General features: G+C 33.9%; 1 long non-coding RNA gene across 2 annotated transcripts; it reads left to right on the top strand.

The window, feature by feature from the left end:
* The first annotated feature begins 34712 nt into the window (after positions 1-34712).
* On the top strand, positions 34713-56868 carry LOC123575230 (uncharacterized). 2 transcript variants are annotated; one of them, XR_010577027.1, is made up of 5 exons: positions 34720-35182; positions 38032-38135; positions 54819-54872; positions 56005-56168; positions 56494-56868. It is a non-coding gene; the product is annotated as an uncharacterized lncRNA (long non-coding RNA). The 2 variants fall into 2 exon arrangements; XR_012416881.1 differs by lacking the exon at positions 54819-54872 and having other exon boundaries at positions 34713-35182.
* Positions 56869-72089: the final 15221 nt, after the last annotated feature.

Genomic DNA, 72089 nt, shown 5'->3' on the forward strand with positions numbered 1-72089 from the left:
GAGGCAAGATGGACACTAGAAAGGTTGTATCTATATCTAGAATACATATAAAAACCAAAACCCAACAATAAGAAAACTAGTAAATTGTTTAACCCATGGGTAGACATTGGAATAGGCACTTCGTCAAACAATAAATATAAATGCAAAATAAGCACATGAAAGTTCCTGTCTTTAGGGAAGGAAACATAAAAGACCACAATGAAGACCACTATATATCAACTACAATAAATAAAATTAAAGTGACTGGTAATACCAAGTGTTGCAATGAATGTGGAGCAATAAGAAAATTCATGTATTATTAGTGATAGTTCAGACTGATAAAGCCACTGAGAGAAAGTTAGTGCTTTCTGATATACCTAAACATAAGCTTTCTTATACAATACATCATCCCACTATTAGGGATTTACCAACGGGGAAACAAAACATGTTTACACAGATACTTGTTCTCAAATGTTCATAGCAGCTTTATTCGTATTGTGCAAAATTGACAACAGCCAATATATCCATCAACTAGTTTTATAAACCCACTGTGTTTTATTTATGGAGAGTATGCAACACAGCACTAAAATAACATTCTAAAAATGTGTTATTACTACAGATAATATAGAAATTAAAATGATAATTGGGAATTTTATGAATGAAACACATTTCTTAACAAAAACAAGCACAAAAATGGATAAATTCCATTAAAGATACTCTTTACTGCATGAGGACTACATTATTCTAATCCCAAATGCTGACAAACACATTAAACATCAACAACAAAGAAATACAAATTTGCCTCACTAATATAGAAATGAACATCTCTAAAAATTCTTAAAAATTCAAAGCAATGCAGAAGCTCTTTAGTTTAATGAGATCCCATTTGTCAATTTTGGCTTTTGCTGCCATTGCTTTTGGTGTTTTAGACATGAAGTCTTTGCCCATGCCTCTGTCCTGAATGGTACTACCTAGGTTTTCCTCTAGGATTTTTATGGTATTAGGTCTAACATTTAAGTCTCTAATCCATCTTGAATTAATTTTCGTATAAGGAGTAAGGAAAGGATCCGGTTTCAGCTTTCTACTTATGGCTAGCCAATTTTCCCAGCACCATTTATTAAATAGGGAATCCTTTCCCCATTTCTTGTTTCTCTCAGGTTTGTCAAAGATCAGATGGCTGTAGATGTGTGGTATTATTTCTGAGGACTCTGTTCTGTTCCATTGGTCTATATCTCTGTTTTGGTACCAGTACCATGCTGTTTTGGTTACTGTAGCCTTGTAGTATAGTTTGAAGTCAGGTAGCATGATGCCTCCAGCTTTGTTCTTTTGACTTAGGATTGTCTTGGAGATGCGGGCTCTTTTTTGGTTCCATACAAACTTTAAAGCAGTTTTTTCCAATTCTGTGAAGAAACTCATTGGTAGCTTGATGGGGATGGCATTGAATCTATAAATAACCTTGGGCACTATAGCCATTTTCATGATATTGATTCTTCCTATCCATAAGCATGGTATGTTTTTCCATTTGTTTGTGTCCTCTTTGATTTCACTGAGCAGTGGTTTGTAGTTCTCCTTGAAGAGGTCCTTTACATCCCTTGTAAGTTGGATTCCTAGGTATTTTATTCTCTTTGAGGCAATTGTGAATGGAAGTTCATTCCTGATTTGGCTCTCTGTTTGTCTGTTACTGGTGTATAAGAATACTTGTGATTTTTGCACATTAATTTTGTATCCTGAGACTTTGCTGAGGTTTCTTATCAGCTTAAGGAGATTTTGGGCTGAGACAATGGGGTTTTCTAAATATACAATCATGTCATCTGCAAACAGGGACAATTTGGCTTCTTCTTTTCCTAACTGAATACCCTTGATTTCTTTCTCTTGCCTGATTGCCCTAGCCAGAACTTCCAACACTATGTTGAATAGGAGTGGTGAGAGAGGGCATCCCTGTCTTGTGCCAGTTTTCAAAGGGAATTTTTTCCAGATTTGCCCATTCAGTATGATATTGGCTGTGGGTTTGTCATAAATAGCTCTTATCATTTTGAGGTACGTTCCATCAATACTGCATTTATTGAGAGTTTTTAGCATGAAGGGCTGTTGAATTTTGTCAAAAGCCTTTTCTGCATCTATTGAGATAATCATGTGGTTCTTGTCTTTGGTTCTGTTTATATGCTGGATTACGTTTATTGATTTGCAAATGTTGAACCAACCTTGCATCCCAGGGATGAAGCCCACTTGATCATAGTGGATAAGCTTTTTGATGTGCTGCTGAATCCAGTTTGCCAGTATTTTATTGAGGATTTTTGTATCGATGTTCATCAGGGATATTGGTCTAAAATTCTCTTTTTTTGTTGTGTCTCTGCCAGGCTTTGGTATCAGGATGATGTTGGCATCATAAAATGAGTTAGGGAGGATTCCTTCTTTTTCTATTGGTTGGAATAGTTTCAGAAGGAATGGTACCAGTTCCTCCTTGTACCTCTGGTAGAATTCAGCTGTGAATCTGATCTTTGACAAACCTGAGAGAAACAAGAAATGGGGAAAGGATTCCCTATTTAATAAATGGTGCTGGGAAAATTGGCTAGCCATAAGTAGAAAGCTGAAACTGGATCCTTTCCTTACTCCTTATACGAAAATTAATTCAAGATGGATTAGAGACTTAAATGTTAGACCTAATACCATAAAAATCCTAGAGGAAAACCTAGGTAGTACCATTCAGGACATAGGCATGGGCAAAGACTTCATGTCTAAAACACCAAAAGCAATGGCAGCAAAAGCCAAAATTGACAAATGGGATCTCATTAAACTAAAGAGCTTCTGCACAGCAAAAGAAACTACCGTCAGAGTGAACAGGCAACCTACAGAATGGGAGAAAATTTTTGCAATCTACTCATATGGCAAAGGGCTAATATCCAGAACCTACAAAGAACTCAAACAAATTTACAAGAAAAAAACAAACAACCCCATCAAAAAGTGGGCAAAGGATATGAACAGACATTTCGCAAAAGAAGACATTCATACAGCCAACAGATACATGAAAAAATGCTCATCATCGCTGGCCATCAGAGAAATGCAAATCAAAACCACAATGACATACCATCTCACACCAGTTAGAATGGCAATCATTAAAAAGTCAGGAAACAACAGGTGCTGGAGAGGATGTGGAGAAACAGGAACATTTTTACACTGTTGGTGGGATTGTAAACTAGTTCAACCATTTATGGAAAACAGTATGGCGATTCCTCAAAACAGTATGGAAAACACTATGGTACATAGATGTACCATATGACCCAGCCATCCCATTACTGGGTATATACCCAAAGGATTATAAATCATGCTGCTATAAAGACACATGCACACGTATGTTTATTGCGGCACTATTCACAATAGCAAAGACTTGGAATCAACCCAAATGTCCATCAGTCACAGATTGGATTAAGAAAATGTGGCACATATACACCATGGAATACTATGCAGCCATCAAAAAGGATGAGTTTGTGTCCTTTGTAGGGACATGGATGCAGCTGGAAACCATCATTCTTAGCAAACTATCACAAGAACAGAAAACCAAACACCGCATGTTCTCACTCATAGGTGGGAACTGAACAATGAGATCACTTGGACTCAGGAAGGGGAACATCACACACCGGGGCCTATCATGGGGAGGGGGGAGGGGGGAGGGATTGCATTGGGAGTTATACCTGATGTAAATGACGAGTTGATGGGTGCAGCACACCAACATGGCACAAGTATACATATGTAACAAACCTGCACGTTATACACATGTACCCTACAACTTAAAGTATAATAATAATAAATTAATTAAAAAAAAATTCAAAGCAATATATGAATATAATATTTTTTATGATCACATGATGTGTATTACTTGGAAAACAAGGCTATTTTAACATTCAGAAATCAAAAAGTCAACCAGCAAATCAACAGATTAATGAAGAAAAAGTATGTTCATGTCAATCAATGGATAAAAAGCGTATCACAACATTTAACATGCGTTCTCTGAAACTACTGTTGGAGAAGATAATTTTTTCAACAATATAAAGGTTATTTATAAAAGAAAACCCTACTGTTAACCTCATAAACTAATTAAATGTTAAATGCTTTTCAGTATTATTGAGGATGTCTGCTCTAACAACTTTTATTATCATGATGGTGGACGTCTGACCCAATGCAGTAGGTCAAGAAGTAGATTTTAAAGGGTTACAAGTCAGAAATGGAGGATGTACACTCTATTTTTCAGTAGATAACACATGCAAGTATGTGTACAATCCTCAGGACACTATTATAAATAAAACCTGGTTGAACACATGAGTAAATACATAAATTTCAGAGTATAAACTTAGTATGCAAAAATTGTCCTTTTTATTTCTTATCACAGAAAAACTGGAAAATAGAATTTAATAATAATACTGTTTAAAGTATTCTTACAACAAATGTTACAACACTAAAATGTTAAGTAATTGAATTACTTTATTGAAATATATGCTGTACAGGTACTCTAAGAAATGAGCAATACAAATTGAATTTACCGAAAATGTAAACATTTTTTCTTCAAAAGACACTATTTGCTGGGTGCAGTGGCTCAAGTCTGTAATCTTAAGGAGGGAGACCTGTTTAAGGCCAGGAGTTGGAAATCAGCCTGGGCAATATAGGGAGACCCAGTCTCTCACAAAAAAAAAAAAAAAAAAAAAAGTAGGTGGATGTAGTGGTATGTACCTGTCATCCCAGCTAGAGGTTTAGGAGGCTGAGTTGAACCAAGAGCTTGAAGGTAGAGGTTACAGTGAGCTATGTTCAGATGATTGGGTCATTATACTCCAAACTGGGTGACAAAATGAACCTGTTTCTTAAAAAAATTAGAAAAATAAAAAGACACTGCACATGTCCCCTTTGAAACTAAAATAAGTTGGAAAATAAAATAAAATAAAAAATGAAAAAAGAAAGCAAGCCGCAGTTTGAAAGAAAAATTTGCAAGCTATGTATTTGATAAAGAATGTTACAAAAATCTGATAATTAAACAATAATATATCTCCTTCTTATGATAAAAATTAGTAATTTGAACATATATTTCATTAAAACAGTATACTAATAAAAACATGAAAAGATGCTGAAAATCACTTCTTACTAGAGAAACAAAAATTAAAACTATAATTACATAACACTCCATGCTTACTGAAATGGCATTTTTTTAAAAAGAAAAGAAAAATCTAAATATGAGCATTTAAGATCTTGTTTCAAGCTTGTTCAGAGTATGACAAATATGAAAAACTTGAAATGCCAATTTCTGATGACCATGTGAAGCAACTGAAAATCTCACATATTTCTCAAGAGAATGCAATGTGCTACATTACCCTGGAAAACATAATAGCAGTTTTATGAATTTAAAAAAGCACATGTCATTAAACCCAACAATCTCTCTTCAATGTATTAGGTAAGAGAAAAAATCTGTTTCTATACAGAGAGTTTTAGGGGCTTTATTTGTAATATCCAAAAAGTAGAAATAAGTCAATATCATTGACAAAGGAATGAGCAAGGAAATTTTAGTATATCGATGCAATGGAATGTTATTAAGCAATAAAGAGAAACAAATAACATGGTTGAAACTAACAGGTATCATACTTTTTGAAAGAACAAAAGAAAAAGTGTGTTTTCATTTTTTGGCCCTTTCAAATAGACAAAACTTTAGAGAGAAAAAATAAATGATTAGTGGTTTCCAAGGCTTAGAGAGGTGTATGGGGATTAACTTCACAGGGGCATGGAAAAACATTTTGAATGATGGAAATACTATATATTTTAGCTGTGGTGATTTTTAGCTATATATTTTGTGTTTATAAATGTTAAACATTTATATATATATAGAAACATAAAATATGTAGCTAAAATATATAAAATATATGTAAACATAAAATTTATTCTATGTAAATTGTGCTTCAATTTTTAAAAGCTGAAATGGGCCGGGCGCGGTGGCTCAAGCCTGTAATCCCAGCACTTTGGGAGGCCGAGACGGGCGGATCACTAGGTCAGGAGATCGAGACCATCCTGGCTAACACGGTGAAACCCCGTCTCTACTAAAAAATACAAAAAACTAGCCGGGCGAGGTGGCGGGCGCCTGTAGTCCCAGCTACTCAGGAGGCTGAGACAGGAGAATGGCCCGAACCCGGGAGGCGGAGCTTGCAGTGAGCTGAGATCCGGCCACTGCACTCCAGCCTGGGCGACAGAGCGAGACTCCGTCTCAAAAAAAAAAAAAAAAAATAAAAAAATAAAAGCTGAAATGTACCCATCTTACATTAAAAAAGTTAAATATTAATTTACAAAAATAATTTCAAGAGAAGAATAATATTCATTGGACTGGCAGACATTAAAAAGAATGGCAATAAATACAAAATGAAGCAAGGATTCAGAGCAATTGAAACTCATACTTTTCCTCAGCATGTAAAATAGTATAATGAGTTCAAAAAGTAATTTGGCAATTTCTTATAATGGATTCAGCAAAGAGATTACTAAATATTTACTCAATACCAATTAAAACATAGATCTACAAAAATGCTTGCTCATGATAGCTCCAAATTGAAAACAACCCAAATGTATATCAAGAGGTAAATGAAATAAGAAAGTTGGTATATTCATACATTAAATACTAGTCAGCAATAGAAAATAATTATCTGTGTATTAGTCTAATTTCATACTGCTATAAACAACTACACAAAGCTGGGTAATTTATAAAGAAAAGAAGTTTAATTGGCTCACACTTCTGTATGGTTGAGGAGGCCTCAAGAAACTTACAATTATGGCAGAAGACGAAGGGCAGCAAGGCACATCTTACATGGTGGCAGGAAAGAGAGAGAGAGAGAGAGAGAGCAAAGGGGGAAGTGCCACTTTTAAACCATCAGATCTAATGAGAACTCCCTCATTATCATGAGAATACATGGAGGAAACCATACCATGATCCAGTCACCTCCCACTAGGTCTCTTCCTCCACTTGTGGGGATTACAATTTGAGAGGAGATTTCTGTGTGAGACACAGACTCAAACCATATTATTTGGTCCCTGGCCCCTCCCAAATATCATATCCTTTTCACACTTCAAAACCAATCATGCTTTCCCAAAAGTCTATCAAAGTCTCAACTCATTCCAGCATTCACTCAAAAGTAGAAGTCCAAAGTCTCATCTGAGACAAGGCACGTCTCTTTCACTTGAGTCTTTAAAATAAAAAACAAGTTAGTTACTTCCAAGATAAAATGGAGGTCCAGGTATTGGGTATTACCTTCCAAGTGAAACAAATTGGCCAAAACAAAGGGTCCACAGGCTCTATGCAAGTTCAAAACCCAGCTGGGCACTCATTAACTCTCAAAGCTCCAAAATAATCTCCTTTGACTCCATGTGTCACATCCAGGGCATGTTGATGTAAGAAGTGGAATTCCAAGGCCTTGGGCAACTCCACCCCAGTGACTTTGCTGAGCATAGCCACTTTGGCTGCTTTCATGGGCTGGCATTGAGTGTCTGTGGCTTTTCCAGGTGCGTGGTGAAAGCTATCAGTGGATATAGCTTTTGGAGGTCTGGTGGATGGTGGCCCTCTTCTCACAGCTTCACTAGGTAGTGCCCCAGTGAGGACTCTGTGTCGGGGCTCCAATCCCACATTTTCCATCTACACTGCCATAGCAAATGTTCTCCAAGAGGGCTTCACCATTGTAGCTGACTTCTGCTAGGACATCCAGGTGTTTCTATATATCCTCCGAAATCTATGCAGAGACTCCCAAAGCTCAACAGTTTTTGTCTGTTCACCTGTAGGACTGATGCCATGGGGAAGATACCAAGGCTCGGGACTTGTACCCTCTGAAGCCACAGTCTGAGCTCTGTAACTTGGTTCCCTTTTAGCTACAGTGGAGTTGGAGCAGCTGAGACATAGGGTATCATGTCCTGAGGCTTCAGAGTACCAGAGCCCTGGACCTCTCCCACGAAACCAGTTTTCCTCATAGTACTCCAGGCCTATGCTTGGAGGGGCTGCTGTGAAGATCTCTGAAATGCCCTGAAGAAGTTTTCCCCAGTGATTTGGCTATTAATATGCAGCTCCTTGCTACTTATACAAATTTCTGTAGCTGGCAATGGCTTGGATTCTTCCCGAGAAAATGGATTTTTTCTTTCTACCACATAGTCAGGCTGCAAAGTTTCTGAAGATATATGCTCTGCTTCCCTTATAAGCAGACATTCCAATTTCAAACCGTCTTTTTGTGAACAAATATAACTGTATGTTCTTAGAAAAAGCCATGTCAGCTCTTGAATGCTTTGATGCTTAGAAATTTCTTCTGTCAGACACCCTACATCATCCCTCAAGTTCAAAGTTCCATAGATCTCTAGGGCAGGGGAAAATGTCACCATTCTCTTTGCTAAAGCATTGCAAGAGTCACCTTTACTCAAATTCCAAACAAGTTCCTCACCTCCGAGTCCACCTCAGCCTGGATTTCATTGCCCATATCACTACTAGCCTTTTGGTCAAACCCATTCAATAAGTTTAGGAAATTCCAAACTTTCCAACATCCTCCTGTCTTCTTCTGAGCCCTCCAAACTGTTCCAACCTTTGCCCATTACCCAGTTCCAGTCACTTCCACATTTTTCAGGTTATCTTAAAGCACTACCCTACTTTCCTGGTACTAATTTTCTGTATTAGCCCATTTTCACACTGCTATAAAGAACTACCCAAGACTGGGTAATTTATAAAGAAAAGAGATTTAATTAACTCACAGTTCCACATGGCTGGGGAGGCCTCAGGAAACTTACAATCATTGCAGATGGTGAAGGGAAAGCAATGCACGTCTCACCTGGTGGCAGAAAAGTAGGAGAGAAGAGGGGGAAGTGCCATTTTTAAGCTATCAGATCTCATGAGAACTCACTCATTATCAGGAGAACAGCATAGGGGAAACTGCCCTCATGATCCAATCACCACCCACGAGGTTTTGCCCTCAAAACATGGGGATTACAATTCGAGATGAGATTTGAGTAGGAACACAAATTCAACTTATATAAAACTGCTTATAAATGTATCAATAAAAATGAATCTCAAAAATATTTTGAAATAATAAGCTAGATACAATTGTACCCAATTGCATAATTTTATTTATATGAAAGTATAAAATAGGCAAAATTAATTTATATTGACTGAAACTGGTCAGTGGCTATGTGAGATCAGAAATAAATGTAATGACTGGAAAAGTTCACTAAGGTTTTTGCAGGGAGATGGATATATCTGTATTGTTTAGGTCAAGATTTCCTGGGTGACTATATTTGTCAAAGTTCCACAACTGTCCAGTTAAAATGGGTTTATTTTAATGTGTATAATTCTTACCTTGATAAATTGTTTCAAAAATTTACAAAATATATTTTATATATATATATATATCAGTTGAAATAGATGAAATATACCTGAATATAATTTATATAAATGAATTTCAAACTAAAAAATAAGGAATAAACTTTACTTTTGAGAAGCTAATGAAACTGTGTTTGTGTTTTTAACACATACTTTTTAACCTTTATGTTGAGTTGCTCACGTATTTATGGATATAATTTTATAATATTTGGAATTTATGTAATTTAAAAATGAGGGAATGAGTAAACACATGGATGAAAAATATATTGCCCTGCTTTGATCACAGTTAAAGCTGACAGATTGTAACACAGATCTCTTTACATGACTTTATATACTTTTATTAGATGGTTGAAATTTTTCATAATAAATGTTTTAACACATGAGTTATTTCACAGTAATGAGATGGTGTGATCTGTACTTCCAGACATTTTTGTGCTGCTGTCTAAAGTAAAGATTCTACATCATTGGTTTAGAAACTTAAGACTATTCTTTATTGATGTTTTTATAATCTGCTCAAATAGGGAAGAGGAGAAGGAAAAGTAATTAATATTTATTGATGGCCAAGTCAGAAAAAAATTACTTCTCTAAGCCACATAATTATTTTAATTCTTTTATAAACTCTTAAAAAAGGCTTCTTCAATTTTTAGATTAAAAAATAGAGACTCAGAAATACCATCAAATAGCAAGTATGATTTCAACATAAAATAATACCATGAAAATATGATTTCCAGCCTTGCTAAAAAAATTAATTATCTTATATGAAAACATCAAATTAATAGGGGATTTACTTTTTATTATTTTTGGAGCTCAATAAATTGTATTAAAGTTTATAGGATATTTCTGAAAAAGAATAAAAAATTATTTTCTCTAGGACATCTCACGCACATAAGAAGAGTTATCTCGACCAAGTGATAGAAAGATTTTACCATATGACCATACACAAAATCTGTATTCTGTCTATTCTCAAATTCTTTGATCCTTCCCTGAAAATGTAAGATCACACAAAGGAAAAATTTGTATGTCTTCTATATTTTTTTCTTGATTTAATAGTTATTTATTCCTTTTTTATCTGTTTTTTTATTTTTTATTTATTATTATTATACTTTTTTATCTCTTAATCAGAATTTCCATCAAATCCTTCCTTACTCAAGTACGATTTTGTTTGTTTCTTCTCTCTCTAGAAAACTGTTTTTGAATTAGGTATGTTGTTAAAACATGTATTGATGATTATTTCTTACTCTAACATAAAACAGCATTCGTAACATTTAAAATCTCAGTAGTTAATCTTGCTCAGTGGATGTTCTTGTACTTGCTATTGATTAATTCTTAATACTGGTTTTCCTCTTGTGTAAATCTTTTCTCAATCATTAAGAATAATTTACTTGATCGTTTTGGAATGGATTTAATTCTGTTTTTCAAATTTACCATATCCCTCAATCTTACCCATTAAATTGAAAATTGGTTTTCTCTTCCTTAGTGAAATATGTTATTGTTTATCATTAAATTTTGGTGAGGGCAGGGAGCTAATGCCTCTTTATATCTCTGAGCTATGAATTCAAAACTTATGTAAAATTCTGATAAAAGTCTCTAGATCATTTAACAAATAGATACTTAGTTCTGAATTTTTCCTATGGGCTATTTTAAGAAGTAGGAATATAACAAATGTTATATGTCTGTGCTGTGTCATTATGTATATAATTTATTTTTTATTCAACAAACTATTTGTAAAACCTACTAAAATCAGGGTACTGTCCTTGCCCTGTTGATAAATAAGAAAAGATATGGTTCATATCCAGATGGGGAAAAATGTTAAGAGATCTGCTTGGTAAGGTAGATGTAATATGAGTACAATGATATTATGGTACAGTATATGTGTTATAATGAAGTAGTTCAAAATGTGATATCAGCACTTAGAGAGTAGCAATGTGTGTGTGTGTCTGTGTGTGTCTGTGTGTGCGGGGAGGGGGGTGGGTTTGGTAAAGGAAGTTTGAGTCGAAGAAGTTGGCTATTAGCAAAATTTCTTCCATCAATAATTCTAGGCTGAGTTACTGGCATGGGTTGCAACACCTAGAAGAATCGGTGTGTTTCGCAGAGGTAAGTACCCACACCCACACTTCTTTCTCTACTGCTTCCTTTTTGGCAACTTAGAAGTATTAAAGTAGCAAAAACAAACAAACAAACAAAAAAACACCTCACTTTCCTTCCAGAATGTTATATTATCTTCTCTTTTACAGCAACATATCTGCTTCAGTTTTCTCAGTTCTCTGTCATCGTTTATCTCCAAACAAATCTGTATTCACATTTCCCTGTTTCTCAGACCAAGGATAGCATTCCCACTCTTCTCTAGATTCCTTGTGATCTTGCTCCCTTTACTTCCTCTGGGGCCTTGCCTTCATAGTGGCAACAAATCTTTTCAGTATGCCAACCTCTTTTCACCCTGTCTTATTTCCTATACCTTTTATATATTAAATGTATTTCTATCTACAAAAGTGAATTATACTCCTAACATAAATCCCTCTCTGATGAGTGTACTCTTTGTTACTTGCACAGCTAAGTTTCCTGAAAGAATAGTCCAAATGCACTACTTCCATTTCATTATCTCTCATTAACAGTTTTGCGTTCATTTTAAAAAGACATACTGAGTTCATATGCTACTCTAGTCACGGTACGATGCCAAAGACACAGACACAAGACACAGTCAGATTTCCCCTAGAGAGAGAGAGAAAGTAGATCGATAGCTTTAAAAAGGTCTATTTATGTTACAAGGGTTTAGAGAAGAGACATTTAAACCAGAATACGGGATTTAAATTGAATAGTCAGTGAAGGTAACATTTGAATTGAGTTTAGAAAGATGATAAGTGGATAGTAAACAAGGGTGTTTGCCGAATATAATAAATAACCATAGTATTGAATTATTACATAATAATAAAGTAAATATCCATTGATTCATCCTGATATAAATGAATGAATGAATAAATAAATGAGATCATACTTCCTTACAAAAGAATTTTAAATGATAAATATGTGGAATCAAGGACACAGAAAATCACCATTAGAACACCATAGAGACAATCACCTTAGGCAAAGTCGACTGATGAATGCTAAAATTAGATATGGAACTTTTAAAGAGAAATGAGATACTCAAGGCCACTCCTCTGAAATCCTTATAACTTATTGTGGTGGTGTAACACATGTCCACACACTTTTTGATAATCTCTTTTTTTAGAAGGTAAAGCTTAATTTTCTCCCCTCAGGTTATGTCTGAACTTAGTTATTTCCATGAATAAAGTATGAAAAGAAACTGTCTTATTTTGCTCTAACTGCATAACAAAATGCCATAGACTGAATGACACAAATGACAGAAATTTTTTCTCACACTTCTAGAGACTGGCAGTTTGAGATTATAGTGCCAGCATGTCTGGCTCTGAGCAGGACCTCTTCCTGGCTTGTAGATGACCACTCTCTTAATGTATATTATGTAGTAAAGAAAGGAAGTTTGGGTGTCTCTTCTTCTTATGAGTGTACTCATACCATCACAGGGTCTCTACCTCATGACCTCATCTAAACTAATTACCTTCTACAAACATCATCCCTTAATATTATCTTATTGGGTGTTAGGTGTTCAACATATGGATTTTGAGGGGACACAAATATTCAATGTATGACATTGTGCCTCTGACCTCCCAAAATTCATATCATTCTCACATGCAAAGTGGATTTATTTTGTTCCAAAAGCTCCCAGTCTTAACTTGTCCCAGAATGAACTGTAAGGTCTGAAGTCAAAAGTCTCATCTAAATATAATCTACATTATCAGATACAAATGAGAGTACAGGTATGGTTCATCCTAGGACTTTCTCTCCAGCTGTGAACCTGTGAAAACAGGTAAGCTACACATTTCCAAACTACACTGGTGGACAGGCAAAGAACAGGCAAAGGATAAACATTCTTATTCCAAAGGACAGAAATCAAAAAGAAGAGAATAGTAATAGTAAGAGGTCTCAAGGAAGTCCACCACCTAGCAAGGCAAATACTTAAGGCTCAGAATAATTCTCTTTGGTCTGATGCTCTGCCTTCAGAACTCACTCGGATGAGGGCTGATTACCCCATAGCTCCACTAACCACTTCATCTCTGAAGCTGTTCTGGGAACCATATGGTCTCTGAGTTGCCTTAGGGGGCATTCATTCTTCCCTTGTCTTGAAGAGTAACACTGTTCGAAGTCAAATAGCACTCCTGTAGGCTCTAAGAAGTCTGACAGTCTTCCTTAATTTTGTTCTCTTCAACTCAAACTGGCAGTGTTTGTAAAGTGCTGGCCATTAGGTCTGTGGTTCATATTCCTATTAATTTCATCAAAAACGGTCTTTATTCACACCCTTGATAATTTTCACAACAAAGACAGGCTGAGAATTTTCCAAATTTTTAATTTGTGGTTCCTTTTTGCTTAACAATTTCATTTTCAATTAATTTATTTCTTCTTGCATTTTACTATAAGCCTACAGGAGAAACTAAGCCATTCCTTGAAAAATTAGAAATCTTAGAAATCTCCTCAACTGACTATTCAATTTCATCACCTGCAAGTTCTACCTTCCCTGAAACACTACAATATAAACACAATTCAGACAAGTTATATATCATTTTATAACAAAGATCACTGTCTTCATCTGTTTCTGATACTATCACTAAATATCTAAGTCTGAGTACTTTATTTTAAAAGAGGAATTTATTTGTTCACAGTTCTGGGGGTTGGAAAATCTAAGACCAAGAAGCTGTCAGATTTGGTGGCTGGCAAGGGTCTACTCTTTGCTTTCAAGATGGTACCTCTTGCTGCCTCCTCATGTGGTACATGGGACTGAAGAGAATCAACCCTTTTCCTCAAGCGGTTTTATTAGGATGCTAATCTCAGGAATCCACCCTCATGAATTAATCAATTATGTAAGGACTTACCTCTTAATATTATCACATTGGAGATTAAATCTCAACATATGAATTTTGAGGCATATTCACACCATAAGCAATCTCCTTTTCTCCATTGTCCAATAACGTATTTCTTATTTCCATCAGAGACTTCTACATCAGAATCACCTTCACCGTCTATATTTATATCAATATTCTGTTCATGATTATTTATCATCTAAGAAGTTGGAAGCTTCATGTCTAGCTCTCCTACCTTTTTTTCTGAGTCTTCACCAGAATCACCAAGTACGTAAGCTTTTTTTGCATGCACCTAAAGACTCTTCTAGCTTCTACCAATTACCCTGTTCCAAAGCCATTTCTCTAATTTTACATATGCATTACAGCAGCATGCTGCTTCTCATTACAGATTACTTAGTCTGCTCAGGCTGCCATAACACAATACCATAGAATGGGCAGCTTAAATAAGAAAAAGAGCTTTTGTGCAGTTCTGTAGGCTAGAAGTCTGAGATCAATGTGTTGGCATGTTGGACTTCTAGGGAGGGCTCTCTTCCTGATTTGCAGATGCCTCCTTCTTGTGTATACTCAAGTGGTGGAGAGAGGAAGCTCTGATTTTTCTTCCTTTTTAAAATTTGTTCTTCCTTTTGGTATTAGGGTGCTAATCACATCATGGATGCTCCACTCTCCTGACTTCATTTAAGCTTAACTAATTCCAAAAAGCCCCACCTCCTAATACCATCATGTTGGAGGTTAGAGCTTTAACAAATGGAGTTTGAAGAGATAACTCTCAGTTCATAACAAAGACAAATTGCAATTTTACAACAGAGAAGTGTTTCACACACCACTACTGTTAAAATTACCAGTAACAAATTTTTTGATATTATTTAATATGATGTGATGAGAAGGGCATTTGACATCTCTGATATTGTTCCCTAAAATTATACTCTCTGTGTAATCATAAGAAGAGAGATAAACTTGAGAGACATTTTACAAAGTGCTTGACCAGTATTCTTCAAAAGTATCACATATATAATAGAAGAAAGAAAGACTGAGAAGCAGTCACAGATCTGAGGAATCTAAGGAGCCATGATAACTAAATACAACCTGGCATCTAGGATTAGATGCTGGAACATAAGAGGACCTTAGCGGAAAACTGCTGACACCAGAAACAAGTCTGTGGGTTTAGTTAAGAGTATGGTACTAACTGTTATGGTCTGTTTCTTGGTTTTGATAAATGTATTGTGGTTACTCAATATATTAATATTAAATGAAGCTCAGTGAATAATATATGGAAACTGTATTCTGCTTGCAAATCTTCTAAAAATATAAAATTATTTCAACATAAAAACAGGCATCAAAAGAAAGTATGTGTACAACAAAGAATATTTTAAATGGGGACAGAAAATCAGTAATCTCAACAAAAATAATAACAACAACAAACAAAAAACATGACCCAATTAAGGGGCTTCAAGATGACTGACTAGATACATTTAGTATTCACACATTCCACAAAGAAAAACCAAAACAGCAAGTAGCTAATCACACCTCAAATAGATCATATAAAAGAGAACACTGAAATTCAACAGAGAAGTGACAGAAAACACCTACAGGAGAATAAAAAGAGGAAAGTGAGGCAGCCTGGTTGGCCAGGATCAGCTGGAGGCATGAGGAAACGCTTTGATGTGGAGAAAGAATAAGTGAGATATCCCCAGTATTCCATATTCTCATTGTGGACTCCTGAAACCCTAGACACGGGAGAGCCCCTTGACTCTTACATGCCCTGAAACCAACATAGGGAGATGCCTGAAGACTGCACAACTGCATTACTCCAGAGAGAGAGCCCATGCTGAGTTCCACAAACCTCCAAGTACTAAGCAGCTACAGCATGGCATCATTTTGAGAGCTCAGAACCCCACCAGATTGCATCCTGCTCCGGAGTTGAAGAGCCCTTGTAGCTCCACATCCCTGTAGCTCCAATGACATTCTCTGACTACTGCAGTGCCACCAGGGCCAAAACAGGAATTGCCAACGGCAACCTTGCCCCTCCAATAGAGTGGCAGATGTGACTAAAGGCTATCTTGCCTGCAGCAACTGATACTGCTGCCAGCAGATGCCACCCCAGGGCCAAAGAGTGAGCCAGCTGTGAAGGCTATCCCATTTATAATGGCCATAACTGCCAGTTCTCCCAGTACTAGGGTCCAAGAAGGAATCACTGGAAGTAACCCTGATCCAAGTCCCCAAGGTATTTTTACACAACTCAAGGAAAAACGCCACTGCCTATAGTCACTGCTGCTATATGCTGCTGCAGCCAGGAGCAAAGCACAAGCAAAATGTGCCTTTTCCAGTTGCCTACCTATGGTTGCAGCCACTGAAAGCCTCCACTTTCATCCCAATAGCAGGACCACAGTGAAACCACTGCTACCTTCACTTGAGCTTTACACTGGTAGCCTACAATCACTTACCCCTCCCTACCACAGGCAACCTATGCACATGTCTCCATGGGGCCTCAGAATGGGTCCACTCAACCCAGCTCTGCCCCCACAGTATCCAAACACACCCACAGCCTGAAGATTACTCAGTTCAGCCCATCAGCATTGATATCTGAACACTCTGCCCAGGGGCCTGAGTTCAGGCACATCCAACCTGTCACTACTACCATAGCTGACACCCATCCATATGCACCACCTCTGGGCCTGGGAACTGGTCTACCCAGCTCATTGCAACCATTGCCAACATCAGTGAAGACCAATTGCCACATCCACTGCTCAGGGTCCCAAGAACCTGCCCAGTCTCCCAGCCCACTGTTATCATTACTGGCACACAAGCAACCCAGCTAGGAGCCCAAGACTTTGCTAACTAGATCTGCTAACACTGGTGCCAGAGTTTGCTACCTTGGGACTCAAAAACAGGCATTCTCTGCCTAACACTGTCACCACAGAGGTTTGAAGACTGACCTACTTGGCATCCTAGTCCCCAGTAAAACTTCACCACAGCCTCTACCAACAACTACATTTTAAGACACTGAGGAAATCACAGAAACGATTGACCATGTTTACATCTGAAGAAATCATACAAAGAATACACCACTGCATGCACCCAGAATCAAAGCCAACATTCCCTACCCATCCAACGCCATAGATACTTGTTCAGAAAAGAGTGTTCCCCTATGAAAGCAAATTTTAAAAACTAGATGAAGCAACTGTTACAGTAGATGTGCAAGTATTAACATAAGGGCACAAGAAAAATTGAAAAGCAAGGAAATATGACACCTTCAAAAGAACACAATACTTTTCTAGCAAATTCCAGTCAAAAGGAAATCATTGATATTAAAGTAGCTCTGTGATATGCAAAAAGAATACTGAAAAACAGTATAAGTAATTCAGAAAAGCAGTTCAGGACATAAATGAAAATTCACCAAAAAAATGGATACCATAAAGAAGCACCAAATAGAAATTCTGGAACTGAATAATTAATTGAATAAAATATAAAATATATTTGAAAGCTTCAATGATTTAGAATCTATCAAGCAGAAGAAAAAAATCTCAGAACTTGAAAACAGGTCTTTTGAAATAATTCAGATAAAGATAAAAAAAAAAAAAAAGAAAGAATGAGAAAAACCTACATGACATATAAGACCCTAAAAGCACCAAATATTCAAATCTTAGATGTTCCAGAAGATAAAAATTAAAAGATTGGGAAAGGTATTTAACCAAATAATAGATGAAAACTTGCAAAGTCTAGCAAGACCTTTATACATATAGATACAGAAAGCCCAGAGAATCTCACAGATACGATTCAACAAAGTCTTCTCCACAGCACATTATATTTAAAATGTCAAAAGTCAAAGACAAATACAGAATTCTAAAAATAGCAAAAGAGAAGCTTCCAGTCACTTGTAAAGGAATGCCTATCTGACTAATAGCATTTTTTTTTGAAGAAGAAGAAACCTCCTTGGCAAAAAATGATACATTGAGAGTGTTGAAGGAAAAACAAAAGCCAGCCAAGGATACTATACTCAGCAAAATTATTCTTTATACTTGAAGAAATATTTTTTTCTAGGTAAATAAAAGCTGAGGAAATTTATCACCACTAGATCAGTTCTGCAAGAAATGCTTAAGTCCTACACCCAGAAGCTAAAGAACATCATCTATCATCATAAGAACACATGAAAATATAAGCTACATTGGTAGAGCAAACACATAAAGAAAAGACTGAAATGATACCACTACAGAAAACCACAAAATCACAATAATAAATAAGAGAGAAAAAGAGAAACAAACAATATACAAAACAATCAGAAATCAATTAATAAAATTACAGGAAAAAGCTCTCACATATCAGTAATAACCTTGAATGAAAACAGATTAAACTTCACACTTAAAAAGTATAGACTTGCTGAATTAATAGAAACATGAACCAACCGTATGATGCCTAAAAGAAACTTATTTCACCTGTAAAGACACATACAGACTGAAATAAAAGAGAAAAAATAATATTTCATGTGCAATAGAAATAGTAAAAAAAGACAAAGAAGGTCATTATATGATAATATAGGGATCAATTCAGCAAGAGAATGTAACAATTCTAAACATACTTGCATCCAACTCAGGAGAACCCAGATTAAAAAAACAAATACTAGATTTAAAGGGAGAGAAAGTCTCCTTTAATCAAAAACATAAAAGGCCTCTAAAAGAAAAACTACAAAGCACAGATGAAAGAAAGTAAAGACACAAATATATGGAAAGACATACCATGCTCATGGGTTAGACAAATTCGTATTGTTTAAATGGCCATACTGCCCAAACTAATCCATAGTTTAAATGCAATCTCTATCATAGTATCAGTGTTATTTTTCATAGAAGTAGAAAAAAAAAAACTAACATTTTGTATAAAATAAAATAAAAGCCTGAATAACCAAAACAATCCTGAACAAATGAAGAAAGCATCACACTACCTGACTTCAAAATATATTACAAGGCTATAGTGACCAAAACAACATAGTGTTGATGTAAAAACAGATACATAAACCAATGGAACAGAATAGGGGACCCAGTAATAAAGCCACATATTTATAATCAAAGGATTGTGGACAAAGTCACCAAGAACATACACTGGGGAAAGAATGCCCTCCTCAATAAATATGGCAGTGAAAATTGGATATCTATGTAGAAGAATAAAACTGGATCTCTCTCTCTCTCACCATATACAAAAATTAACCAAGATGAATTTAAGACTTAAATAGAAGACCTTAAACTACAAAACTGCTAGTGGGAAACATAGAGCAAAAACTTTACTGATATTGGCAAAGATTTTATGACTAAGACCTCAAAAGTGCAGGTGACAAAACCAAAAATAGACAAATGGACTATATTAAACTAAAAAGCCTCTACAAACCAAAATAAAAATTTAACAGAATGAAAAGACAACTGTTTTAATGGGAGAAAATATTTGCATACGATTCATCTGACAAGGGACTAATATCCAGAATATAAAAGAAATTCAAATAGCTCAGAAAAACTACAAATGGAAAAGTGGGCAAATGGAATGAACAGGCATTTCTCAAAAGAAGAAAAATAAATGGCCATCAGTTATATGAAAAAAAAAATGCTCAACATCACTAATGATCAGGAAAATGCGAATTTAAATTACAAGAGGAAGGGCGCGGTGGCTCACGCCTATAATCCCAGCACTTTGGGAGGCTGAGGCAGGGAGAGTTCAAGACCAGCCTGACCAACTTGGTGAAACCCCATCTCTACTAAAAGTACAAAAATTAACAGGGCATGATGGTGTGTGCCTGTAATCCTAGCTACTCAGGAGGCTGAGGCAGGAGAACTGCTTGAACCCGGGAGGCGGAGGTTGCAGTGAGCTGAGATCATGCCATTGCACTCCAGCCTGGGTGACAGACTGAGACTCTGTCTAAAAAAAAAAAAAAAAAAAAAAAAAAAAAAAAAAAAAAAAAAAAAAAAATTACAATAAGATATCATCTTACCATACCCCAGTTAGAGTGTCATTTATCAAAAACCAAAAAATAACAGATCCTGGTATCCAAACAGAGAAAAGGGAACTTTTCTTACATATATTTAGTTGGAATGAAAATTAGTACAGCCACTAAAAAAATAGTATGGAGATTTTTCAAAAATCTAAAACTACATCTACCATACAATCCAGAAATCCCACTATTGGGTATCTATCCAAAGGAAAAAAAACATCAGTATATCAAAGGGCTACCTGCGCTTACATGTTTATTGCAGCATTACTCACAGTGTCAAATATAAGCAATTCACCTAAGTGTCTATCAACAGATGAGTGGATAAATAAAATGTAATAACTATATGCAATAGAATACTATTCAGCTATAAAAAGAATAAAATTATGTCATTTACAGTAATATCGGTGGAACTGGAGGTCATTTTATTAAGTGAAATAAGCCAACCACAGAAAGGCTAATGTCAAATATTCTCACTCATATGTGGGAGCTAAAATACTTGATTACATGGAGATAGGAGTAGAATGAAAGATAATAGAGGCTGCAAAAAGCATGTGAGTGGGAGAGAGGAATGAAGAGAGGTTGATTAATGGGAACAAACATAGTTTGACAGAAGTTATTAGGTCTAATATTTAACAGCAGAATAAAATGACTATAGTTAACAACAATATATTGTATATTTCAAAGTCACTACAAAGGAGAACTTAAATTGTTCCCAAAACATAAAAATGACAAATACTTACATATATTTGGATACTCCAAATACCCTGGCTGTATCATAAAACATTCTATGTATGTAACAAAATATCACATTTAGACCACAAATATGTAAATGTTATATATCAATAAAATTAAAGTAAATAAAAAAACACGACCCATGAGAGAAAAAAATAATGTGGACTTTATTAGAAATTTAAAAGTAAATAATTCTACTCTGAAAAAAAAATAAACTGTGTTAAAAGAATGAAAAGACAAGCCACAGAATGGGAAAAAATGTTGCAAAACACAAACCTGATGTTGAACTAGTATCCAAACTATACAAAATCTACTATGACTCCACCATTATAAAACGAACAACCCAGTTAACAAATGGGCAAGATGCGAAGAGACAGTTAACCCAATAAGATATACAGAAGGCAAATAAGGATTTGGAAAGATGCTCAAAATTATATGTAGTTGGAAATTGCAAATTAAAACATACCTATTAGAATGGCCGAAACCTAAAACACTGATGACTCCATATGTTCCTGAGAATTTGGAGAAACAGGAACTCTCATTCACTGATGGTAGGAAAACAAAATGATACAGCTGCTTTAGAAGAAAGTTTGACATTTTCTTACAAGAGTAAAGATTGGTTTATCAAAAGATCCAGCAATCATGATCTTTGTGACTTTTTCAAATGAGTTGAAAACTGATGTCCATAAAAATATTCACATGAATATTTACAGTAGCCTTCTTCATATTTGCCCCAGATTGGAAACAACCAACGTGTACTTCTATAAGCGAATGGGTAAACAATTGTGTTACATCCAAAAAAAGAAATATTATTCAACAATAAACAGAAATGAGTTATTGAGCATGGAAAAGACAGGAAGAAAACTTAAATGCATATTACTAAATGAAATGTCAGTCTCTAAAGACAACAGAGCATGAGTCCAGCTGTATTCTGGAAAAGGAAAAACTGTGGAGAGAGTAAAAATATGAGTAGTTGCTAGGGAAGCAACCTGAAAGGGGAAGAAAGGAGAGAGAAATTGGTGGATTATAGATGATTTTTAGGGCAGTGAAACTATTCCATATCATAATATATCACTTACTATCTGACATGCATTTATCAAAATCCATTGATTTTGACAGTTCAATGAACAGTGAACATAAACAATGAACTCTAATATAAAGTATGGACTTTGTGTAATAATAATGTATTGATATTAATTCATCAGTTTTAACAAACACCTCACATTAATGCAACATGTTAATAATTGAGGAAACAAAGGGTGATGAGGAGAGAGGTGGTATATGGAATTCTGTATACTTTCTGGTCCTTTTTTCTGTTAACTTTAAAACTCCCTAAAAAATAGAGCCTATTTTTTAAAAATCAGTACTCTTTCAACAGGAAGTTGAATAGGAAAATGGTGATTATTTCCCTTTGTTTTTTCACGGAACATGGAGAATGGAAGCTTAAATAAGGAAGATAATACATTTGTTGGTACACAACAAATGGGAATGAAATGCAGGTATAGTATTATATACCGTGGAGAGGCATTTATGGGAGAGGACAAGTGGCTCATAGAGGTGTGATTTTATTGGAAACTAAAATACCATGAATAATGTTATTTTTGTTAATGTAATTTTTGTACGTATTGAACGACCCCTTTTAAAGTTCTAAACAATACCAAGTATAACCTTCCCTTGATTTACTTTTTTTAGAAAATTCAGTGAGGATTAAAGAGTGGAATGGTTCTACATAATAAAAAAATTATGTTTCATCACACAGACTATTGATATTTTCTTAGACATTCATGAGATTGAAAAGTATCGCTTTATATGGGTCTTACGCAAGAATCTACTTCATCATCCAGTTTTAACTCAGTTTACCATTTAACCCAATGGTAAAGCTTTTGTTCTCTACGAAAAGTATCTTCCTACTCACCCAACTGAGGCCACCTAGATTTACAAGAACCTATTTTTCCTCACCTAAGGGGATACCCAAGGCCCATTATATGCTCTATTCTATTTCCACCAGAAACACAATCAATGATATTGGGTTGGTAGCTTGAAACTGTCATGGCAGGGTATTTACACTATGGAAATTGGCAAATTTTATAAATTAGAGCACTATTATAATTATGTATTTATTTATTTGTTTGTTTATTTACTTATTTTGGAATACCCATTTTCAAGCATGTACTAGAATAACAGTGCTTAAGGCTACGGCCAAAATCCAACCTAATAACTCTTGGCTATTTTTAAAATTTCTGTTTAACATTGAAAATTATTTATCAAGGAAAATGGAGCCCCAAACAAATAAGTGACAATAAAAGAAAAATTGCAGATTATTAAACACTCTTTTAATAAATTATCATCCTTCTAATAGCACGACAGCCTTAACTCCTTGGATTTACTGAATTTATATCCAGCTCCTTCGAGTGGGTGAAGGGAGCTGGCACACATAGAAGAATGGTAACTCCTAGTTAGAGGCCAAATCATCTGCATTTGATACCCGAGGTTCCCGTCCAATGACTCATCAACACAATGTTCCTGCATTTTGAAGAGATTTCATGTGTGTTTTGTGCAGGTATCCCCAAAGTTAAGAACGTAAAGGCGAACTACAGAATATACAAAATATAACAATGTATATACAGAAATTTCTCTCCTTGTCAAACCTACCGTTGTTTTTTTGACTGGTAATGCCCTTGGTTCAATCCTTCTTTTTTCTAAAAGAACCATATATCTCCTAGAACACTAGTTCTCTCTCACTGCCAGAGCAATTGCTGTAAATAATTTATGAATTTTAATAATGCTTCATTACTTAAACAGGGAACATTTCTTTTCCTTCCAAATTAGTAATAAAAATATATCTTAAATGTACTGAAGTGTTATTAGAGCTTTATTCTGTGAGTTTCTCATGCTGTATCTGAATATATTATTTGTGAACGATAATTTCTCTAAGTTGCTCTAGTGGCTGTATGTCTTAGGAATGCAGGAAGCTTTCTGGTAAATCAATTTGTGTTAGCTGTGCAGCACGGATTTGCAGCAGCATAATTCAGACTGACTTTTTCAAATAATACTTCCTCTGACAACACTTTCAAAGTGGTAAGATAGCTTGGAAAAGTACAGAATTGTCTTGAGATATCACATCCCACAGCAGAATAGTTGCAAAACTGACAAAATGGAACCTAAATTGTAATGTGATATAGTAAAGCAGCTGATAGATTGCACGCTGCACCAAAAATTGCTAAGTCAATGCCCAATAGAGAAATCACAGAACTGTAGCAACAGTAAGAGAAAAGTTCCAACTCTATGGGTGAAAAAACACAAATGAATATGTGGGTAAATAAGTAGTATTTTCCAACTTGGTTATATATACAATGTCATTCTTTAAATTACCAAGGTGACATAGAATATTGAAGAAAATGTATATGCTACCAGTTGAAACACTGTAAGTACTATTTAAACTTTTGGTCATTTGTTTAGTATGTTATATAATGTTATTTTAAGATTAAAGGGAAAATGGTTTTGGGATGTGAATGTCTAGATGTTATGTTTCATGTTAGTTGAAGCCTACAGATAATGTATAATGAGATTTAAAAATCTCATACTTCCTTGGGTAAATACCATTTTTTCCATAGGTAATTATGCTCATGACATAAGGTGTTAAAATATCACAGAGTATTTTAAAAGACACTGGAATTTTTTTTATATCTGTGATTGGACAGTGATTGCATTTTTGGAAAATTTGGGGAAAAATAAAGGTTCTCATGAGATGACACATCACATATAAATTATTCTACACTTCAGCTAACTTTATATTTACTGTAATCTGACATTCCACTTTATATAGAAAGTTTTAATTGGAGTTTCACTCAGTACTACTATTTATTTTGTTATTATTGACAAATATTTTATTGCTGTGCAACCGAAAATGCTTTGGCTACTGATGTAGACATGCTTTAAGATGGATGTGCCTATAGTTGCTAAAAATAATGCTAGACACATAGTAGATCTTTAATATTGTTGATTGAGTCATTGATTGGATTATTAAATCAAGACATAGAAAAGAAGCAAAGTGAATTGTGAATCCTTACAGGTTTAGCTTGTCTTATAAAAGGGGCTGGTGACCTTCGCAGCTCCCATTCTCATTTGTATGTCTTACAGTTTTGAAAGTGGGTTTTGACCACTATGCTTAAATTCTATCTTATATTAAAGATGATTTGAAGAATGAGAACTTTAGTTTCATAAAACGTGATTGACAATTACTCTTCTGCATCCATCTAAAATAAACGTTTTATCCTACCTTTTCCTATTGTCTCCAAACAAGACCATCTTAAAAATCATGCTGTCAGTACATAGCTGAATAATTTTTATATTATTTTATTTAAAGCAACAAAATTTCATACTTTGAACAATGAGTGATAAGGAAGCTTTATTTCCTACCAAGAGTGATTTTAGCCTTGGGGGGAAAATAAATTTCTCAATTTCAGGAAAAAGAAAAACTTGTTTTGCCATTTTAATGAGAAGTATTAAGTATTCCCATTTCTATATTTTGAGCTTTTGGAATAGAGAACTTACTATATTTTCCAGTAGTTCACATATATTTTTCTTGTATTACAAAATAAAACAAGGCCCAGCATGGTGGCTCACACCTGTAATCCCAACACTTTGGGAGGCTGAAGCAGGCAGATCACTTGAGGCTGAGAGTTCAAGACAAGCCTGGACAACATGGCGAAACCCTGCCTGTATTAAAGATACAAAAATTAGCCAGGCATAGTGGCACTTTCCTGTAGTCCCAGCTACTTGGGAGGCTGAAGCATGAGAATCACTTGAACTCAAGAGAGGGAGGTTGCAGTGAACTGAAGTCGTACTACTGCACTCCAGCCTGGCAACAGAGAAAGACTCGTCTAAAAAAAAAAAAAAAAAAAAAAAAAAAAAGGATAAAAGAATAGAAATAAGAGAAATATAGTCAAGAAGACAAATAGAAACCTATAGACAGCCAGTCAAAGGAAGAGAAATACATGAGCTGTTAATGTGAAATAATTCTTGGGATTTGTTCTGATTGTTAAGGCATGCTTATTTTTACGTGTCTCAGTCCATTTTGGCTGGTATAAAAAATTATAAACTGGGCAGTTTATAAACAATGGTACTTTATTTCTTGGAGTTCTGAAGACCCGGAAGTCCAAGATCTAGGAACCAGCATTTTTGGTGTCTGATTCAGAATGGTGTCTTCTATCTATATCCTCACATGTGGAAAGGGCAAGGGAGTTCAACTCGTTCTCTTTTAAAAGGGCACTAATGCCATTCATGAGTGATCCACTGTTTGTCCTAACCACCTTCAAAAGGCCCCGAATACCCTCCCAGTGGTGATGGTTCCAATATATAGGTTTTGGGGGAAAATATGCATTTCAACAACAGAAAGACATAAATGAGATTAGGAATTTCTGGTGACTGTCCACTGAACTGGGTCAAAGAGAGTTCAGTAATGTTTTGTAAACTGGAAATTATCTTCTCCTGACTTAGATTTAAATCCATAGTAATACCAAGAAGTGTAGTAATGTAACATTATTTTTCATGTGTTAGCATTGCATATAATAAACAGCAAAACCAAATTATACTGAATGAAACAATCTGTTTCTGAGACTTCTCTGAAAACTTCCTGTTGCCTTTTATTTGGCAAATTCAGCTATACATATCTGTGGGTTTGTCATTATTACAATTTATTTGTTTCTTTTTAATTTTTTCTGATTTTTATCTTAAAATCCATCAGTTTCTTCAAAATTTATTTCTATAGAGACTCTGCAGCAGTCTCTAAACATTTGCTGAAATCTGTGGTATAAGGCTTATAAAAGAAAATAATATAAAACATTTGTAACATTATACTTTTAGTTAAATAAATCTTGTCTGGCTTTCTGATAGTAGTGTGATTTTCTAAGATACCACACTGAGAAACTGGAGAGATGGTTATTTGACTTTTCTTTCTTTCTTTCTTTTTTCTTTTTCTTTTTTTTTTTTTTTTTTTTTTTACAAATTCCTACTTTATTATAAACTGTGTAAAACTTTATATATTTACTGGATAAATTTTTGCTGCATGGACACATAATTCGATACATGCTGAATTTTCCCCGGGGCATATTAACTATTAAAAGATGGTGAATAGCATGGGCTAATTCCAGCTGTGCTGGGCTGATCACATACTTATCTTCAGATTTGTGTGAAGAAGCATGATGGTGAATTTTGGCTAAGAATATACAGAATATATCAACTAGAGATCGGTGATGTTCTATAATCATGAATCTGTTAGCTCTTTTGGAGGCAGGATGCATTAGCATGTCAGCATTTTTTGATAATAACAGCTAGATTTGTGATTGACTTTGGTAGAGCTGGGAGTTCTTCTACTGTGAAAGCAGGTCAGGCATTTCTGCGACCCGCTTAGTATAAGAGAAGTCCAGCAGGAGAGGACTTCTGGTTTTCTGATCACGACGGGCTTCAAGAACTGGAGACAAAGTTTGTCCTGTGAGACCCAGTGATATAGTGAGGAAACTTGTACCTGCTATCTCTAAACCATTTTCAATGTACGTCCTTTCCTTGATGGTGCTGTTGTGTTTCCTTTGCTTATAATAAATCTCTTTAGGAAAAACAAAAACAAAAAAACAAAAATCAGAGTCTTGTTTTTCCGGTAATTGAACACTTAAGGCAATTACTATAGAGTTAATATCGATGTAAACAAGAAAGCCCAAAACCCAGCAAAAATAAAAATCCTAGCAGTAAAGTAGAAGACCGAACCAATGATATGATTAAAAAAACTGTAAAGATGTTTTTATAATACTGCAAGTTAACAGAGGTCTTTTTAGAAGAGTTTAACTGAAACAAGTTTTGGTATGAAGGAAGAGATGACCAAGGACTACCTGGTCTTTTAGAATTCCTACTACATAGTCCTCTGCATATCTTTTGTTTTATTAGTAAATTTGCATGTTTATCTCTTAATTATCTATTCTTAATTATGTATTCTTAATCTCAGGGATTATGTTTTTTATAACATGGAGACCAAAGTTTATTTAATGAGTAATATTGCCACATACGATTCAATTTAAATTACTCTGTTACAGAATTATTAGAGTGTAACTCTTTAACTAGGGCATCTCCTTCTTCAACCCTCATTGTGGAAATGAGAGTAAAAAGAAAAATTGAGATCCTTTGAATAAATAGTGTGAAGAGAGAGATCACCTTGCTTACAGTGTCCATTTTTAAGGTTGGTGCTTGCTATGGATTGAATTGTGGTCCACCAAAAATCTATATTGTATTTATAACCCTTGATTTGATAGTACTTGGGGATGGGGACTTTGGGACACAATTGGATGAGGTCGTGAAGGTAGTACAATAATGTGATGGGTTAATGTCTTCATAAAAAGAGGAAGATTTCTCTCTCTCTCTCTCTCTCTCTCTCTCTCTCCTCTCTCTCCTATGTGAAGACACAATCAGGAAAAGATCATACGCAAGCCGAGAAGCGAGCCTTCATCAGAACTCACACATGCTGAAGTCTTAATCTTCAGTAGAACTTGCCCATGCTGAAGCTCTAATCTTCACTAGAACTCACCCATGCTGGAGCTCTGATCTTCAGTAGAACTCACCCATGCTGGAGCTCTGGTCTTCACTAGAACTCACCCATGCTGGAGCTCTGATCTGCACTAGAACTCACCCATGCTGGAGCTCTGATCTTCAGTAGAACTCACTCATGCTGGAGCTTTAATCTTCACTAGAACTCACCCATGCTGGAGCTCTGATCTTCACTAGAACTCACCCATGCTGAAGCTCTAATCTTCACTAGAATTCACCCATGCTGAAGCTCTGATCTGGGACCTCCAGCCTCCAGAATTCTAAGAAATACATTCCTGTTGTTTAAGCTACCGAGTCTATAGCAGTTTGTTATGGCAGACCGAAGAGACCAAGACAGTCCTTTTAAAGTGTTCACTGTTAGTGTTGTTTCAGGACACTGAATACAGAAAGAATTCCTATTTGAGCCTCAGCTGACTTTAGGAAAGTTGAGTGACTAAGAATACTAGCATGCTTTAAGTATGACTTGTTTGAGACAACTTGTAATTCATTCATTTATGTAACTCATGCTGAGGAAAAAGAGGAGTCAGTTAACGAAAGCTTGACTTAACAATGAATACCCAGTCACTGCATGGCTAAGTTGTTTAACTTTATAATGGGAATATTACTCAAATTCACCTCAATCTCTTCTCCACATATATCTTATGATTATATATGTAGTTATAAAATATATATATTTAATGTACATAATTTTATATATTATTTATATATTTATACCTATATTAATTTGTATATAAACTATATTTTAATATAATTATAAATATTATTTGTATTTCTATATATTGTATATACCAATATATATTATATAAATTGTATTTTAATTCTGACAGTGGGAATTGAAGAGAGAAGGGCAGGGCAGTAGTATACAGTAATGAAGATGAGCGATGTTTTGGAGAAATAGTTTTCTAATTCACACTTATTGCTATCTAAGGATTGGGTTTCCAAGAAATGCAAAACATAAAACTTTTAAGCAGGAAAAGAGAAATCTGGAATTAACGTTATAAATCTAAAATGAAAGTGGCCAAGCTACTTTGTATCTTTGCACCTATTTTTGCTCAAATGTATTCATTTCAGAGTGTGAATGTATGTAATGTACTGAATAAAAGTTAATACAATCATCATCCCCATATAATACCTATTTATTTCACCTGTATAGTTTTGATTTTTGTGTATGTGTGATATAATTTGTTTGACATAATAAGGGCAATTTTTCTGCTATTTGTTCGGATAATTTATTTTACGCAAAAGAGAAGATGTCATCTTATCATTCCTTCAGTATTAATTTGTATTACGTGGCATAAGCATAAAGGACTCATTTATGTTCTGATATTATTTACTTGATTCTGCTACTCTCATTTTCCTCTTTGGTACAGGTGACCCCATAAGGAGCAGGGATTCTCCTCTGATTCTCCATGCCATACAACTTACCTGGGCAATCCCTCCATGTGATAAAGGCCCACCCCATTTTGGAATGTGCTATTTGGTTGAATTTAGATGAGACAGCTCATAAACCAAATTCCCTCCAACTTTTACTTTTTTACAAATGAAAATGATTTCCATTTGCCATTCCTACCTTTTCCCCCTTAATTTTGGAAAAAGAAAGCATGTTCTTTATTTGATACGTTTAGAGACAACTTTTTAATTTTGTCAATTTGATGCTTGTGTGGTGCATCTCAATGCTATGCTGGCTTGCATTTCACTAATTTCTGGAGTGACCAAGTATCTCTTCACTTCTTTTTATTTTTATTTTTTCTTCCCCCCACCCCCTTCCCTGAGATGGAGTCTTGCTCTGTTGCCCAGTCTGGAGTGTAATGGCACAATTTTGACTCATTGCAACCTCCACTTCTTGGGTTCAAGCAATTCTCCTGCCTAGGCCTCCCAAGCAGCTGGGATTACTACAGGTGTGTGCCACAACGCCCTGCCAATTTTTGTATTTTTAGTACAGACGGTGCTTCACCATGTTGGCCAGGCTGGTCTCAAACTCCTAACCTTGTGATCTGCCCACCTCGACCTCCCAAAGTGCTCAGATTAGAGGCGTGTGCCACTGTGCCTGGCCCCCCTTTTTTTTTTTTTTTTTTTTTTTAATTTTGTATTGGTTTTCTGTGTCTCAGTATTTTTCAGGTGCTACAACAAGTGACCATAAACTGCGCGGCCTAAAAACAAGTTTAGTTCTCGTGGCTTTGTAAGCCGGAAGTGTGAGATTAGGGTGATAGGATGATTGGTTTCTTGGTGAGGGCACTCTTCCTTATTTGTCCTCAAATGGTCTTTTTTTGTTATGTGCAGCGGGGAGAGAGAGAGAGAGAGAGAGAGAGAGAGAGAGAGAGAGAGAGAGGGAGAGAAGGGAAGAGAGAAAGAAAGAGTAGGGGTGGGAGAGAGAGATATATATCTACTGCCTTTTTTTTTTTTTTTATAAGGCATTAATCCCATTAGGGGACCTAACTAGCTCTTATTACCTCCCAAAGGCCCTAGTTCCAAATACCATCACATTGACAATTAGGGCTTTCAACATATCAGTTTTGAAACACAAACGTTCCTTCAGTCCACAGCATTCTGAAAACCAACTATTCTAACCTTTGCAGTTTTTTTCTATCATTATCTCTTCAGGATTTGCATGAAATCCTTGTGTATAAAAATCATTTTTTCCTCAGGGTTGCGTGCAGTGGCTCATGCCTGTAACCCCAGCACTTTCAGAGGCCAAAACAGGCAGATCTCTTCAGTCAAGGAGTTAAAGACCAGCCTGGGCAACATGGCAAAACCTCATCTCTACTAAAAATATAAAAAATTAGGTAGGCCTGAAGGTGCATGCCTGTAGTCCCACATACTGGAGACGCTGAGGTGGGAGGATCTCTTGAGCCCAGAAGGTCAAGGGTGTAGTGAGCCAAGATCATACCACTGCACTCCAGCCTAAGTGACAGCGTGAGACAATGTCTCAAAAAGATATGTCTGTGCACACACACATATATACATATACACATATATGTATATATGTATATATGTACATATACATATATAAGGATATACATATCTCGATATAAATACATATGTGTATATATACACATAGTTTTTCTTCAGTTTATGTTGCACATTCAAACTATAAATGTTTTTAATATATTAATTTTAACTTTCCCTTCCCTTTTCCTGAAAAACAATTCTTAATTTTCATTAAATCAAGTTTAGCAAATATTTGACTAATACTTTCTTTTGTAATATTTAGTAAGTCACATTCTCCACATCCACAAAGATATATTTTCATGTTCTTAAATTTAGATTTTTAAATCTAAATTTAAATGTATTTACATTTAAAATTTATAGTTTGCTTTTCCTTTAGGTATATAATTCATATAGTTAACTTTTCTATACAATGTTTATAAAGAGAGTTATGATACAGTTTTATTATTTTATATATGTCATTATCTCCAATGCCATTTATTAAACATGCCATTTCTCCATTTATTTGTGATACTTTTATCATAAATTATATTCCTATACAGATAAATCAGATTTTAGTCTTTTATATCCTATTATTCTGATTGTCTTTTATTCACAAGCCCATTTTGTTTGGTTTTGTTTTCGTTTTTAAGTCTTTATACCAAAATTCTTATCTTATATAAATTTACCATCTGTGCTATTTTTTTCTCCAAACTTATTTACCTATTAATGAAAATGTAGTGTTGTATATAAATCATAGGATGTGTTTTATATATACATATGTTTTTCATAATCCAGACATTTTATTTGGATTTATTTTCATGAGTAAGTTAAGGCGTAGAGAACTGAACATGAACATAGTTGGTTATATCTGTTTTATGAAATGTGTTTTCCCCAAATGCAAAGGAGTAATTGGCATGTAGTAGACATTGAATATGTGCTGAATTCTTTTTTACATTTGTTTTTCACGTTTTTACGTTTATTTTTTACATTTAGTCAGGCCATTTACTTTTGTTAATAAATTTCTTTTTTCCTAAAGATCTTGAACAGTTAAATCCAAGAAAATTCACAGAAGTTTCTGAAAATATAAACATTACTATTTTCTAACATAAGTTCTAGTGTGCTTTTATGCTAGAAAGAAACAATACTTTATGGTTGATCTTGTATTTTAGAGCGTTGTTGATTATCTCATTTATTCTAAGATTTTTTAATTCTTTGTGTTAGCTCTTTCTCTGCCATTTTCTCATTCAGTCCTTATTTCTCATATTTCTTTTCTTTGGCTACAGATTTTTAGTTTTGTTGATAATTGGTGACCTCTCTTTTTAAAATGATCGTAGGGAAATATATCTACAATTAAATATAATGTCTACCATTATCTTTTCTTTGTTGTTCCCTTTCTATTTTCTTTCTTCATTTTTGACTTCCTTAAATTAAATAAATTTTCTAGTAATTCAACTTGTTATTCTAGCCCATAAAATGAATAATACTTTTAAATTATACTTTAAAAAATATCTTTTAGTTCATTAATATAAATTGTATTGACAGAGTTTCTATACCGCAGCCGTCCTTGCATTTCTTTTTTGAATTTTTTTGTTTGTATGTCTTGTATCCTTGCATTTCTGTGATACTTTTTTCTTTACCTTTATTTAACTTATAATTATATAAATAGATTATAATTATATAATAGACTGCTAGTTATTGTTCACTTATATTTTAGACAAGTATATCTGTCTAAACTGTATCACTGTATCACTTTACTTTCATGTGTGAATAGGACTTTTAACTTATTTTATTTTGTGCGCTCTCAACGTGTGGATTTGAAGCCAATATTTTAATAGACATTAAAAAGGAAATGGAGAATTTTCTTTTTTATTTTTATTATAAAATATATAATGAAAATTTTAATGTTTCTCAAAATTGTGCACAAGTTGATTACTAACTCTGCCTAGTGTGGGGATATTTAAGAAAATTTAGTTTATATATAAATTTTACTAATTATGGTTAATCAATTTTTTCTTACAATAGTTTGAAAGTTAATATTTTTCCCAAAATATACATTTTTAGCTAGGTTTTCTAATTTATTGGTAGGTAGTGATTTATAAAATAATTATATTTGAAAGGCATATTTGTTCTTGGTGTTTTTTCTTAGTCACTTCATATTTTGTTTTTCTCACAATCCTTTTTTATTTTTTCAGTCTTGCTAGGAAGTATGTTTTATTCATTCATTCAAATGTCATTTTTCATTTACTCAACCCTCCCAACTGTGGTTTGTTTTATATTTCATTGATTTGTGATCTTAGTTTTTGTTTCATGGTTTTTAATTAAAGCTGCTTCCTTTTTTAATTTTTTAAAATTGTTTAGTGAAGTATTTGTCTTACTGTTACCTTTTTTTTTTTTTTTTTTTTGAGGCGGAGTCTCGCTCTGTCGCCCAGGCTGGAGAGGAGTGGTGTGATCTCTGCTCACTGCAAGCTCCGCCTCCCGGGTGCCCGCCATTCTCCTTCCTCAGCCTCCAGAGCAGCCCGGACCACAGGCTCCCGCAACCACGCCGGTGTAATTTTTTGTATTTTTAGTAGAGATGGGGTTTCACCGTGTTAGCCAGGATGGTCTAGATCTCCTGACCTCGTGATCCACCCACCTCAGCTTCCCAAAGGGCTTACAGGCGTGAGCCTCTGTTCCCAGCCGTTACCTTTTTTTTTTTTTTCATGGTTTTGTTTATAGCAGCCTGTCATTTGGGATAGAAGACACTCTATCTCTGTCCACCATATTACCAGCAAGTTTTAAAACTATGTCTTGATATGAAATATGTGATCATAAAATTGCAAGGTACATAAGGTTAGCTCTGAAGTAAATATATTTAGTGAAATTTAAACATCTGATTAAGTGAAAAAAAAAAAGAGGGATATGCGTTCTGTAAAAACAGGTTGAACACTTTGAAACTAGGCCTCATAATTCCTAAGCCTCATAAAATTTAGAAAGCTTGGCCATCATGAAACTTAAACCCCAGATGGCCACGGATAGCCCCCCCGATGTTCCCAGAACCCAAACAGAAAGACAATTCCGGGAAATAGCCTCATGGGGTCCCACCCTGATAACCTCATGGGGCCCCACCCTGATAGCCTCATGAGGTCCCACCCTGATAACCTCATGGGGTCCCACCCTGACTCAATGTCCCCGATGTTCCCGGAATCAGCAATTCCAGGAAAGAAACTCCTAAGGTCCCGCCCCAACCAATCAGAACAAGATACCTTGCTCAGGCCATAGACAGACCCAATTACCACGCGCCTAAAGCTTTGTTTGAATTTTGTGCCCTAAGCTGTGTTTGAACTTGTGTTTGCCTATATAAACAACCTGTAACAAGCACTCGCGGTCCCAGGGCCAACTTAGAGCTTGGGACCCTAGCGCGCTAGTAATAAATAACTCTCTGCTGTGAATCTCGTGTTGGTGATCCTTCGCGGCGACCCCTGCCCAGGAGGGAATCGACAGTTTGGTTCCAACAACTTCAGACCAGCTCCTCTGTCTGCTGACAACTCCATGAAGAGAAAAACAAGCATCCCAGCTGAGCCTGTCTACGTGCCTGACTCACATAGAATCCATGAGTTAAAATACAATGGTTTTGCTTTAAACCACAAAAAATTTTGGAATATTTAATTCAGCAATAGATATATGGAACACAATTTGTAACCGAAGGTAAGGCATTTACAAATAAAACTTAAAATATTTGGCATTGGCTTTGGCATTGAGCAGCTGAAAAGCTAGCAGGGCTTGGAGGAAGACTTCAGAAGTTTGATGGTTCCCAACATGTCTGTTGGTGAAAGCTTAAAGGAGGGAGGCAAAAAAAAAATAATTGGAAACTGAAGGCAAAGAAACAGTGTTATATAGTGGCAGAAATTTTAACAAAATTTTCAGCTGTGATAACATGAAAAGTAGAAAAATGTACCTAATGAATAGATGGATCTGACTGAGACTATTTCCAGGCAGTATGTAGAAAGCATTGGTTGGTTTCTTTTAGTCGAGATTTGTCAGATGTTAATAGAAATATGCTAAAGGAAGAATTATTCAGTTGTAGAGCAGAATGTAGAGGAAATATAAAGGAATAAGGTTAGCTGGGTTAGAAAATACAACTATATATCATCCTAACTCTCTCCAAGCAGAAGTTTCTCTAACTTGGAAAGGGCCTCTGGTTAAGGAGGAAATCGCTACTGTTCTCAGTAAAATATTTTTCAGATAAAGATAAAACCAAGTGTTTACCTATTACACCCATTTGATCCTCAGGAAAAATTTGAAGTGGTTCCTAATAGACCATTTCCAGCAGAGAAAAGGGCTTTCAAGGATTTGCTTTGGCCCTCGGGTTAACCTTTGGGTTGAAATTTAGAACTTCTAAGATTCTCTCATGTTTTCTCCTACAGCCATCTCATAGCGACCCCAAGGTAGAGGTTGGCTCCCAATAGAGAATGTGCCTGTGTCCTTTCTTTCAAATAGAGTGTATTATAAATTGCTTTGTAAAAATCACACACAGTTTTTGAAAGACTTGTAGAATTGAACTGAAAAGGACAGAGACAGTAAATAGTAGATAATTAATAAAGATCTGCAGATCACAGATTTTTTTGGATAGGAAGCACATTTAGAAAATCAATTGTAAAGATGGGTTATTTCTTATGGAAAATAAAAGGATTTAATGAGAGAAAATAAGAGCTGAGAGGGTGGAACCAAGTCATTGAAATGATCGCGAGAGAGCAGTCATGTGTCCGCTTGGGTGTCAGATATTGTACAGAACAGTGATATTTATTTCCCTTTTCAAAGAAAAATGCCCTGAAGTTGCTACGTCTTTACCTTTGTTGTAGAATGTTAATATGAAGCAGACAATTTTAATCTTTAGATCATAGGTTTTTGGCAGAAGGGCAACTGTATCTGACAAGACATGAGACCTCCAGGGCCTGTATTTCAATGCGAAATAGATGTGTTGAGACAGGTAATCCTTGCCTTGCGAGTGATAATATAGGGAAATGATGCAGTCTTTCAATATTTAGTATGATATCAGCTGTAGATTCAGGGTATATGCCCTTTATCAGGTTGAGGAAGTTTGTTTTATTCTTAATTATATCATGATTGGGTGTTGAATTTTGTCAAGTGCTTTTTTTCTGCATCTATTATTAATCCAAAAATAGAAAAGAGGCATGTTCTAAGGTGCGTTATTTTCTTCCTTCTTCGCATTTTTGGTTAAGATTGCTTTTATTTTTCTAGTTTCTTGAGGTTGAAATTTAGATCGTTCATTTAAACAATTATTTTCTGATATGAGTGTTTAGTTCTATGAATGTGACTCTGACAGATTTTATAAATTCTGATATGGTCTATTTTTATTTACATCAAATTTAAAATATTTTCTAATATCTTCTATGATTTTTGGCTTATTAGACACTTATATGTTTATTTATATTTCTGATATTTGTGAGTTTTGACAAATATCTTTGTTATTGATTTCTACTTTAATTACATTATTTCAATATACTGTGAATAACTTCAGTCATTTTACATTAATTGAAAATCATTTTGGCATTAAATGTTTTATCTTGTTGAATGTTACTTATGCAATTAAAATAAATATGTATTCTAGTGTTTTGGGGTGGAGTTAATCTATAAAGAATTGGATCTGTTTGCTTAACAGTTTTGTTCAAAAGTTGTATATCCTTACTAAATTTCTCAGTAAGTAATTTTAATCAATTATTAAGTGAGAAGTATTAAAATATTCCATTATAAATGAGATTGTTCTGTTTATTCTTTTAATTTCCTCATTAATAATTTTAAACTCAGTTATTAGGTATACACACATTTAGTTTGGTTTTAGCCTCTTGATAAATTGATCTCTTCATCATTATGAGAAGTACTGCTATATCCCTGGAATATTCCTTGCTCTGACATTTACATTGCCTAATATTAATATGGATACTCTAATTTTTATATGTGTATTCAATGTTCTCATAGTATAACTTTTGCATGCTTTTGCTTTTATCAGAAAAGTATCTTTATATGTAAATATGTTTCTTAAAGATAGCACATAATTGAGTCTTTAAAAAAAAGTTATATGGCTAGGAACAATGGTTCACGCCTGTAATCCTATCACTAGGATTACATTAGCTAGTGTAATCTTAGCACTAGCTGGGGCAGGTGGATCACTTGAGGTCAGGAGTTTGAGACCAGCCTGGCCAACATGGAGAAACCCCGTCTCCACTAAAAACACAAAAAATAGCCAGGCATGGTGGCACATGCCTGTAATCCCAGCTACTTGGGGGGCTAAGGTGGGAGAATTACTTCAACTCGGGAGGCGGAGATGGCAGTGAGAGGAGATCGCATCACTGCACTCCAGCCTGGGCGACAGAGCAAGACTCTGTCTTAAAAAAAAAATACAAAATAAAAAAAAATTATGTTTGAGATCTGATAGTTTAAAAATATATGGTATATATGTGGAGAACACATATGTACTATGTTCACCAAGAGGAGATTTACTACAAATATATTTTTTGTTTCTTGTTTCCTTCAAGCTCTGAGTGAGTTTGAAAGTGGATCTTCTGACGCCTTCCAACAGTCATTTGAGGAATCTGGAAGTGCATTTTTGATGCTTTCCCACAGCCACCTGAGTCATCTGGTAAGTGGATTCCTTATAGAAACTTAGGATGACTACAGCTTCAGTTGATGTCTTGATTGCAGGCCTGTGAAACATATTGAATCAGAAGCATCCAGCTCAACCACGCCCAGATGACTGACTTACAAAATACGAGAGATTTTTTAAAAAGTTTTTTTCAAACTACTAAATGCGTGATAATCTGGTATACAACATAGTTAATACATTTACAGATTTATTCTCATGTTTTGAGTTTATTCAAGACAATTCAGGACTTGACTGAACACTATAAGATTAAAGACGAAAAGGATGCCATACATATGTTGTATGTTGGTAAATTTCTCATAAAGGTATGAATTAAAAATTCAGAAACAGTTGTTAGAGAGAGAGATTGTAAATAAAAAGTAGACAGGCTAGAATAAATGGTGTGGTGCTAGATTGGAGTCAGTGGTATATCAATATGTACTCATTTTATATATAAAAATACAAAAAAAGTGGAATAAGTATATTTTTGTGTATAAGCATGTGTGATTATACATGTGTCTCTTCTGTGAATAGAAACAGTGACACTGCAATAGCAATGAGCACACCTGGTTCCAAGAACATAGTTCCTAACTACAATTCTCCAATTAAAGGAGTCAAGATTCCTTGGAGAACTGATTGATTTTAAGTCAAAGCAGGGAAAATAGTAAATAAACTTGAGGAAAAAGAGCCTGTTGGCAGACTTCAGGAGGTCCACTTTCAAACTCAATCAGAGCTGTTGAAATGCCTCAGGTCCTTAAGCATTAGTCAGAACTACTCGTAACATGTTACTTGTTTCCCTGAGGGAAACAAGATATGCTAAAAGAAATTCTTTTTAGAATGATGAGCGTTGGGATGTAGTAAATTTGAGGAAAAAAATTATGCCGGGCATAATAAGTGGCATAGTAAAAATATGGACATTATGAGAAAACCACTAAATTTGGAGTAAGTCTATGCTTTAGTAAATAATGCTGGGCCAAGGTTAATTGCTGAAGGTTTTTAAAATATTTTATTGTTATATAAAACATCAGTGTAAGTAGAAGCTGGCAGAAAAATAAATAGAACATCTCTGCATTGTTTTAGTACATTTTCTGTGCGTCCAAAATTGTATAATTATTCTCCCCCAAAAATTTAACAATGAAATTTTCTTCAAAATTGCCTTTTATTTTGCAAAAACTCTTTTTATAAAAAGTGAAACTTAAAAGAAACAATCTACCTCATATAAGAGTAAATGAAGAGACTTAATAAATATTGCTGTTGGCTGCGATAGTAGTGTGTTACAATATAATTTACTATAATATTTTAGATTGTTAATAAGGAAGGTGGCAAAGATACTCAAGAATTTTCAGGTATAATCCTGATAGATGCACAGAAGCATCACTGTGCCAATTGAAATTACTTTAGCATGGATATGCAGAACAGATTCTAGCAATTCTTTCATAGAGATATTCGGCAGATGGAATCATAGTGTATGTGGCTCAGTGCAGGGGAGATTCTGTTAATAGACCAATAGTTCCAACAGCTGACACGTTCCGGAGACATAATGGTCCATCATATCAATGATCAGTGACCTTAAAGGCTATAAATATACTGTTAACTGTCTTTTGTGTCAAGAATCTGCAAGCTACAGGGTGCCCAAGAACCATAACTTGCAATGGTACAGTCCCTAAATATGACTCTACGTGATGGACTGTGACTGCTGAGAATGAGCCGTCATCGTCTACTGGATCAGTAATCAGCATTGTTAATATTCATAGGACTTGTGCTGCAAAATCCTCCATACTTGCCGGCAAAGGAAAAATGCACCCTTTGTCCTTCCCCTGTCTAGGTTAATTTTTTTAAAAAAAATGTAAACTACCATGTCTTGAAATGCTGTTATGAAAGTTTATCAGTAACATCTTCATCAAAGGAGAAAAAATAGATTGTAGAATCTCTTTAATAGTATACAGAAAGAAACTTTGTTGAGGAAATCTTTCCTGCGTCATCGGTATTCCCACAATATTTCATCGTCTTTAAGCATGACAATTTTGAGCATAGCTCTTTCATTTCCTGTCTAAATTATAAGTACATTATTATCTTTTTATTTGCATAATCACAAAATGGAGGAATAATGGTAACCTTGTTGAGCAAGAACAAGCATAAACTTTTGTCAATTATTTCCTTATACTGTCTTTTAATACTTAGAAAGTGGCCTCTTTTTAATTTACATACAAAAAACAGGTTTTCTCATGGGTAAATTACTATTATTTCAGAATCGCATTCCATCTGTCAGAAACATTGTGAAATTTTACCTGGAGTAAAAAGGAAAAAATCTAGCAAGACATGTTTGGAACTATAAAAGTACTGGACCCCGTTATTCTGAACTCCAAAGATGTACACACATATACTCATAAACTGACTCTGATGAGTAGCCATAGAAACAAAAGACTGATATTCTCCAAAACACTTAGTTGCCAAAGATATACTCAGAATAAGTTATTATGAAGAATGTGGATCTGGACTAACTTTAAAATGCTTTTCTTTATCTTTCTTGTTGGCTCTTTAGCTTCAATTATTCAAATATCAATATAGCTTACTGATACCATTTAAAAAACACGTGAATTGGTTGCACCTATTAAAACACACCTGAAGAAGTAGACAAAATAATAGAATAGACATAACTTGAAAATGAGGCATGCAACAAAGTAGTTATGTTGTATGAAAATGATCACAAAGTAAAAATCAGAGAAACAATGATTTATTTTTAATGCAATATTGCATTAAATAATTATTATGGAAAGAAAACTTGCTTTCATCAGCTTATGCTTCTAAATGATTAAAGTAACATCATCATGTCACAAGCTTGCTTTTAGTAATATGGTAAAAGCCATTTTGACTACTATACCCTGATAAATAATGTAATGATACTTACCTAAAAATATGTGTCGTGCATACTAAATTAGATGTTAAAACTTCAAGGCATTTGTGGAGTCAACAGTGCTTTTTCTACTCTGAATAATATTTGGAATACATTAAATGTTTGTCAAGTTGACAAATATAAATGTCCTTTAAATCAGTGAAAAATACAGAGGATAATTTAAAAATAAGAATTATCTCATACAATATAGTTTATTTAATCATATAAATCGTTTAACATGGTACAATAAAAAAGAACAGTGGATTCAGAATCAAAAGAGCCGGGTTTGAATGCCAGCTTTTAAAATATTAACTATGTGATGTAGAGAATATGAATTTGTTCTTTTAATCTCTGTTTTCTTCTGGGGTAGAATTGAACATTGTGAACAAACATCCACTTCACAAGACTTTACTAAGATAAAGTCTCGTCAGTTTTTGTGCTTTTTGACTTTTAATAATAGCCATTCTGACTACTGTGAAATATCTCATTGTTGTTTTGATTTGAATTTCTCTGGTGATTAATGATTAGTGATTATTAAACTCTTTTTCATAGGTTTGTTGGTCATTTGTATGTCTACATTTGAGAAGTATCTGTTAACATCTTTTGCCCACTTAAAAAAAATTTTTTTTTGCTTATATAATTAAATTCCTTATAGACTCTGGATATTAGACCTTTGTGAGATGATGTGTATTGTGAATATTTTTGTTCCATTCTGTAGGTTCTATATTTACTCTGTTTATAGCTTTTTGGCTGTGTGGAAGCTGTTTGCTTTAATCAAGTCCTACTCCTCAACTTTTGTTTTTGTTGCAATTGCTTTTCAGGATGTAGTCATAAATTATTTCCTAAGACTGATGTCCAGAATGGCATTTCCTAGGTTTTCTTCCAGGAATCTTCAAGTTGATGATATTGCATTTAAATCTTTAATCCATATTGAGTTAATTTTTGTATACGATGAAAGGTAGTGTTCAGTTAGATTCTTCTGCACATGGCTAGCCATTTGTTTCAGCACTAATTGTCAAATAAGGAGTTGTTTCTCTATTTCTTATTTTTGTTGACTTTGTTGAAAATCAGACAGCTTTAGATGTACAATTTTATTTCCGAGTTCTCTATTCTGTTCAGTTGGTCTTTGTGTCTGTTTTTGTACTAGTTCCATGCTATTTTGGTTATTGTAGCCCTTTAGTGTAGTTTGAAGCCAGGTAATATGATGCCTCTGGCTTAGTTGGTTTTGCTTAGAAGTGCTTTGGCTATCTGGGCTCTTTTTTGGTTCCATATGAATTTTTAATATATTTTTCTAGTTCTGTGAAAAATGATGTTGGCAGGTTGATAGGAATAGCATTGAACCTGTGCATTGCTTTAGACAATATAGTCAGTTTGACAACACTGATTCTTCCAATACATAAGCATGAAAATCCATTTGTTTTTCTGATCTGCGATTTCTTTCAGTAGTGTTTTGTAGTTTTCCTTGTAGAGATGCTTCACCTTCTTAGTCAAATACATTCCTAGGCATTTTATTTCAGTTTTATTGCAGTTATTGTGACTGGTGTTATATTTTTGATTTGGCTTTCAGCTTGAATGTTATTGAGGATAGAAATGCTTCTGATTTTTTTTTTTAATTGCTTCTGTATCCTGTAACTTGACTGAAGTCATTTATCGGTTCCTGGAGCCTTCTCACAGAGTCTTTATGGTTTTCTGTGTATAGAATCTTCTCATCAGCAAAAGAGTTTGACTTCCTTCCGCTGGGCGCGGTGGCTCACGCCTGTAATCCAAGCACATTGGGAGGCTGAGGCAGGCAGATCATGAGGTCAGGAGATTGAGACCATCCTAGCTAACATGGTGAGACACCATCTCTACTAAAAATACAAAAGATTAGCCAGGCGTGGTGGTGGGCACCTGTAATCCCAGCTACTTGGGAGTCTGAGGGAGGACAATGGCTTGAACCCAGGAGACAGAGCTTGCGGTGAACCGGGGTGGCACCACTGCACTCCAGCCTGGGCGACAGAGCTAGACTCCATCTCAAAAAATGAACAAACAAAAAGAATTTGACTTCCTCTTTTCTTTTGAATGCCATTTCTTCCTTTCTTCTGCTTGATTGCTCTGGCAAGGACTTCTAAAGCTATGTTGAATAGGAGTGGTAAGAGTGACATCCTTGTCTTGATCCAGTTCTAAAGGGGAATGTTCCTAGTTTTTGCCTATACGGTATAATGTTGGCTGTGGGTTTATCATAAAGGGCTCTTATTATTTTGAGGTACACTTATCATTTTGAGGTATACTTATCATTTTGAGGTATTGCTTATTATTTTGAGGTATGTTCTTTCAATGCCTAGTATCTTGAGGGTTTTTATTTTGAAGGGATATTGGATTTTATCAAAAGATTTTATGTGTTGATTGAGATGAACATATAGTTTTTGTTTTTAATTCTATGCATGTGGTGAATCACATTTATTGATTTGTGTTTTGTGAACTGACCTTGCATACCAGGAACGATGCCAACTTGATCATGGTAAATTAAGTTTATAATGTGCTGCTGAATTCAGTTTGCTAGTATTTTGTTAGGGATTTTTGCATGTATATTCATCATGGATTTGCCTGTCATTTCCTTTCTTCATTGTGTCTTTTCCATGTTTTAGTATCAGGGTGATGCTGGCATTGTAGAATGAGTAAGGGAGAAGTTGCACCTCCTCAACTTTTTGGAATAGCTTTAGTAGAATTGGTACCAGCTCTTCTTTCACATCTGGAAGAATTCATCTGTCAATCCTTCTGGTCCAGGACCTGTTTTAGTTGGTAGGTTTATTAATGATTCAATTCTAGAACTCAGTATTGGTCTCTTCAGAGTCTCAATTTCTTCTTTGTTTGTTTGCATAAATGTGTTTATAATAAACCCTGGGTATCTTTTGTATATCTGTGGGATCAGCTGTAATGTCACCTTTGTCATTTTTTTCATTTTTGATCGTGCTTATTTGGATCTTTATTTTTTTTTCTTTGTTAATCTAGCTAGAGGTCTATCAATCTTATGTATCCTTTCAAAGACTTAAATTTTGGTATTGTTGATTCTTTGTATGGATTTTTTTTTTTTGGTATCAGTTCTGTTCAGTTTGGCTCTGATTTTAGTTATTTCTTTTCTTCTGCTAGCTTTGGGATTAGTTTGTTCTTATTTTTCTAGTTCCCTTAAGTATGATGTTAAATAATTCATTGAACTATTTCTAACTTTTTGAGGTAGGCAATTAACAGTATAAACTTTCCTCTTAGTACTGCTTTTGCTGCATCCTAGAGATTTTGATATATTGTGTCTCTGTTTTCATTTATTTAAAATGATTTTTTTTTATTTCTGCCTTAATTTTGTTGTTCACCCAAAAGTCATTCAGGATCAAGTTATATAGTTTCCAGGTCATTTTGTGGTTTTGAGATATCTTCTTGGTGTTGATTTCTATTCTTATTCCACTTTGGTCCGAGAGTATGGTTGGCATGATTTCAACTTATTTTGTATTTATTGAAACTTGTTTTAAGGGATGCATGTGAATGATCTTGCAGTATGTTCCATGTGCAGATGAGAAGAATGTAAAATTTGTGGTGGATGGATAGAGTTTTATGTCTATTAGGTACAGTTAGTGACATGTCAAAGTTAAGTCCAGAATTTCTTTGTTACTTTTCTGCCTCAATGATCTGCCTAATGCAGTGATCTGCCAAATTATCCCACTATTATTGTCTAGCTTACTAAGTCTTTTCATAGGTATAGAAGTACTTGTTTTGTAAATCTGGGTCCTCAAATGTTGGGTGCATATATATTTAATACAGTTAAGTCTCCTTGTTGAATTGAACTCTTTGCCCCTTTGCCATTATGCAATGCCCTTCTTTATCTTTTTTTTTTTTTTTAACTGTTGTTGGTTTAAAGTCTGTTTTAACTGACATCATAATAGTGATCCCTGCTCTCTTTTGAATCTGTTTGCATGGTAGATCTATTTCCAACCCTTTAATTTAAACCTATGGGTGTTGTTACATGTGAGATGGGTCTCCTGAAAACAGCAGATGGCTGGCTCTTGTTTTATTTATTTATTTATTTATTTATTTATTTATTTATATCCAACTTGCCACTGTGTGTCTTTTATGTGGAGTGTTTAGACCATTTACATTCAAGGTTAATATTGACATATGATGTTTTGACCCTATCATGAAGTTGTTAGCAGGTTCTTTTATAGTTTCTATTGTATGATTGTTTATAAAATATAAGGGATACATACGTACTTATATGTGTTTTTGTGGTACCAGGTATTGTTCTTTTGTTTCCATGTTTAGAACTTCCTGAATAATGTCTTGTTATGTTGGTCTAGTGTTATCCAGATATCTTATTTGTCAATGTTTGTTCACATATATAGGGTTATATTTTTTCTCATGTCTGAATTTTGATAGTTTGTTACATATTCTGAAAAATTTTGTTTTCCAGTAATGTGATTTACAAATATTTTCATTCTTTCAACATTTTTTTTTTTTTTGTATAGCGGAAGTTTTTATTTTTGAAGTCCAAATTATTTTTATTCTGAATGGACACTATTTTTGATACTGCATCTAAAAATTATTTGCTTAACACATGTTTCTAACATTTCCTATGCTGTGTTTCTCCAGAATTTAAAATTTTATAACTAGGCTCATGATCCACTTTGAAGTGATTTTGTATAAATTGTGAGGTCTATGTGTCTAGGTCAAGGTTAATATTTTGCATGTGGACATCTAACTGTTCCACCACCATTTGTTGAGAAGAGACTGTAGTTTGGATATTTGTCCGTTACACATCTCACGTGAAAGTTTGATCCCCAGTGTTGGAGGCCGGGCCTAATGGGAGGTATTTGGGTCATGTGAGTGGATCCCTCATGAATAGATGAATACGTTCTCTGGAGGTTCAGTGAGTGAGTTCTAACTCTGTTAGTTCTCTCAGAGCTGATTGTTAGAAAGAGCCTGGCATTTTTGTTCTCTGTCTTGTTTCTTCTTTCACCATGTGATCTCTGTACATGCTGGGTCCTTTTTACTTACCCTCATGAGTAGAAGCAGTATGAATCCCTCACCAGAAGCGTGTGCTGGTGCCATGCTTCTTGTACAGCCTGCGGAATCCTAAGCCGAATAAACATTTTTTCTTTGTAACTTACCTAATCTCAGATATCCCTTTGTAGAAACCCTAAACAAGACTAAGATGTAAGACAATCCTTTTGCCATTGACTTGCTTTTGTAACTGCGTCATAAACCTGTTGACTCTATGCATGTGGGTCTATATGTGGAACTCTCCTTTTCCATTAACTGATATCTTTATCATTTCACCAACATCACACAACTCTGATTACTTTTAGTAAGTCTCAATTTGGAGCACAGAGTCTCTTAACTTTGACCTATCAAAACTGTTTGGCTGTTCAAATATTTTTGCCAGTTCTAATACTTCTGCCTTTCCATATAATGTTCAGAAAAATGTTATTGATAAAATATTTATTGATGAAAAGTCTGCTAGTATTTTGATGTAAATTTTACTGAATCTATAGATCAAATTTGGAATGAATTGGTATCTTAGCAATAGCTGAATATTTCTCTAATCCATAAACGTGGTATATCTCTGTATTAAATTGGGTTTTATTTGATTACTTTTATCAGTGTTTTGCAGTTTTCAGCATGCAGATCCTACCTTGATATTGGTAGGGTTACATCTAGGAATTTCAAAGTTTTAGTGCTATTATAAATGGTACAGTGTTTTTAAAAAATTATAGTTATTCACTGCTGGTATATAGAAGTATAATTGCTTTTTATATATTGACATTTATTATATAACCATGCTAATTAAGTCATATGAGATTGTAAATTCTTTAGTATTTTCTATATAGACAATTATGTCACCTGCAAATATTGTTGTTTTAAAGTTTTTTCTTTTCAGTCTTCTTGCATTTTTAAACAAATAGATGGTCAATTTTTTCAAGTGATTTTCTGTATTTATTTAAATACTATTCACATTTTCTCTTTAGTTCATGTGAATGATATAGATTGACTTTTGAATATTGAACTAGCCATGCATTCTTAGGAAGAACTTCTCCCATTTTCTTGGTGCATTTTCCTTTTTTTATTTTACCGTATCCAATTTTCTAATACATTTTTGAGGATGTTTGTGTATGTGTTAATGAGGGATGGTTGTCTGTGTTTTTTGTCTTGTAATGTCTATTCCTGGTTTTGGTATTAGGTTAATGCCAGCCCTATACAGTATGTGGAGAAGTGTTCCCTCCTTCTATATTTTTGGAAGGCAATGCATAGAATTGACTCTCTTTAATTAAATATTTGAGAAAATTAATCAGCAAAACCCTCTGGGCCTGGAGCTATCTTTGTCGCATAGTTTTAAGCTATGGATTACATTACTTTAATATGTTTAGTACTATTAAGATTATTTGTTTTTTCCTGAGTTAATATTGATAGTTTAAAGAAGTATTCTACTTTATCTAAAGTGTCAAAATTATTAGAAGAGAGTTGTTTGTTTCATTCCCTTATTATCCAGTTGATATTTGTGGTGTCTATAATGATGTTCCATTTTTTATTATGATTCTGGTAATGTGTGCCTTTCCTCTTTTTTACTTGTCAATCAGGCTAGATGTTTAACAATTTTATTGACCTTTTACAAGAACCAGTTTTGGGTTTCGTAATGCAGCCTATTGCTATTCTATTTTCAATTTCATTGGTTTCTGCTCTTATTTTTATCATTCACTACCTCTTGTTTTATTTAAGATTAAGTTGCTCTTATTTTTCTAGTTTTTAAAATATGTCATTTGATTACTAATTTGAGATTTTTCTTTTATCCCCAAATTTTACTTTATGCTATAAATGTACATTTACATTTTGCTTTAGTTGTATCCTTCATATTTTGATATGCTATATTTTTATTTTTACACAAATCAAAATAATTTCTAATTTTCCATGAGACCCTCTGAGTTATAGGTATAAATACATGTCTTTTACTTTTCAAATGTTTGGAATTTCCAAAATACCTTTCTAATACTGATTTCTAGTGTAATTCTGTAGTGGTGAACTTAAGGACATAATTTTTATAAATTATCGTAATTTGTTAATTTGGGCTTTACAGCTCAGAATTGGATATATCTTGACTGCATACTGTTCACTTTTAGAAAAAAATATGTATCCTTTTTTTTCTTGGTTATAGTGTTCTATATATGTCAGTTAGGTTGATATTGTTCAGATCTTCTGTACATTTGCTGATTTTCTCTCTACTTGTTTACCAATCACTGAGAGAAGAATGTTGAAGCATCCAATTATATGTGGATTTGCCTATTCCTCTTTTTAGTTCTATGAATTTTCTTCTTCCTATAGTTTGAAGCTCTATTTTCAGATGCACACACTTTACAATTATGAGAATAAACTATTTTGTCATTACACAATGTCCCTCTTTATTCCTGGTACTACCACTTGTTCTGAAGTCTACTGTATCTCATGTTAATATAATTACTCCAGCTTATTTTTACTAATGTTTGCATATGTATGAATGTGTGTGTTTATATCCATATATATGCATATATATTCTATTATTTTACTGTTATATATAGCTTTGGCACAATTTGGTTTAATTTCTTCATGAGTAACAAAAAACACTAATATCATAAGGTTTTGGTAATACTCAAATAAAATAATCCACATAAAGTTATTAGTTTAGTGCTTGGCATAGAGAAATTATTTATTTAATATCACTAATATTACAGTATTATTATCCTTCAATATTTGAAAATTTAACCTATGTATCAGTTACGTTAGTTATCTTAAAATTATTTATTGTGAAACATCTTGAAGAGCTTATTACTTTAAAGGCATCTTTAGCATCAATCTCCTATGTTTTCTGATTATTTTTCTTCTGCCTGTCCTTTATTGTGATTTGATATTATTCCAAATCTCAGACCAAATCTTCCTTACTTCCAGCTTAATTTCTCCTTTATTTCTGCCCTAGCCTAATACTTAAAGAACTACATATAAATGGCTTACAAGTACTAGAATTTTATATTCTCATTAAATATTTACCTTATTGAAATCTTTCTGAACATCTTATTCTCAGAAATTTTTCACAGAATAAGTTGCTATGAAGTACTCTATTCATCTTATGGCAACTTACTGTTTCTCTATCTTGATCTTCTTCATTACGTTATTATATTCCTTATGAATTAAAAGTTTATTATGTATTTTGCAGAGTTATTCTCTTAGAACTGTCCACAAATAAGATGAACACCCCATATTTCATATGTATATTCTTGCTACTCAAATTGAAAACAAACAAGCAAACAAATTACTCTCTTAGTCACACAAACTGTTAAGAGTCGTATTAAGTTTATGGGAAGGACTGTGACTTGTCCATACAGTGTTTTAATCTAATTTTCATATGTTTGTTTAATATCAATAAGTTGATGTCTTAATTTTCAAATTTGTCTTTAGAGGTCAAATGGAGATAGATGTCTACAAAAATTCTGCTAATCGCTTATTCAGAGCCAAACACATTTAGATAATATTTTAATTTGAGAATTTTCTCTCCCTACTTGCATTTAAACTAACACCAATTAGCTCTTGTGCAGAATGAAAAAAAGAGAATTGAAATAATTTATTATTCCTGTGAGTTGAATTGAATAATAAGTTACTTTTAGCCTTTTCCATAAATCTAATTGATGATACATTTGAAAATTAACTAAATGTCTCTGCCATAGTATGATGGAGTGTTGGTGGGTGTTGGGAAGTTGATTCCTCTCAACTCACATATATCCACAAGAGATTCCCATGCTGGTTCCATTCATGCCAATTACTTATCTATGAATTAGAGAATTAGCTGGAAAATTAGAGATTGCCTCTCATGCCAAAATTTGAAATGCATTTAATAATAAATATAAATCCTAAGAACATAATGTATGTGCTTTTCCAGATAATACTTTATTAGGTCAATAATTCAGATGTTCATTGGCTATCGTTTTGTTTTAACTGTTAAGTTTAACTTTTCTTATCTTGAGACACTGCAGACAAAAAAAAAAAAAAAAAAAAAAAAAAGAGTAAATATGCCTGCCTGTATGGCCTTGTGTTTATCAGAGTTTGTTCTCCAGTGAACTGCAGGTGCAGAGATGAGTAATTTAATTTGCAGGGGAAGTATGAGGAAGCTTATGCCAAAGATGCAATTTTCAAGTAATTGCCATGTTACTAACAGTGTGAAAACAGTTACAGTAACTATGTGTTTATTCCTTTCTAAAGTAACATTATATTTGTTTTCTTATTAGCTTTTCTTATTTAGTTCTCTTGAGTCAAAGGGATTCCAATTGTGTTATCATGTGAATGGAACATAATACGGCAATTCATTTTCATTAAACTCAACTTAGAGAGTGGCTTATGGAGCCTAGCAACAAAGAATAAAGGAAGAATTAGCCAGAAGCATTTCTGTAGCTGAATTTTGTGAGCCAAGTATTCATGTCATTTCACTCTGAGGAAAACCAATAATTTATTCAGTTTTTTCCAATCAGAATCACTTGGCGCTTAAAAGACAAACTTGGTGCTTAAACTAAACTTGAAAAGCATTATGTAGGAAAAGGAAACATAACTAAGACAATATACATTTTAGAAGAAATATTATTTTTAATAATAGGTTAGTCAATGTGCAGCCATAACTCCCAAAAATGTCTACAAGAAAAGTAAACTTTTCAGTGCACAAACAATGCAGATGGCTTACATTTTCATGTTAATATTGTGTCCGTGGCAGACATTCAATAATTTCTCTTTCCTTTAATATTTAGGTCAAAAATTTGCCAAAATAAAAACAAATCATGATTTTGATTCTGGAACTAACATCATTTAACTTCTCTCTCTTAAAATATGTTTACTTCCTAATTAGTCTCCATGCTCTTAACCTTAACACTGTAGTTTATTATCAAAAAACAAACAAACAAAAAGCTCCCAGAGTAATCCTTGAAAACGAAATTTGATCATATGACTCCTCAGCTCAAAGACACTTAAAAGGCTTCCCATCACCTGAGGAATAAAACTCCAAACTTGACCACGCCAGAACTCCCAGGCCTGATCCTTGTTTACCTCCCTGATATCTAATCAAATTATTTTCCCCTTGGCTCATATAACTTAATTACCTTTCTTTTTGTTATTCATACATGCATGCCACAGTATTATGTCTCTCTGCTTGCTTTTCCTCTTAGAAATTTCTTCTCTCATGTCTTGGAATAATTATTTCCTACCCAAAGGGATCCAGCATATAAATCAACTCAGGAAATACCTTCTTCCACTCAGGTACTATGTATCATGTTACTGTTTTATTTTTTAACAGTACTTACCGCAGTATCAGCAGATGTTATTTTACTTATTTATTTTCTTCTTCCCTTCATTGCAATGTAAGCTGTAGAGAATTAATGAACCAGGAAGAGAAAATATTATATAAACCTGAGTCAGAACACCTGTTGGTGTAGTACTTATGGAAGATAAGGGGCCCAAAAAGCAAGTGAACTCAGCCTTAGAATAATTACATACTTAATTAATGCCTTCACCAATATGTATGAAAAAAGTCGCATAAATACAGATAACTGAGAAAAAAGAGTAATTGAACTGGTTTAAAAATATACAAAGACTTTGAAAGTTATTGGAAGTAAGATGACCAACATTAATGTTTCCATAGATTGAATATCTACTCTTTGTGAGATGTTCAAAGCCTCATAATCATCAGAGTGTACTCACATTTTGTGAATGATATGTCAGGTTAAATTATGAAAACATACCTGAGGGAAATGTGGCCTGGATATATTGACTGATTTCAGGTTATAGAGAAAGACATTAAAGCAGTGGGCCTGTGATCACTTCTCTCTTGATTATGAGAGTGGGAAATGTCCACAGAGAAGGAATGGTAGGTTATGGTCTAAACCTCTAGTAAATACACTGATAACTGACCTTCTGGTAGGTAGATTAACAATATTTTCTAGAAGGTAGGTTCTTATTTATGGAATATTTTTAGCACAAAGTTACTAGTTTAAAATATTTTATGATTCACAAACATAAGTTCCATAGATTTATGGGGCATGTCTCCCAGGACCCCAGGAAAGTCTAATAATCTGGGTGTCTATCTGAGATATAAAATAGAGGGATTTAATAACCTAAATGATCCCAACTTTGTGAGATGACTCCAAAACTTCCCTTAGAGAATCCATCTGTTACTCTGGGTCACGCAGGTGAGTGATGAGTAAAGGAAAGATCCACATGAGATGTCCTGGATTTCCCTTTCTCTGCCTGACTTCCTTGATTATTTGTGTTCTCAAATATTTGTATTAGTAAAATTTGACACAAGGTAGGATCTCTGTGAGTCTGATTTGATCATTTCATCAGCTGTGCTAGTTTAACCTTCTACACAGATCATTCTTTTTTTTTTTTTTTTTTTTTTTTGAGGCGGAGTCTTCACTCTGTCGCCCAGGCTGGAGTGCAGTGGCACCATCTCAGCTCACTGCAAGCTCCGCCTCCCGGGTTCACGCCATTCTCCTGCCTCAGCCTCCCGAGTAGCTGGGACTACAGGCGCCCGCCACCGCGCCCGGCTAAGTTTTTGTATTTTAGTAGAGACGGGGTTTCACCGTGTTAGCCAGGATGGTCTCGATCTACTGACCTCGTGATCCGCCCGCCTCGGCCTCCCAAAGTGCAGGGATTACAGGCGTGAGCCACTGCGCCCGGCCCAGATCATTCTTATTATAGTACTCTCGTCTAGGAAGAGCCTTGACAAAAAGGATCTCTTTATGCTTAAGTAACCATGCTTAGTACCAGTTGATAACATTTCAACTTAATGTTACCTTTCATATTCTATACATGCAGTTAGAGTAAATTAACATGCAGTTACAAATGAAAACATTAATACATATTAAATTTTATGTACATCTTTGAGGTTTTAAATGAATTGTCTTGTTACAAAATTATTTGAAGTAAGGATTATTAGTTCCATTAAAAAGGTAAATTAAGTAAAGTTCAGTTAACTCATTAATTTACCTCAGCCAAATAAAAAAGGCTAGAAGTGTAAATCAGTCACACTTTATTTTAAAATCTATGCTCAAACGGCAATTTTACACGGATGATTCATTTCCTGAGTAAATAAAGGCGAAGTAATTTTATTCATAAAGTTAAGTTTCATAGATGTTGCAGCTTTATCAATTGACAAATTTTATGTAATTATATTTTACGGTCTGTGTAGCTAAAACTTGGCAGAATAAATCAAATCAGTTCAATCTACTCTATCTCTTATTGGTATAAAATCACATATAAATAGTAAAAGTAATTTTAGAAGTGTTAGTAAAATACCCTTAACATATCAATAAGAAAAACTTTAAATATCTTCAGTTTGGTGTTGGATACATATGACCATTATCTTACTCAGGTCCATGTACTGGTAATAGAAGATGAGGAAGAAGATGTATGTGTGACAGAAAGCTTAAAGTTTGGCTAAATTTAAATAATAATAATAATAATTAAGACCTTTAAACTTTTATTTTAGGTTTCGGGGTACATGTGAATGTCATGTAGGTCAACTCATGCCATGGTGGTTTGCTGTACAGATTATTTCATCACTCAATTATTAAGCCTAGTACCCAATATTTACTTTTTCTGCTCCTCTCCCTCCTTGTTCCCTTTGACCTCAAGTGTAACCCAGTGTCTGTTTTTGCCTTCTATGTGTTCATGAGTTGTCATCATTTAGCTCCTGCTTCTAAGTGAGAACATGCAGTATTTGGTTTTCTTTTCCTGCATTAATTTGCTAAGGAAAATAGCCTCAATATGTATATTTTAAAGAGCTAAATGAACAAATCTGAACTATTCTATGTACTATTTATAAAATTCTCATAGTCCTTTACAAATATCCAGAATTATTAGAATAGAAAAATAATTTATATAAATTCAAAGATACTAAAAATTTTGTTTGAATTAGGATTAACTGTTTCTCCATCTCAGTTAATATAAATATAAATTTTGATCAACATACACTGTTCTGTTCTAGGTGAATAAAAACTAAAATATTTACATTGACACTAAATGGAGCAAATAGAAAGCTCCTAAAAAGATTAAAAAAATAATGTTTTGCTTCTTGCAGGACTTATTGGCAACAAGAAAAATAACATGTAAAAATTATTTATCTTCATAGGGAAAGTCTCAGCCAGAAGCACTCTGTTCTAAAAAATATTTGAAGATGTTTTCCAAGTAATGTATTTTTATCAAATTATACAGCCAAAGTCTTAATTCTTTATTTTCTCTTCATAGATATAGACCTTTGGAGCGTTCTTCTTCCCTTGGGGATTATCATACTTCTATGTACTCCTTTGTACCTAATTCTGTTAATACTGGAGCTTATGAGACAGTGCTTATCTATGCAGAACCATGAGTAGCATGAATATGGCCTAGAGAAAGGGTAAAATTGAGTTAAGACTTCATGAAAGCCACATTAATGTTACATGAAATAAATATTGGCTGACTTGGCTCCTTATTGACTTAAGGTTTTAATAGTAAATTCTGTCTACAAAAATGTGCTACAAAAATATGTGTGTATTTCAGAACATAATATAGTTTAGAAAAATGAAAGCTGAACTGGAACCTAATTTCATTTTTTTTACTACTTTAAATTTGCTTTAATTAGGTAAATTGAAATTGTGAAACTCAAAGAACAATGTGTAATGCTAACCTAACTAAGACAGAATCTACTATCTGTAAGAAATGAAATAATTTTACTATTAAACCTACATTTATTTTTTAAATACTAAATTATTGCTATTTTTTAGGATGGAAAAGAAAAATGTTCTGTGTTCTTAGAGTCACAAATATTCTTCTTTTCAGTATGTAGAATACTGAGTACAGTAGGTATCCCTTATGTTTTAAGTTTTATAAAATGAGTATTACTCAGAGCTTTAAATCACAACATAATAGTAATTTTGTCATTAAAATATTTACCTGTAAGAGAAACTTTAATTAAAACGTTATTTAGTCTTTAAATTTCACTTATAATTAGGGTATTTTAAATCCTAAGCATTTGTGATTATTTGTCTAAACAACTATAATGTAAATAATGAAGTCATAAGTGTGCTTTTTTTTTTTTTTTTTTTTTTTGAGACAGAGTCTCACTCTGTCCCCCAAGCTGGAGTGTACTGGCACAATCTCGACTCACTGCAACCTCCGCCTCCTGGGTTCAAGTGATTCTCCTGCCTCAGCCTCCTGATTAGCTGGGATCCAGGCACGTACCACCACGCCTGGCTAATTTTTTTATTTTTAGTTGAGACAGGCTTTCTCCATGTTGGTCAGGTTGGTCTCAAACTCCTGACCTTGTGAAATGCCCGCCTCGGCCTCCCAAAGTGCTGGGATTACAGGCGTGAGCCACCATGCCTGCCCAAGAGTGCATTTTTATTTCCAGAAACTATTGATTCCCAAATGCAGGCCACGTATCTTAGAACAGAAGTAGATACTTGGAATTGTGATTTCAACTTGCCTAGAGCACTTTTCATATATTATAAGCTTTCTGTTTCCTTGTTTGTCTTTTGGTATACAAAATTTGCCTAAAACAAGGGTTGAGTTCCAGACTTTTAGAATTTCTAATTCTTTGTATTTTCCAGTTGCTGAATCTTATCAGCTGTTTTTCTGGAAGTATAGAAAATTTTGAGCAGAAAATCATAGCTGAATCTTTAGTGCTTGTTTTTATTGAAGAATAACATTTTTCTTCAATGAAAATCTAATAACTACTCATACTGACCAGAGAACTAATATCTATTTCTTAAACCCAACCCAATACCATAGAACTTTATATTTCATTTAATAAGCACATATTGTGTTATGCATGTAACATTTATAGATATTGTGGGAAAATTAAATACTTACAAAGAAAATGTTCTCCTGTTCAAAGAATATATAAACTAGTTAAGCAGAAAGAGGTAAATATGAATTTTTTGAAATTTCTGTTCGTTTGTTTTGCTTTAGAGATGAGGTCATGCTATGTTGTCTAGACAAGATTGATAAGGGGTCAACACCCAAAGTGTATAAGAAACTCAACTCATTAGTAAGAATACAGATATACCTATTAGAACATTGGAAAATGATCTGAAAAGACACTGCTCAAAATAAGACACCCAAGTGGCCAACAGGTACGTGAAAAGGTGCTTAGCATCAATAATCATTAGGGAAATGCAAATTAAAACCATAATGAGATATCACCTCACACCCATTACAATGGCTTTTTATCAAAAAGATGAAACATTACAAGTGTTGGAGAGATTGTGGAGAAAAGGCAACTCTCATACACTGTAGTGGGAATGTAAATTTGTATACAACCATTATAAAAAATAGTATGGACATTCCTTGAAAATTTGAAAATAGGACCACCATTTGATCCAGCAATCTCACTACTGGGTTTATGCATAAAGAAATCAGCATGTCAAAGAGCTATCTGCCCTCTCATTTTCATTACAGTATTTTTCATAATAGCCAAGACAAAGTAGTAAATCAGCTGAGTGTCCATCAACAAATGAATGGAAAAGAAAATGTGTTTATATACACAATGGAAGACCATTGAGGCTTAAAAAGGAGGAGATCCTGTTATTTGGGACAATATGGATGAATCTTCAGAGACATTATGCTAAGTGAAACACAGGCACTGAAATGACGAATACTGCATGATCTCACGAATATGTAGGAATAAAAAAGAAGTTGAACTCACAGAAGTAGACAGTATAATGATAGTTACCCAAGGCAGGGGGTGGAAGAGGTGGGGAAGGAAAGAATGTAGAGTTGCTGATCAAAGGATATAAAGTTTCAGATAGACAGGAGGAATAGGTTTTCAGGTCTATATATAATAATGTACATTTCAAAATAACTAAGAGAATAAATTTCATATGTCTCACCATAAAAATAATAGGTATTTAAGATAAAGTATATGCTAATTAGCTTGATTTAATCATTCCACATTGTGTAAATACATCAAAATATCATCTTATACCCCACAAATTATATATTTGTTAATAAAAATAATAATAAGAAGAAAAAATTAGGAAGGGAGAGTTTTTGTACTTTTATATTTCAGGCTTTAGCATGGGAAGTAGATTTCATTTAGAAAATTAAACAATAGTAACTGAATAACTGAATCGAGTTGATGGCATTTATACCTCTAGTTTTTTACATGGCTGGCATTTTACCTGGAGTTAATGCAGAAAATTAAAAGCCCATATGTGTTTTGTATATCCAATTAAAAATTATAGTAGTTTTACTTATTTTAACAAATGTATATTATATAGCATACTATGCTTTGTTCTTCGAATGTTATTTTGTAACCATAATTTATTTGTATTAATGTTATTTGAATACATGATTTAATAGCCACATAAAGGTTTACAATATGTTTACACAATATTACAATTTATTTTACCATTCTTCTGGTGTGTGATACTTTGTTAGTTTTCAATTTTTTTTAAATAATAAATAATATCTTAGGAAAACCACTTTGTACATTAATCGTTGGCTATTTGTTTTATAAGTTCTTTCATTTATCACCTTTTCATTAATATAAACATATAATCTCATGATTCTGAATTTCAAACTTTCTTGTTTTCATTGCTTAATGAAAGAGTCTAGTTTGTCAAATAGTAAATGAATATCTGTCTCTCTCTCTAGCTATCTTTCCCCAGTGTAATTATCTCTTTAATTCTTGTCAAAAAAAAACTTGCGCAATGAAATGCAAGTGGACCAAGTGGTTGTGGCTTTTTAATATTTATGATATATTAGAACATAGAGTTGAATTGTTTTTATTCAGTATTAAAGTTTTATTTTTTAATCAGAATGGTTAATTAATTTACACACAAGGAATAATATGGTTGGAAATCTACCATCTTGTCATTGTTTTCTATCTGTACCATCAGTTTGTTTTTGCTGTGGTTATTTTGTAATGGTCTGTCTTCCATGTCTTTTCCTGGTGAGTTTTTCACATTATTTTCAACTATTTTATTTAATGTGGACTAGAACCCTTTGTACTCTTGTTAACAGTTTCTTTGGAATTTTAAATATGACTATGAAATATTCATTATTCCTTTACACTATATGACTTCACACATACACACACATGCACACATACTTACACACACTGACACACCCCACACCACCACCACTATATATAATTTATAACAGCCTCCATGTCAGTTTTCATCGGTTTATTTGTATGTTAATTATCAACCATCCCTTGTGATCACTGCACTAAATGTTACATCTATTAATTATAAATTTACCGCTATGCTAACTGAAGTATAATTTTGCTCCTTCTTTTTCATCATAACATATATTTAGCAACATCTAAAATGTTAATATTTCTGTGCTGAAGATGGCAAAATTCTTGAATAGAGAGAGGAAAGAAGGTTGCCAAAAGAATTTAGACATATTGCACATGTATACATATGTAACAAACCTGCACGTTGTGCACATGAACCCTAGAACTTAAAGTATAATAATAATTTAAAAAAAGAATTTAGACATGATTTTACATTCATGTAATACAGCTTGATGTACGTTGGTTCATCTTATCATCTCTGAAGGAAACTTCGTGGTCAGAGAGATCTATAAATATGATTCCTAGGGCTTCTGTCATTGGTCTGCCTTCACTGCAGAGAGAGGTAGAGTTGGTCCCGCCTGAATCCCATGAAATGGTTTTCCATTGAGAGAGCAGCTTTCTGTTTATAGAAGAAGGTGAGGAACAAGTGATGGGCAGATCAATCTCACAGATAACTTCCATACTTGGTTAATGTAAAATCAGAAAAAACTAGTAATAGCCATATCCATCTTCTTGGAGTTTTCTCATCAAAACATGCTTTTGCACATTTACTTTTCTCTCAAATTTGCTCTTGCTCATCTAAAATTCCTTTCTCCAAATCTGTGGATTAATCAGGTCTATTTTCTTATTTTCAATAAAACAACGATTCTAATTTTCACCTGGATGAATTTCTTCACCCTCAAATCTAGTGTTATCCAAAATCAGAGACATCAGATAACTATATATGTTACATGAGATAAAAATTAGGTTATGTATTTATATCTATTTGTATTAGAAATAGATTATGAATCTCTAATCAGTCATCATGGTTATTCTCTTTCCAGACATTTAACTTGATTTGAAGTTTCATTTTAAAAATGTGTAAATAAGAGTACAGATATACTCAAATATAGCAAATATTATAGTGTAATAACTCACTAATTATGGATATTATGAATTACTCCCTGGTCTAATGTAATACTCCTCTGTACTTCCAAATCAGGTATTACTCTAATATAATTTCTCTCCAATGAATTGTAGGTTCCTTAAAACTGATACAGTATTTAATTAAGTTTATTCACAATTCCTGCTACATCATAGACTTTCAATAGTGTTTGTTAAGTAAATAAATGAATAATGAATGCACTAATGAATGAATTATATCTACAATCAGGTCAATTCAGTGCAATCGACACATGATATGTCCCCATATATTATTTATTTAAATTATTAATTATTAACTTTCTCATTTTTTTTCTGTAATTACTGTAAATTCAGCCATGGTTTTGATTGCCAGAGAGTTTTAAATATTGGGTAGTAGAGCATGAAAATGCCTAAATAACTGCCTTTGAATCTGGAAGAATAGTGTGTTTTTGAGCAGAAATGATAAAAGATGTCAAATGATTGTCCAAGACTAATATTTATTAGATATTCTGGGTGTTTCATTCACCACCTCTGTGCTTGAATAAATCTTTAGTATTGGCAATGAAATCAGTAATTTTGTTTTTTAACTAAGTAAAATTATGGAACTGTCATTTTATGTGGTACATTTTGTTTACCTGACCCTACTGGTGTCAGGTTACTTTTACACACCAAAGGTTTTGCTTCCCAAAATTAAGCTTTGCACATAGTTCCTCTCTCTATTTATAGGAAACTGATATATATATATATATATTTTTTTTTTTTTTCTTTCAGTATGAATAATGAGATTTGACAAGGTCCCAAACTTCCACAGGTCTATACATGTTTATTAAGATGTTGTCTACTTTTAAACAAACATTTGTTCCTCAACACTGTGCATCAATATAAAAAAGATATTTCTTACTAAGGTAACTGCCATCTACTCTTTTATACACTATATACACTTTATTAGATTTTATGCCATATAATTACAGTCCTTTTTTTGACCTAAGCACATATACACAAAGCGATATATACTCTCACCTGGTTACCTCTTCCTCACTCCTCTTCCTATACCTGAAGATTTGACATAAATATAAAGTGCAGATTTAAAATGTTTTGTTAGGCTGGCACAGTGGCTCATGCCGGTAATCCCAACACTTTGGGAAGCTGAGGTGGGTGGATCACCTGAGGTCAGGAGTTCGAAACCAGCCTGGCCAACATAGTAAAATCCCATCTCTACCAAAAATAAAAATGAAAAAATAAATTAGTTGGTTTGGTGGTGCATGCCTGTAATCGCAGCTACTCGGGAGCCTGAGGCGGGAGAATTACTTGAACCCAGGAGGTGGATGTTTCAGCTAGCCAAGATTGCACCACTGCACTCCAGCCTGTGTGACAAAGTGAGACTCTGTCTCAAAAAAAAAGTGACTTTTTGTTTTCTAATGTATTATTTTTATTTTTTAAAATTTTATTTTAAGTCCTGGAATACATGTGCAGAAATTCCATTTTTCATTTATTTTAATCAAATGTATGCAAGTTATGTCATGAAAAGTTCATTCATAGAGAAAATAATAGCTAAATAACTTCAGTGGTTTAATTTTCCAACTAACTGTTGTTTATTTTCCTTTTTTTAATAAAAGAGAAAATTAAGTTAATTTCATGTAACTGCTATCTTTTATAACACATTTAATAATCCTTATTTTTATTATTATTAAAGTGAGACAAAATACAGACATCTTGTGGCAGTTATTTGATATCTAATTAGTAAATAACTATAGGTTATTCAAGTTATAAAATTATAAACAATATTTTATATTAAATTATACATGTGCATTTAAGCATAAACATATATAACATTTTATATTAATTATCATATATTAATATTCAATTTTATGTGAAATATGTAACATTATAAGACATTTAAATGGTAAAATATTGAATATCTAATTAGAATATAAAACAAAAGTAAAGTTTGAGAATCTGGTTATTCAAAAAATTCCCAGGTGCCCACACCCTGTTGGTACTTTGTTTATTATTGTTTTGGTTTTCCAGTGTTTGACACCATTTCTGTATTGAGAACATTTCCCATCCTTGTTAGGAAGGGGAACTCCCTTGCCAAATACAAGTTTTGAAATTGTCAGATACTTACTTTCAATTTTTTTTTTTTTTTTTTTTTTTTGAGACGGAGTCTCGCTCTGTCGCCCAGGCTGGAGTACAGTGGCGAGATCTCGGCTCACTGCAAGCTCTGCCTCCCAGGTTCCCGCCATTCTCCTGCCTCAGCCTCCCGAGTAGCTGGGACTACAGGCGTGAGCTACCACGCCCGGCTAATTTTTTGTAGTTTTAGTAGAGACGGGGTTTCACCGTGTTAGCTAGGATGGTCTCAATCTCTTGACCTCGTGATCCGCCCGCCTCAGGCTCTCAAAGTGCTGGGATTACAGGCCAGATACGTACTTTCCTATCGTTTCTTGTACACGGAGCACAGCACATAACCCGGTCTCAGGCTACAAAATACATCCTCCACCGTAGTGGTTGGTGATACAAAGAACAATATAGAAATATTCACTCTGAGTAAAGGCAGTAGCAGTTATGTATGTAACATCTGAATTTCAAACCACAGGGGCATTACATTCTCCAGCGGCCTGTACTCACAAGCACCCATGACAGTGCCTAGATTTCAGCAGAGACAGCAGTAATGACTTCAAGGGACAGATTCAGGGTGCCATTTTGGCTAAAACTCTGGCTGCCCTGCATCTGACTTGGGTTCTTCAATTATAACATACCTAAATTCCTTTTTCTTTTCATTAGCCAGAATCTACTTCCTGCAGTTGTAACTAAGAATCCAAAATACATCGTCAAGAAGACCACATGTATTCAGTGGATAGAGCCTAATTTCATACTAATTTGGAGACTACTTCATTTTCCTTTGATATACACTTGATGCGATGCCTATGCTACCTATTTATATATCAATTGTTTGTTTTTGTTTTCACTAAAACTCTTTCTTTATGGCAAATCACATCGATACTTTCAAATTACATTGTAAAAACTCACAGTTACATAATATGTGTGCATATTGCAATGCATATCTTTGGACTATTTAATTATGTATAGTCAAATTTTCATTAAGTAGAAAACAAAAAGGCATATCAACGTGCTTAGATTATAATTTTCCCTCAAAATACTTGGTACAATCCACTATGATAAATTTATATGCCTTTTTTGTTGTTGTTCTTGAAGAGACAATGTATCCTGTCATTGGCTAGTTAGAATAGGAAATGGAAAAGGCAATTACCAAATCAACTATCGTTGATTTTTAGATTTAGAAAGTAGCTTTTAAAATAAGCATACTTTAAAATCTTTTGTTTTATTTGCTTTATTAAATTAACATCCTGGTTTTTATGTTAAAACTTAGTAATCTCAAAGACCTAATGTTAAACATTTTTATATTAAACAAAAATATTGGTTATAATTTTTAAAATATCGAACCAACCAAAACAAGTTGAGAAATTATTTCAGCAATTAATTTTGTCCCTCAACCAGCATATTCCCTACATAAATTAAGATATTTTAAAATTAGTAAGCAAAGCCATTTGAAATAAACTATGCATTTTATAAATTATAGGGAAGCAGCAATGTAAATTGAGTAAAGGGAGAAAATACGCTTCCTAGCACAATATATAAAGTCACCTGGAAAATATGAAGCTACTTGAGATTTCTGCTGGGCATATGCTGTCTCCATTCCTGCCCTCCTTTGCGTTCACTTTAGCAGTAAGCTGCTTGTTGCAGAGATTTTCTATTTCCCTTTCTAGTAAGCTCCCTCCTTTCTCCACCCTACTCTGGACCCTGGGAAGCTGACTTATAAAGATTTCATAAACTGAATCTTTTCCCCTCTTTCTTCCAACTGGTTTGACCAGTGAAAAATACTAGCAGTAGTTCAAGTGACCAAGAAGAAGATGAAGTCACGGTGTATATTCCCCAGCTTTCTCCCTGTAAGCTCACACTGGATGACTGCATTCCTGTCCTGAAGGCCACAGCTCTCATTAAGTTGGTACCTCAATTGCTGCCCTTGTTGGTTTTGGTACCTGCTCTGTCTCCTTGTCTTCTGAGGTTTAAGGTAAAAAGAGTTTCCTAGCTATTTCCAGCTCTGAGGTCCTCTAATATCATTATCCAGTTGCCCTTAACTCTGCCTATAGCTTTGTAAATAGTCTCTCAAATTACTAATTTGAATGTGTTATATAATCATTGCCAAGACTCTATCTGATATAACACTACTGATGCCTAGGCAAATGTCTTACCATTTATTTATGTTGGAAAAAGAGAACAGTTGAGATCCATTGCTGTATAGGTTTAGGTAATTTGGTCTAATATACTTTATGTAGCATTACTGTTTTTAGCATTATTTTATCATTGTTAAGAAATTAGAAAGCTTTAATTTACTTTAAATTAATTCATAATTACGTAATTAATTCAATGAGAATTATAATACCAAACTCTTTGTCCCCCAACCAGAATATTCTCTGTATAAATAGATCCACACAGGAAGTCAGATGATCATCAGGTGTCATGTTTGTCAACAGGGAGTAAGAGGCCGTTTGTTATCCACCGTAAATAATAACCAGATTTTAAAATTGGTAGAATCTGAAGTGAACCCAAATTTATGAAGATTGATTTCCTATTAACTAAGTAAATACAATGAGTGATAAAGGGAAGATTATAGACTATTTTGTGAGGAACTGTGAGAAATCTTTCTCTTATTTGCTAGGCCTGCTGAAACACTAAGTATTATTCTTTCATTTTCTCTTCTTCTTTGTTGATGTATGGACTTCCCAGCTTCAGAAATAATTGAGAAGAAATATTAAAAAAAATTAGCACTATGTTCCACTAATAGAGCAGGTAGTTCTGAGGCATACTATTTTTTTAGAGGAGAAAAATTTGTTTTATATGTGGGTATGTGTGATAAAACTATTTTACATAGTCTTATGTATATTATACATATTCTTACCTACGTTATTTCATTAGTGATTGTTTTATTGGCCCAATTCATTTTATATTAATCAACAGGAATCATAAATTGGACAAAGTTTCCTCAAATGGCTCTTTTGAACATCTTGTGAAAGTGACAATAACTAATTGAAGCAAGAAAACAGGATATGGGAATGACCGTGGATAGCTCATGGTAACAGTGGATTATGAAAAGTAAGAGCTTCAGAAGAGCAGAAACAAAGGAATCTCCAGTTGTTTAAGAAGCAGCAACTTGAACACATTTTTCCAAGTACATTGGCATAAAAATTGTCTGATAATGCTAAGACAAGATCCGACTATCTCTTAAGCTAAAGTGGCACAGCTCATAACAACAGTTCAGCCAATTACATCCCACCACTCTGTTTTTGGTGAAGGAAGAAGTCTGTGCTTTCCCATGGGTGATTATTCCACCATAATTTCAAGGGTGAGGAAGGGGCAGTTTCCCCAAATCATGCAATGCTGGAGAAACAAAAAAAGTAAGGGTTCACAAAAATAAATCTGCTAATTTTAGAAAAAGAATGCCTCTTTTTAGTAATGATACACATTTCATAGGATATCTTTTACATTTTCTAATGTATCAATTTTTTCCCTATAGAATAGCAATTCACTGATTTTTAAGGAGATACTTCACATAATTGGAAAAGTCACTTCTGTTACTAACATGTTTTTCATATCTTATTATCAGCATATATGTTCATATCAGATTTTATGAGGGGTTAAGATACATGAAAGACAAATAGATTTTAAAAGTCTTTTTCAATGGAACTTTCAAAATGATTGATGTTTCAATAAATTTCAAAAACAGATTTTTTTTCAAATTTACCGAAGTGTATAAATAGAACATACATTAATGCAGCCTTCATGCAGACTTCCTAAAGGTTATAATAATAACATTGGTTTAATTACCTAAAGTAACCACTTTCCTAAGAACTCTATATGTGTTAAGAAAGACATGTAATTGCTATAACAATCTTATGAAGAAAGCACAATTATAATTTTCTTTTATATATGAGATAACTACGTCACAGAAAATGTAAATAAATTCCCCAGGATCCAGAGATGATATATCAGATTCCCCAGTCTGCATTGTTATTAACTACCACCACCTATACTGCCTTTCTCTTGGACAAAGGTTATTAACGTAAGCATCTGTTAACTAAATGCTAAAAATTTTAAGTTGAAACTTAGGTAAGCAGGAGGCAAATATTCCTGTTATTTTATTTCAACATACATATTCTTTGATATCTATATTTTACTTAATCCTGTTCATAATTATCAGTAGTAGTGACATGGGTAATAGTAGTGTGGTCATCGCAGACACATTAAGAGTAATTGTGATAGTAATAGCAGTAGTCATAATAAAAATAATGATGCTTACTGGTAGTACTAATAGTATTAGTGATAATTTCAAAAACACCAATCAGGTTGATGCTGCATTAAGTACTTTATATACACTAAGATTTCAGAGTTTAATTTTATTTCATGTGTAGATGGCTAAGATGATTTTAATGGGCTGTCTCACATCTCTGGGACTGTGGGTGTACAACATCATTGACTCTGTGCCTGGTTTTCTTTCATTGTTGCACAAGCTAGCAGCTTTTGCTCATTTGATAGATGGGCAGATTCCAGGAGAGGGAGGCTAGGTATGAAGCTGGCAAGTGCTTCTGCCATGTTGTTTTGGCCAAAGGATGGTCATAAAAACAGTCCAAATAGAAGAAGAGAGGAAGTGGATTTTAACTCATTGATAATTGCTGAAAAGTCAGATTGCCAGTGCCATGGTTCTTGAGACAAAATAGTTGTGACTATTTTTTGTTCTCTAGTATACTCTCTCTTTAAAGTCTGACATTCACTGTCCAATATGGTGGTCTAAGTCATATGTGGCTGTTTAATTTCAAATTTATTGTAAGTAAATAAAATTAAAATTTAGTCACACAAACCTTATTTTAAGTGCTCAATGACTACATACGGCTGGTGGCTACTTAGTTGGACAAAATAAATCATAGAATTTTTCTAACGTCTCAGCAATTTATATTGAAGAGTTTCATATAATAAGATGTAATTATAATTGATGTGTGTTTCTTCTGAGCTGAGGCTTTTAAGTGGTTTGCCCCTCACACAGCCATCTACTGATTGAAGACATTTAATAGAGCTAAGCTGAGACCAACGTTGCCCAGCTGAGCCCAACCTAAAGGCAAATCCAAGGAAGTATGAATTTAATAGATGCCTTTTATTTGAAGCCACAGTTTGGGCATTGTTTATTTTGCACTAAAAATTAATTAATTGACATTCTTGAACCTAGTTTCAGTAGAGGGTTGGGAAATACAATCCAGAAGTTTGATATGAGAAGAAGAAATGGATTTTTCGTGAACAATACAATCCAGAAGTTTGATATGAGAAGAAGAAATGGATTTTTCGTGAACAATTTTCAGTCTACTATCTTATAGTAGGCACTAATGTAATCCTTTATGTTATTCATGTTGTTTTTTTAAATTCACTAATCCCAACAAATATGCTATAATTTAGATATTATTAACTATAATTTATACATGATAAAAGTATGACTGAGATGCTTTAATTTATTAAAAGATGAAATTTATTTGGCCAAGATTTTATAGTTAGCAATAAGCACATGAGTCTATCCTTAAATTCAGGTTCTACATCCTTCCACTTCCACAGCATAATGCCTCCATCCTTTGTAATTTAACTTTTATTGTTTCATTTCCCATAAAAAGCTAAAATTTGGAAAATACAAAAATAAAACACCTAAAATAAACTCATACTCTTAGCACACAGATAAAGTTGTGGCTATCATTTTGCTAGGTTGCATTATACTAATTTCTCTAGGTACGCATATTTATCTCATGTAGTTTGATCACAGGGTAAGTAAAGTTTTGTGCTCTGTTGTTGCTCTTTTGCCAAAAAAAAGACTAGCTTATAATATTTGAATCACATTGGTAAAAATTGTGTCTTAAAAAAGGCTGCTTGCCCTGGCACGTTGGCTCACGCCTGTAATCCCAGAACTTTGGGAGGCTGAGGTGGGCGGATCACCAAGTCAGCAGTTCACCTGCCTGGCCAATATAGTGAAACGCCGTCTCTACTAAGAAAACAAAATTAGCCGGGCATGGTGGCTCATGCCTGTAGTCCCAGCGACTGGGGAGGCTGAGGCAGAAGAATCACTTGAACCCTGGAGGCAAAGGTTGCAGTGAACCGGGATCTTGCCACTGCACTCTAGCCTGGGTGACAAAGCGAGACTCTGTTTGAAAAAAACAAAAAACAAACAAAAAAAAGAGTTCTTTGAGTTTCTTTCTATGGATTGCTGAATTAATTTTGTCACATCTCTAATTTTTATGTAATCTAAGGTTTTCAATTTATTACATATTATATATAATGTATATTAAAGTGTGTGTGTATGTGTGTGTATGTATATATATATATATACACACATTCTTATTCTCAAAAGAAAAGTGATATAGCTTCCAAAGTTCAGAGTAGTTGCACAATGTGTCCAAGTTCACAATGCTTGTATGTGGTTTGGGGCCTATCAATGCTAGGGTACATCTACATTCCTCCTCTGCTTTCCTCTTTCAAAATACAGAGGAGCTAACTCCTGTTGCTGCATCTCCTTGGCTCCAGCTTGGCTTCTGGTTGTGTCTGACCAATGAGCTATACTAGTGAGAGTTTGGGTGGCAGGGGAGGGTAGAAAGGAGAGGGTAGAAAGCAGGCAAGTAAGAGGGAGTGGCAACAGCTCTTTCCTCCCTGGGTTCATATTCTGTTAGATTATCCTTGACTTGGGACTCTGTTAATGTCTCCTTCTGCTCTTCCAAACAAGTATTGGTAATGCCTTCTGGCTGTTAAACCACGGTTTGTTTCAGCCTCCTTTGTTTGATAGCTCACCTATTCCACTGTCTGCCTGTATAAGCATTTAAGGTCCTTTATTTTAAAACTCAAGTGACTCTTGATTGTTTCTTGGAGCCTGCATTTCTAAATACTGTCTTTAATTTATATTCTCAGAAGTGACATACACTTCTAGATCAAAAACTGTGTAAAAATTTGATTTGAATGATTTTTAAGTATTAATGGTAGGAGATTACTATTCTGGCTTCCTGGTAGATTTTTCTGGCCCGATCATGCCTGAACCAGGCATAAACTGATTAATTATGCCTCCCAAGATGATCTACAGCTATGAGAAACTCTTAATAAATTGCAAAATCTCCCAGGCATATAATGTATATTGAGGAAAGTAACCAACATGCTATAGGCTTTTGGTCAACAGTTTTGTTTTCTTTTTCTCTAGGCCTATTGTATATTCAATATTACTGAACTCTTTAATTATGGTTATCCCAAAATTTTCAGAATTCTTTCATTTCCAATTTCCATAAGTTGACACAAATAGTTTCATTTATCTCTGATATGAGCAATTTATTAGATACAATGCTCTTATAGAGTAAAAATTCTAGAATTACCTGAAATTTGCAGTTCCCATATTTAATTTTTTTTTCTGTATTAGAGTTTCGATCTGTATCTCGACTGTATTATAAATGTCCTCGTATTGCTCAACCAGTTTTAATAGTGTCATACAACTTTGTTGCTCATTTCCCTCTCAGCTTTCTCCATCAGAATATCCCATAAAGTATTTTCATTCCCAGAATAATAGAATTCTAGACAGGTGTGTTATATCTTCTTAATATAAAACAAAATTCTGCTTTACCTAATAGTGTGTTAGTAATTTTGAATAAGATCTCTTTTTTTCACGTAAAGTAATACAACGATGAGCACTTTATTACCACATCTTGGAATTCTTATGTTAAAATATCACGTCAATTTTGTTACTTTCATGTTTGGTGCTGAATGAATAGTACAATGTTCTTCATAATATCAACATTTACATTTTTATCTGGGTATCTGGTTTGATTCCTACAATTTCATTTTAAGTCCTCTTTGATCAGGTCAGCTAATCTGTGGACAAAAAATATATGCTGCTGCTTCTTTTAGTGTGGTGAATTTCATCCTTATCCAGTATCTAATATAAAGATATAAGCTATGCTACATAAACTATATAACATATAGTTATATGTTTTATAAAATATATATTTTATAACATGTAAATGTATATTAACATATTTGTTTACATGTGTCTATATTTTCCAAATTTAAGTCACTCAGTTGGAGAACACAAATGAAATTCCAATTTAACCACAACTTCTGTGATTTTAATTCAGTGTTTTACTCATTCATCCATCATGCAGGCATGAACAAATTTATTAATTCATTAATGCACTAATTCACTAATTCATTATTTTTTCAACATAAATGTATTACATTCTTGCTGTGTGAATTGTTCCATTATTTACTCTTGTTTTCCAGCCCTCTTTTTTACAGAATTTTTCATCCACATATTAAGCAGCACATTTGTAAATCAGAGAGGGTACTCCAATTCAAAAATTGCATTGCATAGCTTAAAATATAAATAATTTTGTAGTTGTTTTTGTTTCTCAAATTATAAATGGCCAGATATATCTTTTTTAATCATATATTCATGAAAGAGCTGATAATATTTGGAAAGCTACCATTTACACATTTAGCATAATATGTGATCATGAAACTATAAATTAACTAGCTATGGGACCTTATGTATATAATGGTAAATGTAAATGACTGCAACATCTTCTTTAGTATATACACACACTTCTCCCACAAATACACTTAGGTACCAATGCAAAGATAACAACGGAAGCAAGTACTTGGGGAACATGCAGTGATTAACATTTGTTATAATAAACACATGGAAAAGTTAATCATTTATTAATAGCCAGGATTGTTATTTATAGAACATGAAGTATTACAAAGTGGGGCTTTATAATATCACATTTTTAAATATCACATATAAAATATAAAACAAACAATGCTACTGATAACATTTTGCTTTACAGTAGCTTAAGAATTAAATATTGACACACGATACAATCATAGGATTGATGAAATTTATATTACAGTAGATATGAACTGGCAAAGAAGAATGATAAAATTTGTAGCAATATATGCTCTTATATGAAATGTATAATTTGATTTTTAGCCACTAAGCTACAATAAATTTTGTTTTCTTTCATGTTATCTTGTTAAACCTGATAGCAATAATTGGTTGTTATGTCATTTCTTCAATTTTATTTCTTGTAGCCACGAGTTTCAACAGTTCTCCAATATGTGTATTGATTTTGAAGCTTTGCCAGTGCTTTTGCCTCTTGTTACTATGCAAAGAAGTACATGTTAACCTTTCAAATTATTGATCCTTAGAAGAAAGAAAGAGAGAAAATGTTTTTATTTAGTGTTAAAGTTTATCGTAATACTTTTCTGACATTTGTTCATGTTTTAAACATCATGTCTAAACTCCAAGCAAAATTTCTCTGTCACTAATACAATTGGAAGATGTATTCATTTTTACCAAATTCTATAGTTAGCACTCTGAGATTTTTAAATATTCATATCAAACTAATATTGATGTGACGGCATTATGCTGAGAGAAGATAAGGTAATTCTTCCTAAATATGTAATGCTCGACTTCACAGACCTTGGTAATAACACAACACACACACACACACACACACACACACACACATATAACATATCATGTGTATGTTTGTGTCTTTATTCTTAAAATGAAAAGAAAAATCGTTTATAAAAACATAATAGTTTATTAATGCTGATTAATAGTAAATGTTGATGAATTTAAAAATATATGATAAAAAAGAAGTTAAGATTGGAAAAATGTTAGAGAATATTTCAATTAAAATTCTCACTGCAAGTAATATAAATCTGTTATGAATTTGCTTCTGGGGAAAATGGGAAGGTATTTGAGAAAACTGGGTTAACACATGGAAAACCAGAGCTGTGATGACTGAGTTTTACTAAGAACCATAAACTACAAAGTAGAGGCTATCTACAATCATGTCAAAAGTCATTTTCATCACATGGTCTCTTGTAGCTATAATCTTTCTCCTGCATGTCTGCTTTCTTTTCCATCTCTGCTGCATGCCTTTTCTTCTCCTTAGAGCTGGCTGTCTCAGAGCACTAGTGTTGAAATCTGGGCTCATTCTCCCTGTTTGCATTAATGCCTCAGGCTTTGGCCTTTCTTGGGGTCTGCCACTATCTGTTATGATTGCAAGTACACAGGACTGGGAGAAAGGATGTGAAGCAGAGGCAGGGAATACTTGGAGGCTGACCAGTCAGGCCACATTAATTGTTATTTCCTATCTAGGGCTCTTCTAACTACACTGATGTAATCACAAAATTATTTATTAATATTACTTTTGTTTTATATAATAAACTGATGTTTGTATAGATGAAGTGACATTCAGAAACCATACACCTAGGAAGCGGCAGAGCCAAGTTGGTCTGACTGCATTATTAACCACTATATTCCAGTTCCTAGAGAACAAAGATGAAGACAAAAATGGGTACTAAAGCTTTATTTGGGAGAAGAAATCCTGGACAATAAAGGTATAGAGGAAGAGAAGGAAGGTCAGAGAGAATGAGAAAAAAATGCAATGTGTTGTGTTGGAGTTCTTTCCATTTTACAATGAGCTACACAAGGACTTAATGAATAGCTCTGCATGTGAAATTTTGCAAATTACTGAAGAAACATTATAGAAAATATTTGCCTAGGAACACTCCAAGGGAAAAAAATAACTTATCTCCTTGGCTCTTTCCTACTTTCACACTCCCATTGGAGAACATTTGTTTCATTCAGAACTTTTGACAGATGCTTAGGATGGTAGATCTAAAACCCTGAAATGGTACAATTGTTTGTACCATTTCAGGTGTGGGCTTGTCCAGAGGCAGCATGCTCTGGTAGATA

Source organism: Macaca fascicularis, chromosome 8 (assembly GCF_037993035.2).
Source record: "Macaca fascicularis isolate 582-1 chromosome 8, T2T-MFA8v1.1".
Classification (NCBI taxonomy): Eukaryota; Metazoa; Chordata; class Mammalia; order Primates; family Cercopithecidae; genus Macaca; species Macaca fascicularis.